This window comes from Solanum dulcamara, chromosome 2 (genome assembly GCF_947179165.1).
Source record: "Solanum dulcamara chromosome 2, daSolDulc1.2, whole genome shotgun sequence".
Classification (NCBI taxonomy): domain Eukaryota; kingdom Viridiplantae; phylum Streptophyta; class Magnoliopsida; order Solanales; family Solanaceae; genus Solanum; species Solanum dulcamara.
The window spans coordinates 6,952,571-7,013,518 of record NC_077238.1 but is presented as its reverse complement, the minus strand read 5'-3'; the positions used below and the strand labels follow the sequence as shown (position 1 = coordinate 7,013,518).

Sequence of the window (60,948 nt, the reverse complement as noted above, 5' to 3'; positions counted from 1 at the left end):
TTATTCTGGTATTTTCTTATTGATTGTTTGATTGTCTATATTAAAATTTAAATAATATGTATTGCATAATTCTAAGAAGTCGTTTGTTTACGAAAATATTCTCCACCTTATTTGGTAGAAAAAAAGAATTTCAAGGGTGTTTTTATCATTTTTATTATTTTATTTCAGGATAACTAACCCCGATACTATTAATCCACTCTCAGGCAAGGATAGTTTATCCCCGATATATACTAATTACTAATTTTTAATATAAATTATTTCAAGATTAATAATCAAATAAGAGATGATACTAAATTGTTATTTCAAGACTATCTATATTTATCCACATATCAGACGACCACTAACATTCTACTAAATTCCAGCATCTTTCATTCGGGCGGATTAAAATGAATTAAATTGATAAAGGTTGAGGCATAATTGTGCTCCGTGTTTGCTTATTGTGAATTTTTGATAAGTTGAATAGATCAATTTGGGCTAAATAGTGAATCATACTCCAATAGGTGCAAGTCAAAACTATTATTTTATTTATTTATATGCTTGTTCTTTTATAACTTGTTTAATTACCCAATCAAATTGATAAAAGTTTTTTTTTGTTTACCCTAAATGAGCAATTCATAATAATAATTGTATTTGTATTCAGGATCAAGTGTGTGTTTGCATATGCTACGTTTTACCAATTCTTATAATCAGGTAGTTAGTGAAAGGGGTAAATAATATGGAAAAACAAATTCAGGAGGATTACAAAAATCCCCCGTGATTTAGGTGTATAACTGGCAATTTTACTATAGTTTAGGCGTATTATAGTGCCTTATCCCAATTTCAAACTCAAAATTGTTTTGATATGAGATACATTTGTAGTATGAAGGTCAAAATACCATAATTACATTCATGACATGATTTTGCAGGCAGGACCAAGGATATGTCTAGGGAAAGACACAGAAAATCAGTAGAACATTGTTCGATGGGATAGAAGATTGATCGCAACCTGTCTACAAAATAGGACTAGTTTTCTGTCTTGATTAATTCCAAAGAAATGTGAACAAGTAAGAATTAGTTTCAAGTGAACAGACCAGCCCAAAGTAAAACAATTCCACAATGGGCCAATTATTAGCTACAAGGCTAAACAATTAGAACAAAGCCTCTTAAGCATTGACCCAAGAACACCAATTCTATTGAAAAAAAAGAGGATAAAAGAAATGCCAAGTCACCAAAAGCTAAGGTCCATTTTGGATTTAGGAAAATCAATTATTATCCATCCAAATGCACTCCAAAACTCTCAAACCATCAAACATTCTTTAACTTTGTTACACAAACATGACCACTTTCACAAATCCTACAACTTTGTTCCATCCAAAAATCACCATAACCAAAACTCATCACACACAATGCAAGACATTACCAAAAATCCAAGCAAACTTATCAACTGATGAAGAGAATTTTTCGTGTAGACGAAAACTTATCGCGATATTTCTAGCTACTCCATTGGCACTAGGCCTACAATCTACCCCGTTAGCATTGGCTGAAAATTGGGGCGTTCGTTCATTCTTAAGGGAACATTTCTTTGAGCCTGGATTGTCCCCTGAAGATGCAGTAGCACGAATTCGCCAAACAGCAGACGGTTTACATAGTATTAAGGAAATGTTGGAGACCAATTCATGGAGGTATGTCTTGTTTTATATTCGTCTTAAATCGGCTTATCTTAAACAGGACATGAAGAATGCCTTGTCCAGGGTGCCTGAAGGTCGAAAAGAGTCTTATATTAAAACTGCCAATGAGCTTACTGATAACATGGCTGAGGTAATTGTTCCTATTTCCATAATTAGAAATTTTTGAAGATTGTATGATCAGTGTTATGAGTATTTCTATGTATTTTTTCGTTTGCAGTTTGATTACTACATTCGAACACCAAAGGTATATGAATCTCGTGTATTCTACGAGAAGACATTGAAATCAATTGATGAATTGGTCGCATTACTTGCATAATGTCAAGAGTTTTCACATCATCAGAGTCAGAGGTGAGTGAATGGTGTACCGAAAATCGCCTTTGGTTTAACAAATGTGAAGAACCTGTTCCTAAACTGATCAAGAAATCTTGAAACTATATACACTAGTAATTGAAATAGTCTCTATTTTATGTTCATTAGTTTGTTCAAAAAAGTGACGTTCTTTAATAAACAAATTAGAGCTTATGAGTACATAATTTTGATAGCCATTTGGAAATATCAGTTTCTGCGAGTTGATTTCTCAGACGATCACTCAACTAAAATTGGAATCAAGAAGAAATGTGACTTTTTGAGATAATAACTATTAGTCGAGTCAGTTATTTAAATAGGGATTTTTAACTTGATTTTTGAAGATGAAAACATTGTAGAAAGGATGAAAATCTTTTCGTTTTGTGATACAACTGATGAGAATCTTGATACAATGAAATGCAAATCATGAAATGAACATTTACAAACACAATACACACACACAAATAAACACAAAGGCTTTCTTTTGTCCGACACTTTAGCTCCTGGATAACGCGATAGATGACAAAATAATAAGTAGAACCATCAAGGCCATTGCACCAATCGAACCAATAAGCGATCCAGCAGAACGTTGACAGAAATCTGTATACTGTTGGCATATCGAAAACCAGTTAGTTGAAGTGTTCCCATTGTGTGCCAAATACACAATAGCGGCTGCTGCAGATGCTCCAGATGTGAGAAAAACCAGCATTATCTTCAAAAGTTTCATAAAGTATAAAAGATATCAGCACAACTTCATAACTATGCAACAAATGTTAGATAGAAAGGTCTTTTCCTGTTCGTGAAAGAATATGACTATGCAACAAGTATTCATATGAAAACTTTAGTAGAAATTTAATGTGTTACCGCGTCTAGAACGATGAGCAGAACTCTGCTCTTTCCTGCTCTACTTCTGATAATGTGAAAAATGGAAATAGGGATTGAAAGTGCAAGATATACACAAGCTATAGAATTCGAAACAACGAAGAACCTTCAATCACAATAAACAAAACAAAAAACGTGTTTGTTAGTTAGTTAGTTAACCTTTACAGTTCTGTTTCATGTACTAATATGCTGACAATTTTGCTTACTTAAACGCGTCGATATCATCATATTGAGCTTCAAAATTTACAATTTGTGTACTAAAAGAGAGTGCTTGATCTGCAGTACCCATTGCAACAGCACTTGCTAAGGTTCCAACAAGTGCGGCGATGCGTAAAACGAGATCAAATACAGAGATTCCTCTGTTTACTCCATGAACTCTTTTGGCCTTTGATGCTTCTCCAGCTTCAATTGACACTGCCTTCATTTTTTCCTTTTAGCTAAAACTTCAAAATTCAAAACAAATTTGTATGTTAAGTGTGATCGACCGCGAATTTATACTAACTAGTGAACCAAATCATGTAACAAAGTTTATAATTAAGAACTTCTTAGAGTGGATATTAGGTTTAATCAATGAATTAGTTGCTCCTTTTGCTTATTTAATCAATGAATTGTACAATTTTCTGGTTAATACATGATATTCCTTAAAGTAGTTAAGTCTTGCATTAACTTGCTAGACTTTTTACCTGCTCTACTTTCTTCATAACATGTACTTCGAAGCTTATTTTTTCAAGAAAATGTATCATATACAAGAAACTGCAACATTACAACAACACATGACCCGTTGTAGTCCTACCAGTGGGTCTAGGAGGATGGGATGTATGTAGGTCTTACTACTGTCTTTGTGGGGTAGATAGGTTGTGTCCGATAGAAACTACAAAGAATGTTGTCCTAATTCTTTTTTTCTTTTTTAATGTTTTGCAAACCTAATTTATGATCATTGATTTGTTATACTAGGTCAAATGATAATATACTAATAATAATGACTATGGTCCTAAGTGGTTTTTTGGATTAGGCACAAAGTTGTACTTGAAACATGAGAATCAAGGATGGGGAATAGGATTTTAGAATACAAGAAAGTTCAATGATTAATAATCATAGGCTGACTATTTAATTAACAATGAAAAAGAAAGCAAAGAAAGAGTTTATGGAGTAGGTCAAAATCTAATTAATTTCTAGTTGTGAACCTTTTCATTCCAGATATCTCCCTTCGAGATCACCAACATCTGTGTTGATAACTTAAGTTTTTGAAGAAAAAAAAAGGGTGGTTGAAGCAAGACTATAAAAAGTATCTTTAGCATTTTAAGTACACGGTTCAGAACTAGGGCATCTTTGGCATATATATTCATCATAGCGCCTTTGGCATGATAGGCAAGCAACATATCTTGATCCATCAGTAGCAGAGCAACCAAGGGAATAGAGTGAATGACCTTAATGGTCGTTTTAGAAGTAGCGCACTCATAAATAAGAAATGAAGACAAATTACTTAATACGCTATACTACCAAGTACCAACTATAAGTTATAACCTTCTTAGTTCTTACACTTTAAATAGGTAAGTTATATGTAATTTTATGTAATTATAATATTATGTATAAATTTCTCTTTTTGTAATTATATAAAAGATTTAAATGGCTTTTGAACAATAGAGGTGTAAATGTGTAATGTAGAATTTCTATAATATAAGAGGTGCAGATGTTTGATTTTAAAATTCTATAATGTTTTTATGAAAATAGAGATCACATCATAAGGGGTGTTAATAATTACTGAATGGAATTTCTTTATCTTAATTAATCAGAGGTCTCATTTTTAAATAATAGGAATGTAAAATCTTTCGATAAGATGCGTCATTATTCATTTAGTAAATTTACATTGTACGAATTTAAATTAGTTAGGCCAATAATAGTCAGCTATGAAATGGTTAGAAGAAACGACATTGATTATTTATACACCATTTTTGACATTAAAAGGATACGTTTGCCCATTACTACAATTGTAATTGAGCATACTTAATTATTACTCCATATGTTCCAGTTAGTATATTTCAAAAAGAATGACACACGAAAAATGAAATTAACTTTACAAATTCTCATTTATCCTTAATGCGAAGTTTTTCTAATCACACATATATTATGACATGTTCAAGCAGTTTCAAAAAAAAATAGCAACACATATTATGTCTTGTTTAGATTATAACTTTTAAAAATCTAACCATTTTTCTTGAATTTTATGTTGATTCAAACAATATCACATGAATTAGAACACAAAGGACACAGTCTCTGCGTTCCTTTTTAGTTGTCATAATTTTTTTTGATTAATATTTTAAGATGTATTTTTTAATCATATTGATATGAAAAAAATTGCGATTTACAGTATTTTTCGTATAACTTTTTAATATTGAGATTTTTATTTTAAAATATCGAATTAATGTAACTTAATTTAACTTTAAAAATTAGTCAAATTGAGCTTTTGAAAAGCACAACATGATAATTAAAGAAGAACGAAGGGAGTAGTAATATTTTGAAAACTATAGGTAAGCTATGAAAAGTCTATAAAATTTCTTAAATGTATCAAGAATGATGTAATGAGCAAGAAAAAGAAAGATAGCAGCCAGACAATACTAAATATGTTTTGAAAGTTAGCACTAGTTAGTGGATGTGGAGCTTTTCAAATTGCCACCTTTTGTGGCTATAAAGATAGCCAACTCTTGAACGGAAATGAGACACACAAAAAAAGAAAACACTTACACACTGCTTTCTCAATTCTCTCAATTTTCTCTCCATCTTCTGTTATTCATCTTATTCTCATTTTACTTTGCGAAGTTAATTTACTTTATAACACGTTATCAGTACGAAGCTCTATTTTTTCAGAAAATTAACTTCTATATCAGGTATATCTTTTAAAGAAATTTAATTTTTAAGTTGTCTTTGTTACTTTCAAATTAATTTTCATCATGTCAAACTTGTCAAAATTGGAATTTGTGGCACTTGATATTTCTGGCAAGGATTATTTGTCATGGGTACTTGATGCTGAAATCCACTTTACCGCTAAGGGTCTTGGTGATGCTATAATTGAAGGAAATACAGCATCAAGTCAGGATAAAGCAAATGTTATGATTTTTCTTCGTCATCATCTAGATGAAAGCCTAAAAATGAAATACTTGATAGTGAAAGATCCACTTGAATTGTGGAAAGACTTAAAGGGAGGTATGACCACCTCAGGACAACGGTATTTCCAAGGGCTCGTTATGAGTGGATGCACTTACGGTTTCAAGATTTTAAAACAGTAATTGAGTATAATTCTGCTGTATTTAGAATAACTTTCCAATTAAAATTATGTGGGAAAACTATAAATGATGAGGACATGTTAGAAAAGAAACTAACTATTTTTCATGCCTCTAATGTAATATTACAGCAGCAATACCGTGAAAAGAGTTTTAAAAAATACTCTGAATTGATCTCATGTCTTCTGGTGGCTGAGCAACATAATGCCCTTTTAATGAAAAATCATGAAGCCCGTCCCACTGGAACTGCTCCGTTATCGAAGACAAATATGGTAAAAGCACATGGCCAGTCTGAAAGAAAGACAAAATAAAAATCATAGCCACAATAATATGTGTGGACGTGGCAATGACAGAAGACGATTTAATAATCGTCGTGGTGGTGGTCAACATAAAATGGAGAATAATATCAGTTCTCAAAATGGTCCTTCAAGAAGTAACTGTCATCGTTGTGGCATGAAAGACCACTGAAAAAATGAATGTCGGACATCTGAGCATTTTGTAAGACTTTATCAAAATTCTTTCAAAAGAAAGGCAAATAGAGGTGGTGCCTCTTCTTCTAATGCTCGGATAGAGTCACACTTGGCATTCGAAAATAATGTTGACGCAAGGCCCTTGAATAATGATAATATTGAAGCAAATCTGGCTTTGAGGGATGATGATTTTAATGACCTCAATGATATTACTCATTCGGAGGTTGAAGATTTTTTTAAGGATCTTAATTGATGTTTAATTTCATGTTTTTCAATATGTTGTCATTTTTATGTACTTTGAATTATTGTGTTTTACGTTTATGTATTTGAAAAAAAAAATCAGGGACACATTTTTATGATATTTGTATATTGTTTATTACATTATGTTATTTTACAATGTTGTAATTAATTACTATTAGTGTGCTATTATTTAAACTTAATATCATATTGTTACTAAGAATAATATTCACCTTATTTAATGTCATTATACTAATTGTTTATTCTTGTTAATGTTTTAGACATTAATATTATATAATGATTGTATTATTTTTTTCAATAAACAAATTATCTATACATGATGAATAATATTATATTAATATTTTATAATTTTATTTATTTTATATTTATTTTAATACTTATGTATAATATTTATTTAAGGTTAATAAGTATATTCTATCATAAACTTTTTGAATTCTAAGTTTATTAAACTAATTCACTAGTAAATTATTAATTTATATAAAATTATATTTATTATTAACGTGTTACACCTCAGTTTGTTAATTTTTATAATTTGGTACGTTAGGTTCATATTATCAATCATTTTTTCTGTGTTACAAATTCATTACAATATAATTCCATACACTAAATTATTGTAACATTCATCATAATTGAATCCTATAATTTTTTTAAATTCTAAATTACCATAATTTAACTTTTAAAAAAAGAGACTTATGTTTTTCTATCAAAATTGTTACTTATTTTATTTCTTACAATGCATTTTTATTTTATGAAGATAAATAAATTTCTTAGTCTTCAATTGGATTCAAGATGAATAATGGAGATATGTGTCTTTTGGATAGTGCCATAACTCATACGATATTAAAAGAAAAGAAATATTTTTGTCATTTGATTATAAAAAAGGCCTATGTCAATACAATATCTAGTAGTACAAAATTAATTGAAGGCTCTGGAAAAGTGGCCTTATTACTACCTGGAGGAACGATATTGGTAATTGATAATGCATTGTATTGTAGTAAGTCTCAAAGAAACTTGTTAAGTTTCAAGGTTATTCGTCAAAATGGTTATTATATTGAGATTGCAAATGAAGGAAATGTTGAATACCTTTACATTACTACAATAAATATGGACAAGAAAATTGTGCACGAAAAATTATCTGCACTTTCTTCTTGATTGTACCATACAAATATTGATACTGTTGAATCACATGCCATAATAAACAAAAGGTTTACTGATTCTAATGATTTTATCATTTGGCATGATCGGTTGGGCCATCCCAGTTATAATATGATGTGCAGAATTATTGAGAATTCACATGGACACACTTTGAAGAATCAGAAAATTCTTCAATCTAAGGAATTTTCTTGTGTTGCTTGTTTCCAAGGAAAACTGATTATCAAACCATCAGCAACTAAGGTTGGGATTGAATTCCCTGCATTTTTGGAACGTATACAGGGTGATATATGTGGGGCAATTCACCCTTCATATGGACCATTTAAATATTATATGGTCTTGATAGATGCATCTACAAGATGGTCACATGTGTGCTTATTATCAACTCGTAACATGGCTTTTGCGAGATTGTTAGCTCAAATTATAAGGTTAAGAGCACAATTTCCAGATTATATAATAAAGACAATTCGTCTTGATAATGCTGGTGAATTTACATCTCAATCATTTAATGATTATTGTATGTCAGTTGGAATAAAAGTTGAGCATCCGGTCGCTCATGTCTATACTCAAAATGGTCTAGCAGAATCATTGATTAAACGCCTTCAATTGATAGCTAGACCATTGCTAATGAGGACAAAACTTCCTATTTCAGTATGGGGGCATGCTATTTTGCATGCAGCAGCACTTGGGCGCATAAGGCAAATAAATTATCATGATTTTTCCCTATTACAGTTAGTGTTTGGAAGAGAGTCAAATATATCTCATCTTAGAATATTTGGGTGTGCGGTATATGTCTCAATTGCTCCACCGCACCGCACAAAGATGGGTCCCCAAAGAAGATTGTGAATATATGTATGGTATGAATCTCCTTCTATTATAAAATATCTGGAACCTATGACTGGAGATTTATTTACAGCAAGATTCGATGATTGTCATTTTGATGAATCAGTATACCCAACATTAGGGGGAGAACATAAGCAGTTGAAAAATGAGATAAATTGGAATTCATTGTCACTATCTCATTAGATCCTCGAACAAATAAATGTGAGCAAGAAGTTCAAAAAATAATTTATTTGTAGAATATTGCAAATCAACTGCCAGATACATTTACTAACCTTGCACGAGTTACTAAATCGCATATCTCAGCTACTAATGCTCAAGTTCGAGTTTATGTGTCGATAAAATAACTTGTTCAGGTAAATGAGTCTAGGCCACGCTTAAAATGTGAAAGACCAATTGGTTCCAAAGATAAAAATTCTCGAAAAAGAAAAAGAATAAATGATCAAGATGATTATAATTTGGAGGAAAGTGCTCAAGAAGATCCTAGAGATACAACAAATGGTGTTACCACCAAGGAGGTCCAAGTACCTGAAAATAATGAGAATGAAGAAATCTCAATAAGTTATATCTCGACAGGAAAATGGTGGAACCGAAATGATATTGTGGTCGATAATATTTTTGCTTATAATGTTGCCATTGAAATAATGCAACAAGATAAGGATCTTGAACCAAAATCTGTCGATGAATGCAGACAAATAAATGATTGGCCAAGATGGAAGAATGGAATTCAAGTAGAGTTAACTTCACTTGAAAAAAGTAAAGTTTTCGGATCAATAATCCAAACACCTGAAGGTGTCAAGCCAGTAGGGTACAAATGAGTTTTTGTGCGTAAACGAAATGAAAAGGGTGAAGTCATAAGATATAAAGCATGACTTGTAGCTAGGGATTTTCAAAACCGTTCGCTACCGATAATCCATCCGCAAAATTGGCTTATTGGCTATTGGTATTGGGTTATCAGATTAGCGGGTGGGGAATGGATTTAAATTTTATAATTAACGGCTTATTGGTGTGGGGGACGGATTACTAAATTTTGTTATTGGGTAAACCGTTAATCCGTTAAGAATTTATTATATTTTAATATATTTTATATGAAATTTTCATAATCTCTTTATTTATATAATTAAAAAAAATCAATGATTTTGAGACAACAAAAACATAGATACAAATTAAAGGAAAATCAAATGAGACGGCAAATTAGAAATTGTTGGTGAGTACAAGTTCCATCATTCTGTGTGGCTTAAAATTTAGCTAATAATACGAATGGGCACGAAAGTTTCTTTCAGCTTCAAATAGAGTATTTTGCACTGATTTTTTTATCTCTGCTGCTCCACTTTATCACAAAAATATTGACCATAAATTTGTCGAGACAACTTGGCAAATATTAATAAGGGAATGAAGAAAGATAGAAAGGGACAAGCCATGAACATTTTGTGGCTACTGTATTTGACTGAACATGATTTTTAAAAAAAATAAAAGATCGAAATTTGTTAATCCGAATAATTTAAATTTAAACTAGATAGGTTTTCAAAATAGGATAAGATGCTTCTTACTATCACTCAAAGTAATTAGGAATTTAAATTGTATATGAAAATAAAATTAATCGATACACCGTCCGATAACCGCCCGATAATTGCTAATTCGATACCGAACCAATCAATATCTTATAGGTTGGCTAGCGGTTTAGTACTTTTAAAGCCGATAACCGTTAAATCAAACCGTTAAACATAATAATCCATCCGATCCGCCCTATAAGCACCCCTATTTGTAACCCAAGTTTTTTCGCAAAAACCTGACATTGACTATATGAAAACATATTCCCTGTGGTAGATGCAATTGCCTTCAAGTATCTAATGAATTTAGCAGTTCATGAAAAGCTTGAAATGCACTTAATGAACGTGGTCATTGCCTATTTATATGGCTCATTGGACCACGACATTTTTATAAAAATTTCTGAAGGGTTAAAAGTGACTGAAGCATACAAGGATTCTCGAGACAATTGCATAATAAAGCTTCAGAAATCCTTGTACGAGTTGAAACATTCAGGGCGAATGTAGTACAACCGTCTTAGCAAATATTTGCTAAAAGAAGGATATAAAAATAATTCAATTTGCCCTTGTGTCTTTATGAGAAGGTCTGGATATGAATTTGTCATAATAGCAGTATATGTTGATGATTTAAATATTATTGGAACTCCGGAAGAACTTTCAAAGGCAGTAAAATATCTGAAAAAGGAGTTTGAAATGAAAGACCTTGAAAAGACAAATTTTTGTCTTGATCTACAAATTGAACATTTTACAAATGAGATATTTGTCCATCAGTCAACATATACTGAAAATATTTTAAAGAGGTTTTATACGGATAAAGCACATCCATTGAGTACCCCAATGGTTATGAGATTTCTTGATATTAATAAAGATCCATTTCGACCTCATGAAAATAATGAAGAGCTTGTTGGGGCTGAAATATCATACATTAGTGCAATTGGTGCATTAATGTATCTTGCCAACAATTCTAGACCAGATATAGCTTTCTTAGTAAACTTGTTATCAAGATTTAGTTCTTCCCCAACACGAAGACACTGGAATGAAATTAAACAAATATTCAGATACTTTCGAGGTACCATTGATATGGGATTGTTTTACTTAAATAATTCCACGTCACAATTGATCGGTTACGCAGATATGGGATATTTATCTGATCCTCATAAAGGTCGATCGCAGACAGGCTATTTATTTACATATGGTGTTACAGCTATATCATGGCGTTCAACAAAGCAAATTATAGTTGCCACTTCCTCAAATCATGCAGAGATAATAGCCATTCATGAAGCAAGTCGAGAATGTGTTTGGTTAAGATCAATAACTCAACACATTCAAAAAACATGTGGCCTTTCTTTGACAAAAGACGCTCCAACAATATTGTATGAAGACAATGTTGCATGTATAGCTCAACTGAAGGGAGGACATATCAAAGGAGACAAAACAAAATATATTTCACCAAAATTCTTTTTCACTCATGATCTTCAAAAGAAAGGTGAAATAGATGTCCAATAAATTCGTTCAAGTGACAATTTGGCAGATATGTTCACCAAAGCATTGCCAACCTCAACCTTTGAGAAAATGAGATATAAAATTGGAATGCGTCGTCTTCGAGATATTAAGTGATGTTTTCATCAGGGGGAGCAAAATACGCGATGTACTCTTTTTTCCTTAGCTAAGGTTTTGTCCCACTGGGTTTTCCTGATAAGATTTTTAATGAGGCAGCACTCAAGACGTATTACCAGATATGTGTACTCTTTTTTCTTCACTAGGTTTTTTTCCACTGGGTTTTTCCTAGTAAGGTTTTAACGAGGCACAACATCTATAAGGGTTCAAAATAACTACTATGTATATTGTTTCTTGTAAAAATTTTAATAAAGCACATTACACATGAACATCCAAGGGGAAGTGTTTTGAAAGTTAGCACTAGTTAGTGGATGATCCACTAGGCTGCTTTTCAAATTGCCACCTTTTGTGGCTATAAAGATAGTCAACTCTTGAACGGAAATGAGACACACAAAAGAAGAAAACACTTACACACTGCTTTCTCAATTCTCTCAATTTTCTCTCCATCTTCTGTTATTCCTCTTATTTTCATTTTACTTTGCAAAGTTGATTTACTTTATAACAAAATAATTAAAGAAATTATTAGGAGATCTTATTACATATTATATGAAGCCCCACATGATTATAGCAGCATGTTATGAGAGAGGTATTTGTTTGTGAGCTAGTAATGGTCATTATTTCAAATCAATTGGTTCATGTTGCTCTTATAAAAACAAACCACTTGTGTCAAAGGCATTAAGTGGATTTAAGTACTAGGCATGAACAATAATTTGGTAAAAATTATTACTAGGTAGACATTTTTAGGATACCAAGTTGAAATATAAATGGTATATTTTGCAAAATAGTTGAAAAATAGTCAATTCTCTATTATAATAAGTGTGAAAAGACATTTCTACGCTTTGCTCCTATTTCATGATATCATCATGACATTTTAATCGTATAAATTTGAATTTTAGGACAATAATAGAATTGTAAAGAGATATTTTTATCAAAACTATTGGATAAAAATATCTCTCTATAGATCATGAAATTCTACCCGTATAAATTAGTTTTGAAACAATAGTAAATGTTCAATCTGCAATCGTAAAAGTGGTTATTATGTGTGGAAATCCAAAGTTCAATAATAGTGCTCGATCATTTCCACTTGAATCTAAAAAAATTTAGGGTGTGTCCTATTTTGGACACGGCTATTTAATATGTGCATATAAGGTCAAAAGTATCCTTTAACTATTTGAAATAGAGCACATATATTCTTAAATTATATTTTGGCTCAAAAATACCCTTCAAGTCATACTATTGACTCACTTCTACCTCTCTGTTTGACGGAATGAAACGTGACATCTCATGTGTATTAATTTACTCCACATAAGCACCCCACTCTATCCCACCACACCCAATCAATTAAAAGATCCAAACCCACTCATTAAAATACTCAAACTCATCCTTGACTCTCGTAGTTATTCTGAACTCTAACCCAAACTCATACGAGAGTCAAGGATGAGTTTGGATTTTTTAATGGGTAGATTTGGGTCTTTTAATTGATGGGGTGGGGTGGAGTGGGCGTTTATGTGGAGATCTTATACGACGTAAATTAATACACATGGGATGCCACATTTCATTCCGTCAAACGAAGGGGTGGATTTGAACCAATAGTATGATGTGAAAGGTATTTTTGAGTCAATAGTATGGAGGAAAGGATATTTTTGAGTCAGAATATAATTTAAGTATATATGTGCTCTATTTCAAATAGTTAAAGGGTAATTTTGGCCCTTTTTCCTTTTTTAAGTTATTTCACATGTATGTGATTTTGGAAAATAAGATTTTTTTTAGATCTGTCAAATAGTTAATGAAGTGAGTATTGAATTGTCACAATAAATAAATATTTTAACTTGAGTTCAACTGACATTTATGCCCTCCAACTTTGAGTGTCAAATAAACACTTAAAACTTGTATAAAATTGAACAGGTAGACACGTGTCATATATTGAATAATACACGATGGACGCCATGTATGACACAAAATTGTCATGTAAGAAAAATGTGTCTATTTGTTCAAGTTTTGGATAGTTAAAGTGTTTATTTATGCACTAATAAAGTTAGAAATCATAATTGTCAGCTGAAACCAAGTTAAGAGTCATATTTATGTATTATGCCTATTGAATTTTGTTATTGTTGAAAATGCTTAAAAACATTAACAAATTAATATTGTTGGAAAATGACAATGTTAACATTTGTTATTTTGACAAAATTGTTGATTGAAGATTGTGCTTTACGGTATTTGCAACATATATTTTAAATTTGAACTTACTCAAAGTAGATTTGCGTGTTAAATCATGAATTGTGTTATTGAATTTTGAATAATAAGTTCATGCAAAAAAAAAAGATTGAACTTCAACCATTTACGGCGAATGTGTCCTACCAACTTCAGACCAAATTGATAACTTTAGGTATGAATTCTTGCAACTTCATCACGTATGTCTGAAATTATTTCGAAGTGGATAGACTTATAAAATTATAAATTTTAAATTCCATAGTGATTCTTTTCAACTATCCCTAATCTTTTAAAAATTATCCGAAATTCCTTCTTTTTGGTGGAATCCGGATACATCACATACATCCTAATATATTACGTAAAGTGATATATCTGACTGATTCATCACGTAAAATGATGTATCCGACGTCCTGATATATCACGTAAATAATGTATCCGACCGATACATCGCGTAAAGTGATGTATCTGATATCCGAATACATCACGTAATTTCATGTATGATGTATCATAGAATTGAAAAAAATAGAGATTTTTGTAATTTTTTCAAATGGTAAATTTTTTTAAAGAATATGTTAAAATAAATTGTGTATTTAGGTGATTTTTTCTATAAAAAAATTAGAGAGAGAGCGCGACTTAAACAATGGGGCCCAAAAATGGCAAAATAAGCTATCTAAAGCCCAATAACGCCTCAGGCCCATATTCTCCTGTGGAATGAAAACGCAACCTTTTTTTTTCTTTATTTTTTAAAATCATTTTCCAGTTTATTTTGCTTCGTCTTTCTTTCTGTTCCATATTTCTGGTAACTCATCGGTTTCATCCATCTTCACACTTCAGATTACAGGTAACCCTTCTTCTTCTTCTTCTGTATTGTTTTCCCATATCGGAAAACTGATTTTCTTGGCTCCTTTCGTTATATTTTTCTTTTATTTTTCAAAGGTGGCGATTTTCAATAGTTATTGGAAACTCTATCAAGTTTGATTCTTTCTTGTTATTTTTTCCTCATTATTAGGTTTATCATTTGTTAATCTACTATTTGCGTTCTGGGTATCAATGGGTTTTTAGTATTGATCCAAATTCTGCACTGTTGTGATGATTGATTTGGTGCTTAAATTGATTGGAATTACTGAATCTGTGTGTTTATTTCATATTCCGTGAACTGGGTGTTTATACTTATGTTTTTATCATTCTTTTGTTTCTTCTGCATGTTTAAGCTGAGCCAGAATTGATATCTTGAAAAGAAAATGATTGACAAGTTATCATTTCCCCTCGAATTCCAGGGATCGGGTATGGGGAGAGGGAATTCGAGGTCTATCAGAAATAGCCTCTCTATCTCTAAGAGTTAGGGGTAAGGTGGGTGTATATTCTACCCTCTTCCTACTTGTGGGATTACAATAGGTATCCTCTTCTTGTTGTTGGTGGTCAAGGGGTTAGTGAAAATTGATTGGAATTACTGAATCTGTGTGTTTATTTCATATTCCATGAACTGGGTATTTATAGCATACTTTTGTTTCTTCTGCATGTTTATTAGCTTGGCTATCTGATGAGACAGAATTGAAATCTTGAGAAAAGAAATTGAAAAGTTTTTATTTCCCCTCAAACTTTGGGGATCAATTTAATTTTCTTTTACATTGGGGATCGGGGTTAGGGAATAATGAGAATTGAAATGTGTAGGGTGATTCTCATGGAAATTCAATATTTCAATAAACTGTGCAAAATTTGTTGTTTTTGTAGGATATGGCCTACTTATCATACTAGAAAGCTGTACATTATAGAGTAATAGGAGTATCTAAATTATTATTATTATTTTTCTATCTAAAACAACCTCTCTATTTCTACGAGGGTAGGGGTAAGGTCTTTGTAAACTTTACCCTCCCCAGACCCCACTTGTGGGATTACACTGGATATGTTGTTGTTGTTGTTGTTGTAGGAGTATCTAATTTTTTTCAGCTTAAGTTGTGTTTTTCTTCTTTTTTACGGATTCTTCGGGGCTTCAGTTTATTTTGTGTGTTGACTAAGTAGATTGAATGTCCTTCAAATATGTTATTAAGTGTATGTAGACTGCAAATAGTTTCTGTTATCTGTGATGTTTAGATTTGTGTGCTCTAGATCCTTTATGCATTTATATGGAGCGTTCTGTTACCCAGGGCAATGGATTTTCATTCGTTTCCTAAGATTACATATGCCATGATTCATGATTCATGATTCTTTCATTTTATATTCATTTTCCTGTTAATGCCTTAGTCTGTTTATGGTCATTTTCTGAGTAATACCAAATCAGTTTTTTTTTTCCTCAGAAAAACAAGCACACAAAATGTCAAACCCCTCAGATGAAAGTGGCCAGGAACCAAACCTTGGTAATGATCTTCCTAAAGGTGAAGTAAATGATGACCTTCCTGCAGAAGATCCAAAGGGTTCAGAAGAAGAACGCCAAGATCCATCTCAAGAGGTACATATTTTCATATGTAACTAATTGATTCCATTTGCTCAAAGCTTTTGCAATGCTAGTGAATGATGAAGCATATGTTAAAGCCATACGGATTAGGGAATATTTACACCGAAGGTTTTTCTAAAAAATCCCTATGTATTTTGTTCTTCTGTTTGCAGCTCAAATCTTCTGTAATACTAATCAAAATCATTAGGGATTAGCGAATACATTTTTGCACCAAAAGATTTTCTAGAAATGATACCTGTGTACTTTCATTTGCAGCTCAAATCTTTAAAAATGCCCGTCACCATGTACTTTATTTCTTCTTCTGTGCCATATAACCACCATGTGAATGAGATTTCATTCACAGGACTAGTATCCGTCTATAAGTGTATAAAGATATTTGAGGTAGAGACTGTAGGTTGATGAAAGTGTTATGGAAAATTACCTAAATTTGATTAATTGCAACTATACGAAACGTTACTGTACTTCTGCCATTTTTTCCTTGAGATTCGGGGCATAATTATTTTCCTTCATTACATATATCCAGGAACAGGAGGAACTAATGAAGAAAAAGTATGGTGGATTAGTGAAAAAGAAACCTCCATTGATAACTAAGGTGATTATTTTAGGTTTTACTTCAACTCTTTGGTATCTCAAATTATTTCCCTCTATGTATTTTGAGTTTTACTCCAATTCTTGTCCTGATTGAATTTTCTATTAACCTCTTTTACATTTGCCAGGACCATGAACGTGCTTTTTTCGATTCTGCGGACTGGGCACTAGGAAAGGTACTCAGCTCTAGTGTAACTTTTGGCTGTTTGAATCTTTAGCTAAAGTTTAATGTTGAAGTTTTGAGCATCTTTTACCACGTTTTCATTTTCTATTATCTTGCAGCAAGGGGGACAGAAGGCCAAAACACCTGCTGAGGCACTTCGCCCAAAATTGGAGGTGCATTACCTACCCTGTTACTCTGAGAAACACATTTCCAGTTTCTATTGTTGGTCGTAATGACTTGTTTTTCTTTTTTCCTGTCTTTGCTAGTTTTTAAAGGTTAGATTCACTAGATTACAACTTAGGCTGGACTTAAAAATAAAAAAAACAGTATTCAATCTCATTCCAAAGTTTTTGATCAGGCCTTAAGAAACAATGTATTTTGAAGAGCTTCTGATCTCCTGGCTATCTGTTTTCAGCAGGAGAAGTTGCATCTTCCTTTATTTATTCAAATTAAATCCTGAAGCATACGTAGATAAGGAAGTTAAATTCCAACTACAACATGGCTACGGAAATTTGTCCTTTAAATAGCAACAAATAAAATGACAATACAATGCACAGCCTGCTCCAAGTTGCTACATGTTCAATTTGTATTCGATTATCACAACAAGATTGCATTGCTTATGTTTTCTTTGATAACAGCCGACACCACACCAGCAACTTCGTACTCGTCTCTCAGCTTCTAAACTGACAGATGCTGGTGAAGGTATGTATGCAAAAGCTATTCCTGTTGTGTGATCTTACTGGAACTCAACCCCTTAATCTCTTTCCTTCTCCGTTTGAAATCTGGCAGCAGATGGTAGCCACAACGGCCTTGACCAGCTAGATGACCAGAGTGGAACACCAGCAGCAGATGGTGAGAATAATTCTTAGATCAGAGGCCAGGACCAAGACATTCTTGAGCTGCTGAATTAACTGAAGGTGTTGTTGTAAATGGGGCTAGCTACTTATAGAGGTAAAAAGAAGAAAAGAAAGAATAATTGCTGCGTGTGGCGAATTTTTGTTCTGAGATTAGATTTGTGGTCCTATACTGAGCTGATTTGCTTGCATAAAAATCAGAAAACTGCCTGCAAGTTTATTTCCCATCTGGCTGTGCTATAATACCATCATGATGTATTGTACTTTTTGGTGGTAAAAGTTCTAGATTGACCCATGTTAATGAAATGTTAAAGACATACAGTTTTTTCCAATATTAACTCTTTCCCTTTTGGTATATTGTACTGTACTTCATATTTATGATCTCATACTAGACTCTTTCTTCTTTTGCCAACAAACTAGGATTTTGGTTTTGAACACAAGAATTTATGTTCCTGAGACTCAGACTTTGTTGTTAGTAGTTGGAAAAGGTCCTATTGGCTTGTAGTTAAACAGGACGACATAATCAAACTCGTGGATTTGCTTGCTTCAAGCAAATGGAAGACACTAATTGTGGTTGTAAGGGCATTGCCAACCCTAAATTTTACACCAAAAAAGAATTCTTTTCTTTCTATCTTCATTATTATATTATTATTTTTTATTTTATTTATATTTTCTTATTTCATAAAACAAATTTTTTTATAAAAAACATTCACTATATATAATTTTCATATTGTTTCAAATTATAGTCATTTAATATAAAACTATTTTAAATCATAATTTTTTTAATAATAAAAATTGCTAGCAAATATTACATATTATACATAATAATGAATAACACAAATAAAAGTCAAATCATTAACGAAATATAATTAAATAAACATTATACAATTGAAAATTTTATTTTAAGTTCTACGTGAATATTCAACTTTCAAGATCACTACGGTGCTCTCATAAATGCTTTATTAATCCAATACGTAGTTCAAAATGAGCTTCTTTGTCCTTAATTTTTCTATGTCGAGATTTATATTTTTGCATATTTAATTTTTGTCAAGATTAATTGTACTTATATCCAATTCAAATTTATAGTAGAATTACCACAAATTTAATTTCAAAAAAATTCAAGTAAAGAAAAATAATATATAAAAAATTAAAATTTTAATCTAAAATTAATATTATAAAAATATTACGTAAAACTAATAAAATATTTTAATTAAAACATATCAATTTATATAATATTTAATTAAAAATATTGTATAATAAAATAATAATAATAAAGGACAATTGGTGCACCAAATACACTATTCACACACCAAATTTGATACAAAATTTGGCATGGGCTATAGCAACTTTGCACCAAATATAGCATTTAGTGTAAAATTTGACATAGGTTGAAGATGGCCTACGTTCCCAGAAAATAGAAATTTCAACAATTCAATTCGACACTTTTTAAGATTATATTTTCAAAGCTGAGGTGTTTAGTTATTCCTTTAAGGTCAAGTTAAGATATGTACCTTTGATTCAACTCAGGGCAGATTAGTGGAATCGAATATAAATGACGATCACTTTGTAGCCACTTTTGTGTATGCGTCAAAAAGGTCCCACATTTATGGAGAAAAAGAAGATCTACTTCTGACTTTTAAATAGTGTACATTTTTTTATCTTAACCATCAATGATCAAAAGTTCTTTTTTTCTTTTTTTAGTGGAGATAAATCACATAAATACAAATCATTGACAGATTATTAATTGCTTATGGTAACGAAAATAATATTCCAAACCTTTTTTATGTGTGTTATATTAATACTATAAAGCTTTTAAATTGCATGTTATATGTGAAACTTGGGATTTCAAGTGTGTAATCACTAGTACCACAATGTAGAACAATCAAATGCTTCATATGCAAGCTGACTCGAGACCAAATTTGAGATTATGCTTAAACATCACATCTTTTTGGCCAGAATACCAGATAGAATCTTGACACAACGGCACAGACCTAAGTGTAGTCTTGTCAATGCTGCATTAATTCCAAACACAATATAAGAAACTGGACCAGCTATGAAAGTACAGTGCAGAACTCTAAATAAACAGAGTGAAGCAAAGAGAATCCATGCTCAAATAATGAATAAAAGTTGATGAAAGAAACAGTAGTAGACACAGAACCCCCAGTAATTCATTAGTCTAAGCTTCATGAAGCCCTTCAAAGGGCAAAAAGCGGCTGTCAATACATGTGTGATACGGCTCCATAATCATTACTAGAAGCATCAAAATGCTCTTGATGACTCTTAACTGATCCCACCCGCTTTCTTTCCTCCTGAAATGCTTGCAGTTGTATGAGTTCATACCAAAATCATATTATCTGTCTAGCGGTGAAAAAATTAACATTTGGAAAAAGGGAAGTTACTTACCTTAGTAGGAATTTATCATAAGAACTAAATTTTCTATCAATCCTGCAGAATCGATCACATAAAATGATCAGACATCAAGCAGTGACCAACACCATCATTTCCTTAAGGCCAAAGGAACACCATCATTTCATTTAAGGCCAAAGCAGCATGAGTATTTACAAGATAAAGACACAGGTTTACCACATATAGCAAAGCGCTGAAAGCATATTCATGCCTCAACGATCTGAAAAGTAATTCTCAATCTCAAGTATCTCTTACCCTAGAGAAGCAAGAGAAGAAAATTAACACTGCTCCAGTAGAAATCTGCCTTCTTAGTGTATACCATAGCATACAAACGTGAACGTGAATTTTTTATCATAATTAGCTATTGCTTGATCTCTTAAAAGCTCTGTGTGAGCAACTAACAGATGGGCTTCATTCACGAGGATAGAACCCAATAGCGGGAATCATGTCATATACAAGACCACTACAAGCAAAAGTGGACAAGGGATCGATAAATATGAGATGATTACATTTTTACCTCCTGAAATGCAGAAACCTGACTTTCTTGAACTTTTGTTCAACAACTGGAAAGCTGTCAAGAAAACATGAAAAAATCGATGCAAGAGAAAGCTGATAGAATATTCAATCCTGTAGCATAACTGGTCAACAGAAAAAGTGATACCACTATGTCACAAAAGTTCTAAAGAACACAAACGAACAAACAAAATGTAAAGAAGAACCACCACATCAAACTGTCATGGCTTAGTCTGCTACACAAACACTAAAGCAGAGGTATTGTTGGGTACAAAAGGCCTTCAGTGACCAAGAGGCGTTGTTTCATTACATTATATATGCTGGTAACACCTAAGAAACAGAAATACTAGGGAAAGTATGGCCACAAGTTTCTCTATCTTGTTCGTCTGGTCCTCTGTACTTAGGCTGGAGACATCGTCAAAAGGGGCGGGCAATAGGCTGGAATCAGGCATCGGAGATGATAGCTGTTTAGATGGCAAGTGTGAAAAGGCAAAGTAAAAGAAAGAGCATTAGAGATGCAACACAGGCTTCAGGCTAGTCAAAGTTAACAATAGGAAGATGTGCTTGAGGCTATACTGAAGTACAGAATAGAGATGCCCATTGATTATGTATAACACCAAAAAAAAAGGCAAAATTCTGTACCTCCAGCTGCTAACAACCCTCTACACCCTAGTATCCACCATAAGATTTCCCATAGGTAGAAGGGTTATGGCTGGAAACCCTGGAAAGATTAGAACAAGTAAATAACAAAACCAATTTACAGTAAATGAAAGAGACGGCAACTGTAGGCGGGAAACATAGCCTTAATGTCAAAGCATGTAGTCAGATAATGACTTTACCCTGCACTACTAGGTCGCCCAGAGGAATAAACGCCATATGGTGCATAACTACCTCCACCACCAACCTGAAAAAATGAATTCAGATCTACTTTCTGACATATTTTGTTTGCTATACAAGGATAGCAGCAAATAGATGGAAATACAGCAAAACATCAATTAGAATAGGAACAACAGGACAAGGTAATTTGATTTTTCCCTGTAAAAATGAGATAACGTCAAATCAACATCTAAAAAATGAACAATGAGTATTTACCTGTGAGCCACCATAACTATCATTTGGAGACAAATCATTGTAATCATGTCCACCTGAATAAGAAGAATAACCATGCCGACGTGATCTATTATCACGATTGCCATATCTTGAGCCATCAGGGACGCTTGCAGACATGGGGACATAAGAAAGGCCAGGAGAAAATGCAGGAAAAGCTCCCTCCATCTCAAATGTATTGGCCCTCAACCGCATAAGTACTTGCAATAACGCATTGCCAGCAACATTAGCATCTCCAGTAATCTGAAGGAGAAAAACACAATACCATGACGTAAGAATTTCTGAATAGGGAGTACACCTAAACCAAACATCACACCCCCAACCTACAAATAACTCAGCTTAAACAAACCAAGTGAGACAATATTACACGAGGACAAAAATACAAAAACCAGTTTACCTGCACCATCTCGTCATCTGCGGATGCCACTTTGGGAAGATTTTCCTTTGAAAGAATGCGGATGCTTGCCCTTGTGGTATTCCGCATCTCATTGATAATGGAACCACCTTTACCAATAAGGCATCCAACTCGTGAACTAGGTACAAGCAGGCGAGTCGTAAGAATGGCATCACCCGATTCTTTTTCAGTTTTCTCACTACTTCTTGGTTGCAAACGCATTGTTGCATCAATGGTAGGAGATTGATCTTCAGATGCCTGTGATCACAATTGGATAAGCAACAAGCGCTACAGAGAGGTATTCTCAGTCCTAGCAACCAAATAATAAATTCGATAACCAAGAATTGTTCCACACCTCCTTTGCTGATACAAATATAATGCAATCATCCCCCTCAGCCGCAGCACTATCGACTTTAATAGATGCACCTGATTCCTGTCTTATCTGTTTGATAATGCCTCCACCTTTGCCAATTACAGCTCCTACATTTTCAGTTGGACAAACCAAACGAACAGCAAACTCTTTTACAGAAGAAGATCGGCTTCTACCATCATTTTTGTAACTTACATAAGGACCCATCAATGATGTCACACCCATGACTTGGGTACCAGCATGAGGATTAACAAGTCCAGCACCAGACCTATATATGCTGGGTGACGACAGCAATTGATGTTGGGACCGCGATGGATTATCATGGAGGCGTGCTGCTACTTGATAAAGTGCTTTCTTAACAACTGCACCTTCACCGGTTATCTGAAAATAAAAGAAGAATCTCTTTAACACATCATTTACATTTTCGTATAACCAGAAATAAGCATCATTAAGAGTGACGGCACAGTGTGGGATTTGCAAATAAAACTTGAATACAGCAGTTGCTCACTCCACAATTAATTGTCCATTTCTTTCATTATTCCTAGTCAGTGTTTTTAGTACCATCAAGTTTCACAAATGGATGCCCTACAAAATGGATATAGCTAACAGATAACAGAACTGCTTTAAAGAACCAAACCAATTTTGTTAGAAGCCCTTCAGGATTAGATGGGGTACTCTTTTTATGTCTTCCGATTTTTTAGAACATTTGACAGATGTAACCCACTTCCTTTGTGCTACTTTATTTATAAAATCAGTTTTGCCTTCTTCAAAAAAAAAAAGGCAAACCAATCATGTTTAAGTTTCTGCTCACCCCATTATACCCCATACAAATCAACTACCCCTCAATCTCGAACTAGTCAGTCAGTGCATGAATCCTTTATAACAATTCTCCTTGGACTCATTTTACTCTCATATACTGACAGTCTAAGGTAAATTAGGAGTTCTCTAAAACTAAGGGTTTTGCAAAACTCACACCTATACACAGACATACAATCCGTGCAACAACTACACCTCTACCTCGAACAAGTTGGGGTTGGCTATATAAATCCTCAGGACCATATTCCCCATTTTAATTCATCTTAGGCCAACAGGAAATCTAGAATCTTAAAATTCGTGAATAACATATTTATAAATTGGTTGACAAGACCGACCAGGCAATCAGCTAGCATAGAAACAAGTCTCTTCATTGCGAGAGAGCAAGGCTGGAAAACCAAAAACCTATTTTTTTAAATCAGGCTCAAAAACCTCATTTCTAGCTACCTGCTATATATTGTGAAGCAATTTCCTTTTTTTATATGACGGTGGTGTCTGCGCTAGCTTATACAGGTCTCAACTATTCTACCGGGTACCAAAATCAACTACGATCAAGGGAAGTGCTCGCATTTAAAATTCTGATGAAATTACTTCAAGTAAATAATACATGCCTAAATATTTCAGTACTCTAGAGTACATGAATAATGCAAATGCTTTTAATTATCTAAAAAATTTAAGAGATGACATAGAATTATGGTAAACATAAAATATACTGAAAAGTGTTGTGAGAAGGACCCTGCTACTACCTGGAGAAGCTCATCGGAGTTTAGAGCACAAGGTGGCAAGTGCTCACTGCTTAAGACCCGAATCTGCGCACCTGTTTCACTTCGTAAATTCTGGATCACTTGTCCACCTTTCCCTATCACACAACCTATTTGATCTGATGGGACAAGCATCCGTACAGTAATCTGCTGATGATCCTCCAGATCTTCATCCATACGCAGCTCTTCAGCAAGGACTCTGTCATGCACCCTGAATAGAGCATCTTGAGCAGGTGAAATCAGGTCACCAGTATCTTCAGAGACATTAGTTTCTTCACTTCCACTATAAATAGTTACCACACGCTCCTCGCAGCCAGGTATGGTCTCACTAATCCTAATCTTTGAATTAGTTTCAGTCCTCAATTGTTTTGCAATGTCCCCACCAACTCCAATGATACTTCCAATTTTTCCTGTGGGGCATAAATAACGGAAAACAGTATCCTCTGGTCCAATGGAATTTGATTCTTTTTCATCAGTTGGAGTCCTTCTCTTACTTCCATCACTCCTAGAATAGTCGGATTCCGATTGCATTCTCTTCCCGAAGTTATTCTTCTGGCCTGCCATGTCAAGATGAGCTGAATGTGTCACCCTACAAACCAAATATTCTGTATCAACTTGGATCAGAAACACACTAACAACTCATGAAGTTTTATTACATAGAACGTCATGAGGTGGAACATACAGACAACACAACGTAGAAATGAAACACAATTCAAAGTGGTGCAAATTACATTATATGCAATGTCAATTTCCCAATAAAGTAATATTGCGTCACTCAATAACCTTAAGACCAAGTAAAAGCTTTACCAACCAACCAAGAAAGTTGCAGCACAAAATCACAGAAAAATTTCATGATGAAAATGAAGTCCCTATTTCCTCTTGCAGTCCAGATTTTCCTTTAAAGTAATCAACCTGACAACCTCAAACCGAAGAAACAATTTTCATTCACCCAAGACTACTATTTTCCTTTAAAAGTACCAATGACAAAATCCCTAGTAACTCTCAAGGGCATAGCCAGGTCGGAAAAATACACTGTTTAAACATGGTTAAAATTATCTTTATGTCGAATCCCCTTAGCTTCCTAATTCTTGAAGCTCTTGCAATCGCCTACGCAACAAATTGCAAGTTAACACACATACAAAACTAAATGCTTGAGGTTAAAGACCCTCTCTTACAGTAACAAAATCTATGACACTATATATTTTTCTTCTAAGCAGTCAACTTTACAAAAAAAAAAAAAAAGACACAGAAGCAAAATTTTCACACACACCATATTCTTTTCTTTTTTATACTTCTCCTTGAAACCCACAATAAATATACATAGGGAAAACCAAATTCATGATTGAAATTGAATACCCTTTTTAAGAAAAAAATTTCTACCACTCCATAATTCCCTTCAAAGTAGCCAACTTTACCAAGAAAACCCAAGCCCAGATACAATTTTTAGTCCCACCCCCATCCCAGAAAAATACTTCATTTCTTAACTACACTTATCTAGAATCAAAAGAATAAGAAATAACTTATTTTAAAAAAATAAAACATAAAGATATCACCTTTTGTTTGTCTAGCAAAACTCTATCACTGCCAAGATTAAAGAGAAGGGTAAATGATTAATCTTGTCAATTTTGCATAGAAAGCGCAAAGAGTCTATAAACACCAAAAATAGAGAGAGAAAAACAAAGAAAATTACAGTGCTCTGGGGAAGAATCAATCCGTGGGTCTGTTGTTTATAGTACCAAATACTGCAGAAAATATTTGCCAATGAAGTTTTTTAGGGTTTGGATGTAAAGAACTTGTTAAATAGTGAAATATCCAACCAACCATAGATGGCCTTATGAGTAAAAAGTTTTGTAACCTAACCTAACGAGGCCTAACAAAGGTATATGAAAATATTAGACAAAATACCAAAAAAAGATTTTGTAACAAAGTACTTTTCTTTTTACTTTCTCTGTTCAAGCATTTAAGAATGGTGAGAGGCGAATTTTAAAAAATTATTTTTGTGTTAATGAGAAATAATAGATATTTTATCGAGTTATTAAGGTATGAAAAAGTAAGAACTGGATTCAAGATTTGAAGACGGCAAGACTTCATTATCTTAACGTAAATATGTCAACAGATTTTCAATGACGACGAAGGGATGATATTATTTCGTACTTATTTATGAAAGCGTGAACAGTGATGAAAACATAACTATGCAATTTCAAGATTTGAAGACGACAGGACATCATTATCTTAACATAAATATGTCAACAGATTCTCAATGACGACGGACGGATGATACTGCATTGGACTTTTCCGTGATAGCATGAACAGTGATAAAAAACAACTATACGGTGTTAATAATTAAACTTTAACACAAATAAAATTATAGAAAGAGAGAGAGAGAGAGAGAGAGAGAGCGCTCAATGATTAAGGTTGTGCAGAATGTATGAATTGACTGACGCAAGTTCGATTCTCGACTCACTCATTTGCGTTTTACTGTTATTTTAAACGTAAGTCACAAATAGATTTTTGATTAAAGAATCTGAATTTCAAGCATGAAAACAATTTATTGCGATTGACATGCCCACTTTTGTTCTCTCTCACTTTCTCTCTCTATATATATATGATGCACAAATTAATGTAAACTCTTTTTTATCAAAATACAGAAATGTATAATTTTTTTCTAAGTTAACAGATGCACATGCACAAACTATTCTATATGGATTCATCTTTGGTGAAAGCTAATTTGAACTTTATGTTCATAAAAAGTAATTAAGAAGTCTTGAATAATAGTATCGAATATGTACTGTTAATATGAATCTTTGGCTGTGGTATTGTGGATACGAGTGATCAGTGGCGGAACCAAAAATTTTATGAAGGGGGTTCAGTATTTTATTACCTAAAATCAGGAAAAAAAAAGTGCTTATTCGGAATCGAACCCGCGAGCTGAGACAAGCTAAGGCAAAATATTAAACCCCTTTGCCACTGAGCTAGTCCTTTGGCTTATGCTCAGGGGGGTCAATATTAAATATATACACATAAATTAAAAAAAATATCTTATATATACAGTGTAATTTTTTAACGAAGGGGGTTCGGATGAACCCCTGGTATCCATGTGGGTCCGCCCCTGCGAGTGATGTAAGATCGTTTGTGTGTCAAATGGACGGATTTGATCTTAGATTTAATGGATCAACCTGGCTAGAGGATTCTTTCATATGAATTTGGTCTTCTAATTAAATAATTTAATCATGTTAAATAATTAACGAATCATAGATTTTATTCAAGTCAAATGAAATTCATATGGGTCAAACATCTTAAATAGAAAATCACAATCTAACACATCAAATTCAAGATGATACAACATGAATTATTTTTTCTAACTCATTTAGTCTTACAACTTGCGTCAAGATAGACTACGTACATTACAATTATATGTTTACAAAATGATGATTATATATTGATCATAATATTTATATTCGATACTTATAAAGAATTAATTTTTATCGTACGTTTTTTATGTCTTTTATAACAATAATAAAAATAAACACAATATAATTTCAGAAGTGAATTTTATGAAAGGTGGAAATATACACAAATCATACTTTTTTATCTCTGTGAGGTTGTGATTACATTGCCACGATTTTCAATCTTGATTGTGCCTTTAAATTTCTTAATTTCAGGTCTTGTTAATTTCTCTTTTGGATTGAAACTTTAGATTGAGCTCTTCGAATAATTAAAAAATGATGAAATATATTAGGAGAAGATAATTTTTTGATTCGATTTAAAATATACTTAATTTGACTTTCATGTAGACAAGAAACAATATATTTTGAATAATTCAATTTACTTCTCACACGTTGAAAATCAGGACGATGTATCTTTCCCTTTCGAAACAACTAAAGAGGGTATTGAAAACAAGACTAATATAATTTTTATGCATTTTTTTAAAAAATCACTAAACGTTTTGTAATTTTTTTTCTTGTGGCGAAGTTGCGTGAAACTTTTTAAAAGTTGAATGATTAATAATTGACATGATACATAAATGAACACTTATATTTAATTTCAATTGTCAGTCTGATCTTAAATTTATTCAATATTTTGATAAATTAATACGTATAGATTTTTTTTGTCTGATCTATCTTTGATTCTTTACAAGATAAGAAAAATCTTGCATACACATTATTTTCGCCGAATCTCATTTGTGTGATTACATCGAATATATTATTATTGTCGAAAAGGGGCATAATTGCAAATCATAAAATCAGGGACACACAAATGAATAAAGCAGTAAATGAAGGACTCCAGAGGAAAAAAGATACACAAAAATAAAATAATACAGTATCAGCGAGAAGTTAGGGTTTTTATTCACATTTGCAAAGCAGACATTTTTATTCCTTCAAAATCCATTTTCAGTCTCTTCACTCCAATAATTCAAACATTCGTAAGCTTCCCTCAACTCCCTTTTAGCTTTACTGTATTTCTATACCCAATTCTTCACTTCAATGCACACATATCTATAATCTTGATTTTGGGGTTTTGGTAATTTTCTTTTCCGGTAAAAATTGTGTCTTTTTTTTTTCTTTTCTTTCCCTTGGGTTTTGATGATCAAGATCAGTTTTTGAAGTGTTTTTGGAGTTGGGTTTTGGTTTTTACTATGTTGGGTTTCTAATAATAATGTTTTTATAAGGTTATGATTCTTGTTTTGAGTGGATTGATAGTTCCCTTAAGTTAACTCTTTGTTTCCATGGCTTTGTATGTAGTCATTGTTGTCATGGTTGACTTGTAATCATTGTGTTTCCTTAGATGAAAATTGTTTACTGTTTAATGTTTGTATGCACTGTTTGTGAAACTAAAATGAAAAAAAAGGAAAATTTATATCCATTATGATAATTTTTATCCAACTACAGAGAGTTAAGGACCAGATAGACTAGCATTTGCCTTCTTGATTTTTTCCCCTTCCATTTAGTGGTTGAATGAAGCGATGGATGAAATGGCGTGTATAGAGCGAAATGTAGTAAGGATTTATTTCGCTGGCCTCTACCAATTTGGGATTTTGGTGTAGTTATTGATTAATTGAGTGCAGCCACAGAGTACAGCCGAGAATTGTAAGAGAGATAAAAAGTTACGAGTAATCATGCTAAATATAATATACTTTAATTTTGGGGATTTTAGTTACGAAGTTACCCACATTTTTGGAAGAATATAACAAATATGATTACCTTCCTTCCGGTGTGAATTGGACCCATTTAGCTCCTCAACATTGACCATAGGGCCAAAGCTTTAGCAGATTCGTGCTTCACCTTGAAGAACAGTTCTTTATTCCATTTCTTGCTTTCATGTTATGTACCTTAGTGTTACTTATACTTATTTTGCTATGTCTGTTGCACTTAATGTTTTTCCTTTTTTTGTCCAGCATTTTAACTCTGACAGCTGTTTGTAATCATCTATATTGTTTCCTGACCTTTTCCGTTTTATGAATGTTTATTGGTGATTATCAAGCTAGTGAAGGATAATACTGTTATCAACACTACCTGCATGTCATTTTCTTGCATCCATGTAGTTCAGTTTTGTCTGAATTCCTTGGAGACCTAATCATGTCATGCTTTTATGCTTTTTCAGCTTAAGTGTTGTATATATTTGGTAAGCACATACCAGGTGCCGTTCATAAGGACATTTGAAGTAGTCCTAAGAATTGAGGGAAAAACTCGCTCTCTTGGTACTAGACACGTGAAGAAATGGAGTAGTTACTAGAGTTGCCCCTTTTACACTGAAAATTGACAACTGACAAGCATTGTCAAATCGTGTTCCCTTTGTTGTGTGGCTGAAACTGAATGGAGTAGTTGCTAGAGTTATCCTTTATTCTGAAAATTGAGTATTCATAGAAGCAAGCACCAACATAATACTTGTGAGTGTTGTGAAGCATAGCTAAGACGGGGTCCCTTTGTTGTGTGGCTGCAAGGCCACATGGGTCCAATGCAGCTAGTGGAGAATGGTCCATGGGGCCACATGAGCCTTACTGGCGGACTAATTCAAGCTTCTCCCCGGCACCATCCAGATGGGATTTCCGCTTCCAACCTGAAACATTATCCTTTGGCTCTAATGACGGAGTTCAATTATATGGATCTTCTGCTTCATCAAACAGTAGAGATAGTAGAAGTTGGGTGAGGGGGAACCAATTGGCCAATCACCAATATCTCATATCAGATGGTGTTGGTGCATACTGTAGTAGTCCATCAGACATCTCTCCGGCACAACAGTGGACTCCGCCAGCTATCCAAGAAATCAACATTGATGATTATGGTACTTCAAGAAGGGGTAAGCATATTGATTCTGCAACTTTTTTTGTATACGACTTGAACTTCCAAGAATGCTTAGTTGTTTTTTAGTCTCTTGCTCTCATGTACTATTTGTTTTCACCATTACTAGCTTCATTTATGTTGACTGAATAGTCTCTCTCTCTCTCTCTCTATATATATATATATATTATATACTTAGTTGTGGGTATTTTGTGGTTTATTTGGAGCTTGGTACAAGGTTCTCATTTGTCTGCTTGTGCTATTCTGCATTGCTCGTGCATGGGGGGTTTTCTATCAGATACTGTGATGCGAGGTAACTTTGGACTGACTTGGCGTTGGTCTAAAATGCAAAAATATTCAGAATTAGGTAGATTTTAAGCCCATAGGCAACTTCCTGCATGCTTTTTTTAAGCGATGGCTCAATTTTCATACTGCAACTATGGATCTCAAGGCCTTGTTAGGAGAGCATACGGGCCTTACAGTTACAAAAAAATGCATGGTGATCTACCAATGTGAAAGGAGGGGGAAATGTAGGATTCATATGTGAAAGGAGGGGGAAATGTAAGGGAGTTGAAAGTATTTTCTGAGATGCAAATAGAACTGACAATAATTTGTCCGACCTCCCGACTTTGGAAAGATGAGCAATAGGTTCATATATGAAACTAAAGCATCAGGTGTTGGAAGTGCTAATATCAATGAGAGATCCCTATTCAAGTGGTTAATCTTAAGAAGGCGAAAGGAAAAGCAAAGGAACACTTTTCCTCCTTTGTAGTACCATTGGGCAGATGACGTGTTTTTGAACAACACTAGTCTCATCGATGTGTTAGTATCCACCTTTAGAGTCGTTAATTATCTTGGACTAGACCTGTGTAAGCAAATTGTCTATTGTAAAACTCATAAGATGAGGCTTAGCCACCGGTTCACAACCATGGTAGAAGGTGCAGTGCCCGTGCAAAACTTATTTTGGTATCCTGCAGTCTTTTTGTAGAGTTAGAATGTTGCAGTTGGACTAAAAAAGTGTTTGGCAGGTTGGTAATTTGTTGAAATGATGTCTATGCTGAAATAAGGTAGCAGTTTTGGATGCGGTTAGAAGGAAAAGTTGCTCTAAAATATTAAGAGAGAATTCCATCTTTTGGTTAGGTGAATTGGCACAAGAAGGCGGACCGGCAATCGATGCCTTAACTTGTCCGAGCAGACCAGCTTTACATGATTATACGTGCAAGGCATACGTGAACAATATAATACAATGCCTCAGAACTCAACATGTATGAGAAAGTACTTTTATACATATGAATCCTTAAACAAAATAACTAAGTCTATGAATTACCCAAAATACACAGGCAAATACTAGAGATTTACCCAAAATACATGATCATGACCTGAACATACTAGTCTATGAAGCCTCTACTACATGACATGGACCGAAAAGTGTCGGGACAAGGCCCCGACATACCAAAACTATCTATGTACATACTATGAAACATAATAAGGCCTTGAATAGTAATGGGCTCATGGACTACAACGGGAAGCCTGACACCTGCAATGTGAATATAATGCCCTCAACAGAAGAGACGCAATTACTTGTATGATAAGACATAAACAATCCAATACCAAAATAGGAAGGCATATGAAAGAGACCGAAGAACCACAACTTTATAATGCATCGTGAGAAAACATAAGAATATCCCTGACTTTAAAGTAATACTTTAAATATCATGAGCAAATGTAATTGTAAATGCTTTCTGTAATATTTGAAATCTCTAACATTGAACATACATATAGCTTTTATGTGACCTTTATACTTTGAGTTTAAATCATTAATATAATTTTTCTGGAAACATCATACTTTAGTCTTTGAACATTGATATACTTTCCTGGAAATATCATGCTTTTGTCTTTGAACATAGACATATCTCGATGTCCGACGCTTTATGTATATAACTTAAACGTAATCTATATCCTAGCCGAAGGAATCCTATCCTAGCCGAAGGAATCCCCGCCAAGGGAAGCTGTCTAGTCGCCATTACAACTCTTTACATTGGCATGTGTAAACTTAGGTGTTGGATTCTTTTGTGAACACCTTCTCAATTTCTAAGAGTGCTCCCAAAGCATATATTGTATAACTTGGCACTTGTGGTCCTTTCGTAGAATCAATTTGTGGCTCATTGATCCTTTTGTCAAATCATAATCTATGGGTTAGTAGACTATGATATTAAGAGCCCGTTTGGATGGGCTTTAAGTTGGTCAAAACTAACTTAAAGCCCCTTTTTAGCTTTTGGACGTGTTTGCCTAATGCTAATTTTAAGCCATAAAGTTCTTAAAGTCAGTCAAAAATGAAAAGTTAGGATTTCTAATTTTTTTTTCCAAGTGCTGAAAGTCATTTTCTTTGACCATGGAAATTACTTTTATATCTCTTATATTTTAACTAAATTCCCAAACTATCCCTTTTATTCTTTTAACCCTAAAATTCACATCATTTTCCTCATTTAAGCACTTTTATCCAAACACTCAATTGCTTATTTATAAAAATAACTTTCAGCACTTCAAAGTTCTAAAAACACTTCATACATAAAAGTTACTTTTTTTAAGCCCATCCAAACGGGCTCTAAATCATAATATGTGGGTCAGTAGCCTATGATATCAGATCATTATCTGTGGCTCAATAGTCTATAATATCTGTAGCTCAATAGGCTAAAATATCAAATCTAGTGGCTCAATATCCTATCATATTCATGGCTCAACAGCCTAAAACATCAAACCAAATCTCTGGCTCATTAGCCATTCATGTATCTTTAAGATCATTTTGTGCATCTTAACATAAGGAAAACTTTAGAGATATCATGTAAACCTTTAGGAAAACATGAACCTAATCAATGTATAGGCATATAGAACATCATATGAAACTCCATTGAACTTCATCAAACTCAAAACATCGAGTATATAGTTATGACATGGAGGGCATATGCCTTTGTGAGTAGCTATAGACTCGAGGCATTTAGTTCATATATTTTTGAGGATTACTAGTGTTTCATGTTTGAAATTCATATAAGCTCATAGAGACTTAGAGAGTACATATCGAGATAAAAGAAACATATTGTACAAGAGACTTGTGTAGGAATTCTGGATGAGCCTACCTACCTCAATTCCAATCTTTAATGTACTACGACAATCAAGATACTCCTGTACAACTTCAATCTATAACAATAGTGATAATAAGAACTCATGTTAGCAACCAAACACTGCTCTAGCCATTTAAGCAATTCACTGAACAGTTAGTGAGCTTAAGGCTCCAAGGTCCTTTCACAATAGTGTTTCACCACACCCATCCTTTCTCCTAGCTTACAACGGCACACGCTCCTTATGAGGCCAAACAATACCTCTCTTACATCACGACACAAAACAACCCCTTACTCATCGCATATGATTAACAAAACTTGGACTCACGACTTTTGATCACCGTCCCATGAGTCCTTACAACAGGAAAACATAATAAAATACTTACAAGAATGTATATACAATGGCTAGAAGAACATTCCTTACCATTGTTGTTGTAAACCTAGGCTTTTATCACATGAATCCTTTGGTTGAAATCCTCCGATTTGCTATAATCCGATGAAAAATCAATGTTAGAATCACGTAACTGTTGATGGGCTATCCATAATTAACCTTGGGATACACTTACCTATGATAAAGGAGATGAGAGTGAGATTTGGAGTTTGTGGAGATCTGGTTCAAAATGAGAGAAATGAGAAAATGTGATCAAAAATCTAATTTGGGGTACTTAATAATACTTTGCTTAGGTGGACCTCACTTTCACTTTTCATATTGTCTCTTTGATCTTAGCCAAAATGTCAAGAAAGGTGTACTTTGCGTTACACAATTTGTACTTTATCAAGGCGGGGATCACTCGAGATTTTAAAGTCAAAAAGTAATTAAATGGACTAGGACAAATGTGGAAGTAAATTGGGCCAAAGGATGAAGGCCTAAAATGATTCTTGACTTTAAAGTGTGACAACGATGATTAGAAGTAATGTTTTTGAATGCCAAAAAAAGCTATGAACTATTATCATATTGCATTGATGTGATAACAAATGTAAGAGGTGTACTGGACTGATGCAAGGGTTAAGGATAATCCTATCACAAAGTCGAGTTGGAAGCTACATCACATACTAAAATTTCACGTGAGTTTGCACATGGTCCAACTTCAAACAAGAATATCTCCCAAAGTTTTATCTGGTGAATTACCTATCAAATTAAAGGTCTTCAAATTAAAGCTCTAGTTTTCAATGCATCAAACTATCGGCAATTCAAAATTTGTACATGGAGTTTTGAATATTTTACTAAAAGATGTTTTCTAAAGTACAAGTTGCATAGCGCTAAGTACAACTCGTAAAATAATTGAGTGTATATTAATATAAATTTCACAATGGATTAGAAATCTTGTGATGTAAACATGGGCAACAACGAATAAATAATAACGCCTTTTCTGTCTTTTTTGGCTAAGATCAAGGAGACAATATGAAAAGTGAAAGTGGGCTCCGCCTAGGCAAAGTATTTTAAATACCCTAAATTAGATTTTTGATCACATTTTCTCACTTCAAATCTGACCTCTACAGCTCTAAATCCCACACTCATCTCCTCCATCTTCAAGGTAAGTGAATCTCAAGGTTTTTAGTTATGGTTACCCATTGATAATTACGTCATTTTAACATTGAGTTCTCGTCGGTTATAGCAAATCAAAGGATTCCAGTGAGGAATTCCTAGGGTCACAACAACAAAGTTAAGGAATCTTCTTCTAGCCATGATATGGATTCATGTAAGTATGTTTTCTGGTAAGGACTCACGGGACGGTGATCGGATGTTGTGAGTCCAAGTTTTGCTATTCGTATGAGATGATTAGGGGGTTATTTTATGTGTTGTGATGTACGAGAGGAATTACACAGTAAAGAGCCTAGGAACTAGTCCTCATCGTGATATATGGACATTTGGAGCAAAACAAAGGACAAAATATGTGTAAAATCAGAGAGTTAACTAAAAGAGAATCCCCTATGAGGTTGTAAATCTAAAATAAATAGGTCCCTTGTGTTCAATGTACGTCTGGTCTCTTTAAGTTCTATATAGCAAACAGGTTTACTTGCATACTCAATTGTTTTATTTGCCTTCGCAAATTAATTTATCCTTATCTTGGTTTTGTATAACCAAACTATCTTTTCTCGTTAAATCTCTCAAGTGAATCTCACAATTCCATCCCACTTTCTATCATTATTGTATGGTCAACACGCGAACGGGAGGAAGGGAGGTTAATTTTTCTTAACTCCCATTAGACGATTGCATCTTATACTTGGAGAGGAAAAGGAGATGTAAGGGTACAACATCTCCTTTTCCTCTCCAAGTATAAGATGCAATCGTCTAATTGGAAACCTTGGGAGATGTTGGACCCTTACATCAAATAAAGTGGCAACTCTAAGTAACATATTTACTTATGAAAAAATCCTCTTTAAGTGACATATTTAATCTATTTCACAAGTCTTAATATGCTTAAAATAACAAAATGTTGATTTGAAAAACAATTTCCAATGCTCCCTGGGCTTTGGTTCAAGGGCAATGCATAATATTATGCATTGCAACACGAGACATGTGCTAAGAGATGTCATGAGTTTGAATTCTAGTTTAGTATTTAAGGTAGAGATGAAGAATCATTATCCACATTCTCCGGATCTTGATTATAAAAAAAGAGAGAGAGTGACCGACATCAAACAACTTAGAAAAGCCAATCTATCTCAACATGATATTGAATTATGTTTCTGTTACAGTTATTATATGGACTGAAATTCTATGGGTGAGCATGCTCTCCCCTTTGGCGATGTCTAAAGTTATGGTCGCCTCATGTTGAGCACAGTCAAAGTTAGCAAGTTTATGTGCTTAAATAATCAATTCTGTTACTGCTCCTAGCACATTTGGCGTATTGGTTTCAGCCAATGCTGTGTCATGAATGTGCCACCATTCTGGATATTCTGTTTTACTAATAATTTTGCTTTATTTTTTGCTTGGTAGATGCAATCACGAGGCCATTTTCATTTTCACCCACAATGGAGGTATGGATCTGTCTTTGTTTTTCTCCATTAACTCCATTCTTTTGAAGTTCGTTAGTATAAAGCCAGGTTTCTTATGACAATGAATTTCTTGATAGGGAACATCAATTGCTAGGGATGGCAGAGGCTCAACTTCATCCCGATCAGACAGTAGTGACTGTGATTCAATCACCAAGTCCCATTCATCTTATCGTAGCTTCCCAAGTCGCCGTTTCTTTATGTCAAAACCCATACATCCTCTGTCATTTTTAACTGAAACAACACCTAGAAGAGAAGCTATTGACAGCCTCTCAGCTGGTTTTTTAGAATTTGATGCCTCAACACCACAAAGAGATAAATACCGCTTGAGCAGTGCTAGTGGCAGTCTTGACTTGACAGAGGCTTCTGAATCTTTTCAATCTGACTTTCTAAGTAAACCTTGTAACCCTTCAGATGGTTTCAGATGTGGGTTATGTGAGAGATTTCTTTCGCAAAGATCACCTTGGAGTTCTCGACGAATTGTGAGAAGTGGAGATATGCCAGTTGCTGGGGTTCTTTCATGCCGCCATGTATTTCATGCTGAATGTTTGGAGCAAGCTACACCAAAATCATGTAAAAGCGATCCTCCATGCCCAATCTGTGCCAAGCTTGAAGAGGGTAGTTCTCCAGAGCAGCGAGTTTTTTCCAAGTTCTTTCCTAGGCTTAAAACATTCAGTGAAGAAGGACCATCCAAGCCTTGGGGCTGTGCTCATTCTGGAGATTGTGTCGAAGGGGCTTTGCACGGACCATCTCGTGGCACTATGCTCTCACTAAACCAGAACCGAATTAGGAAAAATCTTTCTTTGAAGGGAAACTCAGGCAAGGAATTTCCGGGGAAATTAAGAAAAACTAATACATTTTCTTCACAGCTATATATTGGATCAGTTGATCATGCAATGGTAGGATCTTCAAAAGCATCATCAGCATGTTCCGGGCTGAAGTAATAACTGAATTTTGTATATAATTGCAGGCTGACGACCGTGGCCTTTGGTGGTTGGTGTCCTAATCGTCTTTAACTGTTCCTGTTGTTATTGAATTAGAATCTTTAGTGGCTTAATCATGTTGTAAAATGTAATGTAGTGGAAATTGTGTTTGCACTTCAGAAGGATCCACACAAATTTTATCTTTTGTGTAAGTTTAAAACTGATCTTTGATCATTGAACCAGTATATGTATTCATAGTATGGCGGAAAATTGTGATTTGCAAGCTGTAGGCATTGAACAAAGTGTCGTTTGATGGTTTGGTGTCTTTTGATGGTTACTTGAAAAGTAGTAAAGTCGAAAACTTTCTATATTTGTGTTTTTGCCTGTTTCTATGCGTTTTGAAGGAGGAATTTTTCTGCAAATCTATATGTACTTTGCCTTGTTTTTGTATGCAATTATTTCAGTATTTCGTATTAGTATTGTGTGTTTGGTACGAAGGAGGATACTTTTAAATTTTTTTCTGTTTGGTTAGTGTAAATGTTTTTCAAATATACTTGGGGTCTGTTTGGCCATGTGAGATGAAATCATGATTTGAAATTATATGAGATAAAGTTGATGTTTTGTTTGGACATGTTCTATGGACTTTAAAGTAGTATTTTTTGCTCATAAACATAAAAATCTCATAAGTTATGAAAACTATTAAAATTGCCTTGATTCTTTATACAATCTTATCAAATTAGCAAAAGTTTATGACAAAAGTATGATGCACTATATCAAAATTATTCTAAAAAAAATACGACATTAATTGATCAAATTTTAATTCAATAAAAAAGTAAAATTGAACATGAATTGTAGTGTACTACTCTTTAATAAAATTGAACATGATCAATATCATTAGTAACTATATTATCATGTTCATATTCCTAGAATATTCCATCAGTCCTTTGATATTCTCAAAAAAAATTATGTGGATATAAAACAATGGTTTATTTTATAAGATATAAACTTGCGGGTCAATATTTGTATTTGAAAAATGTGAAATTATGATATAAATTTTTCAAATTGATCTTTTTAGAGAATTTGAGATTTCATCTAATTATTTGAAATCATGAGATGAAATCGCATGTCCAAGCGCCTACTCATTTTCTTTAAATTTAAGAAAAATGACTTATCTTTCACCACAAAAGGATGAGGTATAGTAGATGGAGTTGCTCCTCCCTTAGCTAGAGGTTTCAGGTTCAAGCCTTGGGTATTGAAAAATCCCTGATAGGTAGCGCTTTCCTTCGAATGGGGCTTATGCAATGCGAATCTGAATTATTCGGGCTCTAATGTGGATATCAAACACCAAATGAAAAAAAATGACTTACCCATTGTAAAGTAAGGAAAACATTATTCAAATATCTCTTTCAACATCTCTATCTGACCCTAACTCGGGAACCATCTCCAATCTCGACCTCGATTTTGATTCTAACTCCGATTTGAGTCTTAACTTCCGACCACAACCTTGATCCGACTGCTGAGTCCCAACAAGGACTCAAGTTAGGATCGATTTATACGTTGTTGAGTTAGGATTGAGAGTAGGGAAGCAGGTTGGAGTCGGTAATAAGGATCCCAATCGGAGTTGTGATCATGACTAAGGTGTTAGAGTCTAGTATTGGGATTGGGGTCCATTGCCAAAGTATTTTGCAAATTATATCTAAATGTTCTTGCGATAATATTTTTTTCTTACTAATCAAACACCAGAAAATAAATAAGAAAACTATTTATTTTTCAAGAAAGTATTTTCTAACCTTCATACCAAAAACACCCTATGTGAACTCATATAACCTATCGTGATTGTATCCATCAATATTTTATTTGTTGATACTTGATACAACCATTATGGCAAATGAATATAAGTGATATAAAAATAATAACAATTAACACAATAAAATAAATAAATACAACTGATACAAAAGTTAATGAATACAATTTTCTGTATTTTTTGTTGTTTGTACCCTTGTATACACAATTATATTTTTTCTAATGTGATATTAGGTCAATTTGTTGCATCTTTCAAAAAATTGTTACGCACATTTTAAACTTCTTAATGAGGATAGTTCTTGTTGATAGAGCCTAATAAATACACGTATGAATATAATGAATACAATCACTTGACACTTCAATTTTTTTTGATATTTTTCTTATATTTTTTCGCTTGACATCTCAAACATATGCTACGAATAGTTAAAATCTGAATTATAGTTATATATTATTAATACATCCTAAACTATAGCTATTTATGAAAATTCTGTTTAAAGAAAATGTTGGGATATTGAAATTGAATTTTCCAATTAAAGGTAAATAGTACACTATCTGAAACTGACATTCCATTTAAGTTGTTGATTGAAACTAAATATATTTAGAATCAGTGAAGATAAATTGACATTAAGAATACAAAGACTAATTTTACTACAAAGTATTGAAGAGGGAACAGTTTTTTTAACATTCTGAATTATATTTTCATGCATAAAATTCATAATTAGTTACTTTTAGCTTCTGTAATTTAGAATAGATATTATTTGCATTTAGATTCATGAAAATAATGAGATTTTGTCTTGATGATAGATGAATTGACACAGAAAATCTAAGGTGAGGCGCTATGATATATATTATTGCGGATGACATAATTTCGATTAACGAGACTCGTGAATAAGGTAACACTAATGTGATTGTTTGATGTACATTTCATCCAAAAATAATAATCAAAATACTTAGATTACAAATTTAATGACATAACACCTGAGACTGGAGTAGAAGGCTTGATATACATGTTCAAAGAATAAAAAAATTCAAGTATCTTGTATTTATTATCCAAAGAAAATGAGGAGAGTATTGGTGTAAGATGAATGAAATAGGTGTCTGTACCTAGAGTATTGTGTTATAGAAGTGCCACCAAAACATAAAAACAACTTCTACAGAGTTTGTACCCAAAAAAAAATAAAAATACTTGATTCAATGTTTTAAAAATAAAGTACCGTTGTATTATCTTTTATTTGATACATTGTTAGTTTATTTTTTATAGCTTATATTTAGATTCACTTTTTTATGCACTCATTTGACATTATAATTAAATTATTTTCTTTTAAGAACGCAATTTTTGTTACTGTTCACTTCCTTAAAATGATGATCCCTTTTATTCATAATTTTGGATCCACCATTGTCCATAGGGGTGAGCATGATATAGTACGGTAATTAAAATTTTGATACGATAATTTTGCATTTGATTTTTAAATAGTTATACTATTATCATACAAATTTCATTCGATATGATTCGATATTTTGAAGTTTTAATTTAGATATTTTGCGGTATGATAAATTGATAATCATGGTTTGTTCAATTTCGACTAATATATACTTGTATAATAGAGTATTATGACTTCAAATTCAAAAAAATTCTCAATTGTATCATACTAACACATTACACATAAAAAAATATATACTCAAAAGAAAGTACCAACAACTCATTTTGTTAATCAATTACATTTAAAATATATTTCAATCAAAATAGATGTCACGACCTGAACACGGGTGTGATGACACTTGTACATTTTCATCGGAACAAGTTAGTTTAAGCCCCAAACAACTATAGAAAGTAATATAGAGCAATTGTGTCAATCAACTACAATACCCCAAAGACTTGTTGTCACATGTACAAGTCTCTAATACAACAAAAATGAAAATAAGTACAAGTCTCAATGTCTTTGTTACTAGAATAGAACAAAGCATGATAAAAAGGGACAAGGAAGATTGTCGACAATGAACAACTACCTCTCCAGTCCCCTCACGAAGCCTCGGATGAAGGAATGAAAACTAAGTCATTGTCCGTGCGCGTAGCCTACACAAGTGTAGATAGAAAGGAGGGAGTACTAAACAACACGATACTTACCAAGATAACTAACAAAATTGAGTAAATCTAATGGACACTAAAACTCTTTTCATCCAAACCTAACCTCTTCAACTGTAACCTGTACAGAAATCAGCTCAATCTATACTACATAGTTTATATAACACAAGATCATCAACAACTCATCAGCATCACAGAATAAGTCACATCAGTATCAAATATATCAATAACAGAGATACAAGAGGCATATACACAATTTTACGATGACAGAAAAGATCTAATGTAATGCAATGTGATGTCACGTAAAGTGATGCATGTCTGTTCTAATGATATACATCCGCTGTATAACAGACTGGAACCCATGGGGGCGTACAAAGAGCATGTATCCATCAGAACCATTTTCAATCGTCGTCGTCATCAATTGTTGGAACCATTTTCAATCAGTATCGTCGAAACCATTTTCCATCAGCTTAAGTATCAATTGTCAGAACCATGTCCCATCAACATAAGTATCAATCGGTCTCATCATAGTGCTCCAGAGCCAATGCAAATAAGCATGTTCACACAAATAATGAGAAAATAATAGTGTCCACAGTCACAACACAATTCATATCAATGCAATTCACGTCACACTATCCATAAAATATCAACATCAATAATTACATCATTCATATCATTATAAGTCATCAAATCTCCATTTCATTACCCTTTTTATCACAATTAGGATCAATCGGTGAGCAAGTATTTCCAAGTTAATTCACATTATCAATAATGAGCAAATGACAATCTCATCAAGTTCATAATCACAATAAGGCTATCATGACATTTCATCAAGTTCATATCAAGTTCAACTCAAGAGGTTCACGTTTTCGATCACATTCATAGCACACATAGTCTTTTTATTAATCCCGATATTTACAATTCACATGATTATCATCCCACATCTTATTCACATTACTCCCAGTATACATATGAAAGCAACTTCAAGCAATCCATAAATCTTTTAGAAGTTCACTTGCCTTAGTCAACAACCGATCAATCAAGTATCTAAGCCTTTTCCCTTTTGAATAGCCTCCAACTCACCATAATTTAATCAAATAATAATTCACAATAAAAAATTGAGTCTAACAACACTCAAAACACTAAATTCAAGAAAATGGGTCAAAATGGCTCAAAAATTTAATTTCAAAAACGGATTTAAATTTGAAAATATTTGGATGAAAATGGTCCTCAAAGCATTTAGAATCTGTTAGTGAAAGCCATTACAAAAGCTGAGTTAAAACCAACCCAAAATCACATTTTTATCAAAATCCAAATTCTTGAACAAAATCTCAGTTTCTTCAATTCAAAACACTGATCTGAGGTTAAAATCAAGATATAATCATTGGGAAATAAAGATTCTAGCTTAAAATAACTTATCCAAAGGTTTTCATACAAAAAATCTCTTGAATTCGCCCTTCTCTGAGCTCCCAAAGTCTAAAAATGGTAAAAAATGGGCTAATTCTCAATTTTTGAAAAGAACACTGTTCAGGAAAGAATTACCCTTCACGATCGCAATAAACAACACCTCATGATTGCAAAGAGTCAATAGGTCAACTCATTAAACTAACCCTCGCGATTGCAGTATGGACCCACGCGATTGCGATTCACAGACTAACTTCCATTCCCGTTTGCGATTGAAACCTAAGCGATCGTGAAGTACAAGGCCACTCATTCACGCGATCGCGAAGGGTGCATCGCATTTGCGATGCCTAGTGCATCAGGTAGTTACAAAATCACGAAATTGACCTTGGAGATTCGTTCGGAATTCCATGCACACAAGTCTTATATTTTACTATTCTAAATTCGACATTCCGGACTCAATAAAATCGTCAAAATTTGAATTCAAAGTCTCTTTGAATCAGAACCTGACAATTCACCAAGAAACTAACTTTAGGCTCAAAAGGACCAAAACTCCCTCTGAGCTTTCGAAAAATACACAGGATCTCTCCGTAGGCCTAAAATCATCTCCCGAATCCAACAGAATCATCGAATTCCATTCCGAACATTCGAACTCCAAATGTTGATGAAAGTCAACTCTAAACTTACAAACTCAAATATTTTCAACTTAGGACCTCACATCCTTGATATTACTCCTAATCTGATTCCGTCAACTCTCCTAGACCAAATTTCATAGTTCATAGTTGATGGAATCGATGAAATTCTATTTCGAGACTCGAAACTTTCAATGACACTGAATACCACTATTTGACAACTTAAGCTTTAAAACTCAAATCTTTCCAAAAACCTTAACTTTTTAAGGGATTTCACAAAACCAACTTCGGATACTGATCATACATGACTCGAGGCAACTACTGAGAGGGGTAAATGGTTATTTTGTGAAAATTATCAAAAATAACCTTCAGGATCATTACAATAGAATAGTCAAAATTTCTACTTCTAAACATTTAGTTAATAATAGGTTGCATATTGGTTAGTAGTTTAGTAGTATATATATGTTATTTATGTAATTATATACTTCGATATGATATTCACTATTTTGGTATGTTATTTCAAATTATCAAATGTTGAACCAAATACCAAAAATATTTAAAATATATACCATATACCATATCAATTACCATAATACCAAAATCGCGGTATCAAAATTTTTGATATGGCATGGTATATACCGTATATATCATACTATGTCCAACCGTACTGTCCATAACACTTTTTATTTTCATTGTTTTTATACTTTTTATCTTTCTCCTTTGAAATGTATAAACTTAAATTGCAAATATTTGTTGAGGCGAGAAAGACTAAGGCTAGTTAATGTTGAGATCAATAATGAAATTGGTGATGATTTCATTTTAACGACTTTCTTGGCTATTATCATTTTTGTTGTTACATTTCTCAAATAATTATAATAATTTTTTTATATTATTAGTGATTTATTTGAATATATTTGCAGAATTATTGAACATTTACTCTTACTTATTTTATTAGTAAGAAAATTATAAATTTGAAGATACATGAAATTTATGCTGCATAGATCCACGGTACATATGACCCGATCCGTATTTCAAAATTTACACTTTGCACCGTGCTGCGTAAAATGTCTCGCCTCACTCCCGCTCCTCTTTAAACATTATATATAACTTGGTATCAAATCTACCCAAATTTAATTTTATCCCAAAATAGTTTAGGTATGACATTTACGAATTTTCTAAGTCAACTTATACAAAAATTTACAAAGTCTAAATGCCCCCTATAAATAGAAGCCAGTCCTAGCAAAGAAACATACACAACAACAAAGCCTTTTAATCACCTCCATATCTAAACAAATACATTTTTCCTTCTTATTTTTAGCCATGACAAAAAAAATGAGCCCTAAAAGAAAAGTCTTATACCAAAAAACCCTAAAAGAGTTCTCAAAGATGGCTCAGGAACTCAACTCCTTTCATGGTGTTGAGATTGCTGGTGTCTTTTACAGTGATTACCACAAAAAGCCTATCGTCTATCCAAATCATGTTGCTGCTACAAAAATCTTTGAAAGGTTTAGAAAGTTGTCCGTACAGGAGAAATCTGAGAACATGGTGACACAAGAGGAGTCAACTGAGCAAAGAATTAAGAAGTTGAAGGAAGAACTTCAGAAGATAAGGAAGGAGAACAGGTTCATGGAGTTGACAAATAAGATGTATGCGTTGAAAGAAGAAGGTGTTTCTGTTGACATGAACTTAGACGAACTCAACGATCTGTTGTACGTGATTAAAGAAAATCTCAAACAGATACATGAATTGATGAAAGCAAAGGCTAGTGGAGAGGGTTCCACAACCAATATCCCTTAACCCTTTGTTGAATAGATGATTTCTAGTGGGATCAATCTGGATTAGATTTTATTGGTTTGAATTTAATTAAGTAGTATCTATAAAATATTATTGTTTGCATTAATTTATAAAATATTTTAATAGTTTTTTCTCATAGATATGAGTATCGTCAATTGAGATGCCCGATCTGTAATTTCTAATTTCAGCAATGTTTGATTTCAAAGCCTTAAAAAATATACTTGAGGATGTATTTACCCTAGATTTCATTTATTGTAGCCCCCACTCAATATCAATCTCCATAATAAAATTTTACAGGTCAATCATGTATCGAGATAACATCTCCAAAAAAAATTCAAAATTCTCATATACCATTTGAAAAGTTTGTTAATTACGCAATCTATACGCTTTTATTTTATAAGTCATAAACTTATACAATCATTTTATAACAATCCAAGCATTCTTTATATTGATGTGTATGTTGACAATAACAAATGGTATAAAAAAAAACTATTGTCTTGTTAAAATTGAAATGATCCTCCTAACAATCATCCTTGAGATAGTTGTATTTCTTAATTATTTTATCTGTCTTTCACATACCACCTAAAATCTCTCTAAAATAATCGACAGTAACAATTCTTCTTATGTCCCTGGCAAATAACACTAGTTCAAAATATATGTGAATGAAATTTTCTTACCATCTAGATTGTATAATCACACTGAGACTTTTATTTTCTACTTGTTCTGAAATAACATACCTAATTATATGTAAAAGAAAAATATATAAATCTCACTAAGGTTACTCACAATGAGAGCAACTTAAATTAAAGACTAAAAAAATAAATTGACCATATAAATATGATATATTATTATATTTTTTTGACACCAAACTAACTTGATTAGATAAATTAAATAAATTGACCATATAAATATGATATATTATTAGATTTTTTTGACACCAAACCAACTTGATTAGATAAGTTTTGAAACTTCATATAAAGTTTTGTCCTAAATATTACGGACCTTACCTAATGGAGCAAAAAAATTGGTACAACGGCTTTCTTGTATTCTCCCTTCTCTCCTTTAATTCTTCTTTTCTCCTCTAGATCTCTTCTCAACTAAATTCCTTTTCTGTTCTCATGGATTTTCAAATATATTGTGTTATCCTATTTAGAAAGAAAATGTTACGCGAGAGGGCATCTTAGGTGTGGTCGGCACTCGGAGACCATTGCTGGCCCCAAGCGAACTACTTGATTGGATCACTCATTCAATCACTTAGCGGAAAATTCAATTTAAGGGTAAAAGGATCCAAGTGGGGAACTCAAGCATCATTATTAACAAATTAATATTAGGGTTAAAATACTCAAGGTATAATGTAACTCAGTATCATAACTCAATGACAAGATTATGTTTAAAAACAGACTATGAAAAGACGATCTAGCTCAACTCCAACTCTGTCTACGAAGCCTCTATCAACTATTTAGAATGTTTTGAGACAAACCCACGGCTACCTCAAAACAACGAATGAAATAATAATAATTCATCTGAAAGCAAGGAGGTCTCACCACAATCAGGAAGGAAATAGATCTTTAACAGAGTGTCTGTTGATGATCTCTAGCACCTGTATTTGCATCATAGAGCGATGCATGCCAAATGACATTAGTATATGGAATGTACCAAGTATGTAAAATAGTCGGAAAGAAAAACAATCAACAATACTCAACCTCATGCAACTCAACTCAAAGGACTCACTCTGAAATGACTCAACTCAATAAGAATGCATGTTTAAAAGTAATAAGTAATGCTTTGAAAATAGACTCAATGACATGCAACTCAATCATGTCAAACCATTCATTTTAGGGAGTTTCTCTAACCGACAACCATCACTTATGAGCTAGTGATGATATAACTCTTTGAACTACCATTGCCGCAACCGCTCAATACCTTGCCAGGGTAAGAGACGATCAACCTCATTGGATCCACAATCAATCAAAGTCCATTGTCTTGAGACACGAGAGGCATAAACTCTATCCTACGCTGGCTATGTAGTTATTATACCCCACCCTTTTGTACATGGGAACATTTGTTTGGTTCCCTAAAAGTTGTCATGTGATCTATGTTATCCATGAAGTTACCAAATTATCCGAAGGAGGGGAAGATGTAATGCCCCATATTTTTCATAGACTAGTTCTAAGTGAGTAGTGATGGTTGGAAATAGGTTTGGAGGGATTTGAAAGGAGTTAGAGGCCAAATAATGAGTCATGGTAATCGACCTACTTGCTTAAGCTACCGATTTGGATATTTTACATAATTAAGCTACTTGAATACATATCGAGCTTAAGTAGCAAGGATCACATAGGTTCTTAAGGTAAGACTAGATTACGAAGCTACAAAAAAGAGTAAGTAGGTGATGCACCTACTTGGAATGAAAATGTGATACACCTACTAAAGTGGACCCCACCAAGACACGTGGCAGTAGCTGGTTGGTGCATGGATGAGGTGGACACATGTAGGAGCTGGACACGTGCCACCTTTGGGGGATGGACACATGTAGGGGCTGAAAACATGTCACCCTTAGGGGCTGAACATATGTCAACCCCACATGGACAACATATATAGGCCTAGTAATGACTAAGAGCTTGTCCTTAGTTCATTCTTTTTCTTAACTTAGAGAAAAATAAAGAAAGAGAGGGTGAAAGCTTCTACCATTGCTGCAGCAAATAGGTTTCTAAATTATGATCCCTAAATTAATTCTCTAAGGTAATTTTGACCCATTGGAAGGCGATTAGCAACGTGGGATTCATCGTTAGGGCAGCAAGAAGGTTCAATGACCTACAACTTTCAGCAAGTTTAAGAAGCCCATTTGTTAAGGTAAGGTTTGATCCCTTTTTCACACATTTTAGTGAGGATTTAAATATGTTGTAGATGTGTAAATATAGATTGGAAATATAAAATTATACATATTATTGTTGAAGGGTGCTGAAAACTGTGTAGGGGCTGTTTTGAAGTAAAAAGGATGAATCAATTTTAATTAACGTTGTGATTGTTGTTGTTATATGAGGATGAAGAAATTAAATGAAATTGAAATGAGAAAACCCCATGATTAAGTATTGGTGTTGAAACAGGCAGGGTCAGAGTTTGCATAAATTAAATTTGATTTGATTGTTGTCTTGCTATTATGGTTATAGATTATATGTTAAAAGTAAAGGGAATTGTATATGTTAATGTTGAATTTCCATTTGGGGAGTGTTGAGGGACTGTTTTGGTACGTTGTTATTCTTGTTGAGCTCGGAGGATTAATAGTAGCTAAAGTTACATATTGTGTTGCATGTTGGCCGAGCTGTTGTGTTAAAGGGTTATAATCAAATGTTATGTGTGGGCTGATTTGGAATAGCATGCGGGCTGTCCGGCGTGTTTTCAAGTCTTGGCTCAAATAGCCTCAATATGATATAGTACTTGAATGTGTGGGTATTGATGTTGGCTTAGTTGGTACGAAGTTGATTTGAATATAAGAAAAACGTCGCCTAATTTTCTAGAAAGGAGTTACTAACGTTAGAATATGTTTTGGACCTTCACGTAACTTAAGCATAGTTCTTGACATCTTAATATAGGTTGAGACGCTTCGGGAAACATATACGTGTCGTGTGGCGAATAAGCGCTAAAGGTATGTAAAACTATCCCTTCTTTTCTTTTGGCATGTTTTAGACATAAGTGATATATGATATGAGCTTTAGGGGTAATTCCATTCATAAGCTCCGAGTATGATTCATGACTCTTATTTACTTCTTGACCATAAAACTCTTAAAGTAGTTGAGCTATTGCCCTCGAGCCCTCTATATGTTGAATAGTAATTGGATGTATAAGCTCCTATTCCTAAGGACTCTATGATGACAAATGTCTTTGATTCCATAAGCTGTTTAGCATTATCTTGATACATGTCTGATTCTTGAGGCTCCATTTGATATGGTCCCTAATGACATTTAGAGGATACTTGAGACGATTACTATTTTGATCTTCAAATGATAGTACATTATGATTGTTCTATTGAGTCTCAGATGATGATTTAATTTGCATATGGTTACTCACTACTTTGCTCGTGCATGTTGTTATTACTTTTTTCACTGAGTCTTGGGCTGGGTATGTTATCGTGCACAGCTTTACTACAACTTCACCGAGTCCCTTACTAGAGGACCGAATACGGTATAATATATGTATATGATGATATGATGCTGCAATAATATGGTTATGGCACCGAGTCCCATAATAGGCCGAGTACGGTATAAGTGTACACTACTTTATTCACCGAATCCCTTGCTAGAGGGTCGGGTACAATATATATATACATATGATGATATAATAATATAATTATAACAACGAGTCCCAAAATGGGTCGGGTACGGTATATGATGATGATATGCATGACTTCATTTCATAAGATGCAGGTACAATGATTTATTAATTATTATTCTTGTCTCCTGACCCTTTATTTCAGATGTAATCTCCTTTGTGGTATTTTATGCTTTATATACTCAGTACGTATTTTTTGCTGACCTCCTCTCTCCGGGGGGACTACATTTCATGCCTGCAGGTATAGACACCGTTTCGGAGATACGACAGCTTAGGATTTTCCACTCAGCTATTTTGGAGTGCTCCATTGTATCGGAGCCTAGATTTTTGCTATTGATCTTTTTGATGTATATATTCATTTATTCAAGGGTTTGGCGGGGGTACAGTCCCGCCATATGATACCGTTGACACTCTTAGAGGTCTGTAGATATATGTGTAAGTTTTGTTCAGCCGCGTTTAGGCGATATGTTATGAATATTAAGATAAAATGACAGCCTTGTCGGCTTGCATGTCCTTTTATGATATGATTAGTGGTGACTCCTCAAGAGACAAATAATAGGGATATATTTATATGAAGACGTTATGACCCATTAGTGTTCTTATGTAAGTTATCATATTATTCGTAGGTACGCATACGGGTGTCCGGGTCATACCCAAGTCACGGCCTACGGGGTTGGGTCGTGACAGTAGTTTATGGGGTTCTTGTTGTTATTTACTTTTGTCCAAATCGGTGCTCAATACTACTCCCAAAAGACTCAATATGCTCATATGCTCAATAAAATCAATTCATTCAAATCATCTCATCTAGTCACATTTGACTCTCATAAAACTCAATCTCATTTCAATCATCAGTTCTTTCATTTAAAACATGCTTTCAGACTCATTCATAACTCCTCAAAACTCTATCTCAAAATAATCATTTAACTCAATACTCAAACTCATTTAAACTCAATGCTCATGCTCTTTCAAAACACAATCAAATATGCATAGACTCAGTTTAAAATCATATTTTATTTAATGCATAGAAAACCCTTCTTATCAATTCAAAATAAATGTAGATTAACATAAATTCATGGAAATAAAATCATGAACAACAATTCAAGGACTCAAATCATAAAAGTTATCATAATATACTCATGTATAAGGAACCCAGTAAGGAATTACATAGATAACTCAAGAACTCAATTAAACGAGATCAAAACTTAAACTCAAACTCAATCTTGAATGAATAAAGATGCAGGACACGAGGACGAACTCAATACAATATTGTGATTAGCCTTAATACCTAGAAGGAAGATTATCTCGCCAAAAATCAAAGACCTCGCTTGAAAACCTTGAGCCCTAACTCTTTCTCTCCTCTCTAATATCTTCTCTCAAAAGTTCTAGTGCTAATGAAAGAGAAAACCCTTTTGGGTAAGTTAAGAGACTAATTTTTGGTCCCTAAACGTGGAGGGTTCAATTAAAAAAAGATGAAAAAAGATCAGAATAATCCTAATTAAAACTGAGTCGGGCACCTTCACGGAAGGCCACCACAACCTGTGAAGATCACCACAGCCCGTGGTGATGGCCATGGTCATGAGGCTTAGACCTAGTTGGGAGAGGTGGCTTCCAAGGAGGCCATCACGGTTCGTGGTCGCCCCCTCGTGGTCCTTTCCTGCCTTGAGGGTCTTGGGGGTCAAGCTCACGGATGGCTTCACGGTCTGTGGTACACACCACGGGCCGTAGAGACCTCCGTAGACCCTTCCCCGTACTTCCCCTGATCCTAGACACCACTGTGGACCCTTTCAATGAGCTGTGAAGTAGAGTAAGGCCCGTGAAGGGTCTCATGGTCAGCACCTGGTTCAAGTTCCCTGATTTCTTGGAGTTAGTTAAGGCTAGGAACTCTAGGGATATTACAAGAAAGGTCTCAAATTTTCAACTAAGTGATCATTAGCTAGCATTTGATCATAGATTTTGGATCAAATTTTAAAAATTTATTTACAAGTTTTTATTTAACCATAAAATTTGATTAGATTTTGAAAATTTGATCTTCTGATGTTTTTAAGTTCCCAAAAATTGACTTAGAACGGTTTTTGAGAGAAACATTACTCCACTCATAAAACTTCAAATTTTTTTACAAACAAAATGCATGTCCAAACACAATTTTTAATAAATCAAATTTTCAATTTTCAATTTTCAGTTCTTAAATTAATGATCAAGTGGAAGTTTAATATCACATTCAAAAGTGAAAATGTAGCTTTTTATAATTTTTGATGCTAAGTCCTCTTCCAATGTTCGTTTCTCCACTTCTTCCAAGTTGGGCTTGAGCTTTATCAAGAATAACTAAACAACAATTATTATTTGGGCCAAAGAAAGCTTGTCTTGCATTAAAGTTCATCTCTCCAATAAAAGTCTATGTTGCCCACTTTTGATGGCCTTTCAATTTCATAAAATGGAAATAGTTGCATGAGAGGATGGGGATTTAGAGGAGGGTTGGGGGTTGGGGACCATTCAACTGTATAGCCCACCCTCATGTGTTATGTCTGTGTGACTTAAGACAATGGCATCACACTATTAAATGGTATGATTGAATGTTCGAAATTTTTTCGTCCTTAATTTCAAGTGTCGAGTGAATGTAGAATTTTCTTATGGGGATCGGTTTATCACTTTAGAGGGCTTAATGGTGACAAATTCAAATTAACTGGATCAATAAGTTTCAGGGTCCAAAATGTTTAAAACGGAAGGGAAAAAAAGATAGCTTACTTGTATTTTGAAACAGAACAACTATTATCGTAAGCATTACTCCGCTCTTAATCGACGAAGATCTAAATTTCAGTCATCCTATTTATATAGAACTTCTCAGTTGGGACTCTAGGAGTGCTTTATGGACCTATCGAGCGCAAATTCAAATATGTAAGACCAATAAATTTTAGACACAGAATATCTAAAGAAAATAAACGTGACACAAATGAATCATTTGGTCTATTTTTACTTCAATCTCAATTACACATTAATGATTAGCCAAATTGTTCTCTTTTTAAAAGATTTTGACAAAATTTGCACTTCTCTTTAGCATGTTCTCACAATCTTGTCATATTCCATCAATTTGCTCCATTGAGGTAAGCCCTTTATCTAGATGATAAATTAATGAAAATGCCACCATAACTACTTTTTTTTTCTTTCTCAATATTTAGCAAAGTGGATATTGCTTATTCCTTTCTAGTGGACAGGCTACTATTTGGAGTGTGAAAGCTAAGGCATTTATGGATTTTCTAAGGAAAATGGTCCTCAACACATTTTGGACCAAATATGTATAAATATGATTAGCTACGGGACATAACAATATCTCTTTTATATTATTATGTGAAAGACCCCTTTGAAGTCTTCTTCAATATAACATAGGATTCCTCCATTCATTCCTAATGTAAATTTTATGGCAATGGGATAAAAGCTTAATAATCAAGCAATGGATAATATGTTGAAAGACTGAAACTTCTCAAGAAAAAATAAATTGGTTCTTCAACTCTTTGGGGCCTAATTGCTTTGTTATATTTTTCTTTTTAAAAAAAGGGTCTAACGATTGAGATCGACTTTATGAATTCTAACTGATTATGTTTCTTCATTTAAATTCATCTTACTCTATATTATTGGCATAAAAATTTCTAATAGAGCTAAAAGAGTCTTAGAAAAAAAATTAAATCTAAATAATCATACTAACATGAGTAAAACATGTTAAATCATCTTTACTGTGTATTTATATTATCGTTGTATATAAGATAAATCCATAAAATAAAAAGAAGAGAAAATACTACTATATGATAAGTAATTTTTGTACAAGTTTTAAATAGTAAGTGGATGTCCATTTAAGGATCCACTTGGAAATTTGTAGACAACTTGTAGGCAAGTTGTACTCATTTTTTGGCTATAAAAGTCATTTTCTGCAATACAAAATTGATACGGAACAATATTCAATCTCTCCTCTCTCTATTTCTCATACTCTCTTTCTTAATTTGCTAGGTTAGTTTATTTATAACACGTTATTAACACGAAGCTCTAATTTTTTTTAAAAAAATTAAAATCTATATCAGGTATATCTACTGAAAAAATTTAATTTTAAGTTGTCTTTGTTATTTTAAAATTAATTTTCATCATGTCAAACTTGTCAAAATTGGAGTTTGTGGCACTTGATATTTCTGAAAAAAATTATTTTACATTGGTACTTGATGCTAAAATTCACCTTACCATTAAGGATCTTGGTGATGCTATAATCCAAGAAAATAAAGCATCAAGTCAGGATAAAGCAAAGGATATGATTTTCCTTCGTCATCATCTGAATGAAAGCCTGAAGGTTGAATACTTGACAGTGAAAGATCCACTTGAATTGTGGATAGATTTAAAAGAGAGGTATGACCACCTCAGGTCAACGGTATGCCTTCTGGTGGCTGAGCAACATAATGCTTTTTAATGAAAAATCATGAAGTCTGTCCCACTGGAACTTCTCCGTTACCGGAAGCATATGTGGTAGAAGCACATGGCCAGTCTGAAAGAAGACAAAATAAAAATTAAGGCCACAATAATGTGTGTGGACGTGACAATGACAGAAGACGTAACAATAATCGTCGTGATGGTGGTCAACATAAAAGGGAGAACAATATGAGTTCTCAAAGTGGCCCTTCAAGAAGTAACTGTCATCGTTGTGGCATGAAAGACCATTGGAAAAATGAATGTCGGATGCCTGAGCATTTTGTAAGGCTTTATCAAAATTCTTTCAAAAGAAAGACAAACAAAGGTGGTGCCTCTTCTTCTAATGCTTGGATAGATTCATACTTGACATTTGAAAATAATGTTGAGGCAAGTCCTTCGTATAATGATAATATTGAAGCAAATCTGGCTTTAAAGGATAACGATTGTAATGACCTCAATGATATTACTCATTTGGAGGTTGAACACTTCTTTAAGAATTATAATTGATGTTTAATTTGATTATATGATTTACAATATGTTGTCGTTTTTATTTACGTTTGATTATCATATTTTTACGTTTATCTATTTAAAAGAAAAGAAGAAAAAAGGGCTTATGTTTTTCTAGCAATATTGTTACTTATTTTATCTCTTATAATGTATTTTTATTTTATGAAGATAAATAAATTTTTTAATCTTCAATTGGATCCAAGATGAGTAATGGAGATATGTGCCTTTTGGATAGTGCCACAACTCATACGATATTAAAAAAAAGAAATATTTCTATCATTTGATTATGAAAAAGGCCTATGTCAATACAATATCCGAGAGTACAAAATTGATTAAAGACTCTGGAAAAGCAACCTTATTACTACCTGAAGAAAAGATATTGGTAATTGATAATGCATGGTATTGTAGTAAGTTTCAAAAAAAGTTGTTAAGTTTCAACGTTATTCGCCAAAATGGCTATCATATTGAGACTGTGAATAAAGAAAAGGTTGAAAACCTTTATATTACTACAATAAATACGAAGAAGAAAATTATGCACGAAAAATTACCTGCATTTTCTTTTGGATTGTACCTGTAACACCCCTTAAAACGTTGTATGTCGGTATTTTAATTCTCGACAAAAATGATAATATCTCTGTATTTTAGGCATAACTTTTCATAGAATAGTCCAAATTAGGTGATTCAAATTTCTGGATAACCACAATATCATTACCTACAACTTTCATGAATAACATATCTTAAGATTCAGAGTTTAAATAGATCAAATAAATTAATCTTTACAAGACATAGTGTTGTGACGGAATGGAGTGTTTGTAGAATAAAATTCATATCTCGATGTAGAATGCTTCAAATCGGATGATTCTTGAACTAAATGAAACTAGACTTCTAGATATAAAATTCTTATGAAGACACCAAATCCTAATAAGAAATTTATCTTGTTCAAACGCAACTTCGAAAATGAATTTTCTGTTAAAAGAGATCTCATCTCACCTACCATAGAAAGATGTAGAACCATTTGACATCATCCATGACATCAAAATTCTCCATTGAATTTTCAAGATCATCCTTTATGATTATGTTTATTTAAGTTTAGGTCCCTTCTCTACACTTATAAATATCCACCTTATTTCCTCATTTTATTTATCAAGCTTTCTTAAGCAACTCTTCTCTCTATATACTTCTTTTTAAATATAGTTTTAGTTTTAGTAGTATAAAAATACTACTCCGGTAATTCTTATACTCCGGGTAGTACACAAAACACTCCGGTGAGAAGAAAAGATTAGGGGTCCAAGAGTGTTCCAAATCAGAGTAAAGCTTCGGATTTAAGGTATGTAAGACTTTCATAGCATCGGATTGAGTTCGTCCATGCGCCCAATATTTAAATTCATTATAGTTGAGTTATAGTTGAGTTTTTTCCAAATCTTGAATTCTAAATGAATTAATTCTTCTTCTATAGAGTTAGATATATTTATGCATTAATATTATTATTATTATTATTATTATTATTGTTATTTCTCATATTATTAGAATTATTGTTAATGACTACTTTCCCATGAATCCTAATTGATTTGATGTTCATGAATGTTTTAAACATGCTTTGAGTAAAGATAATGGCTTTTAATATTTTTATTGATAAAAGAGTGATATGAATTAAAACTATATATGTATTTTATTGAGTTTTGAAAGAGCAAAAGAGTTGAGCTTAAATGAATTTGAGTAAATGATGTCTTGAGCAAGATATTTTGATGAGATGTAAATAATGTTTTTAAAGTATAATGATTGATGAAGAGGTAATGAGATGAGTTTGATGCTTTAAATTAAAGTCCAATGAGACTAGATGATGAGATTAATATGAGCACATATTTTGGGAGTAGTATTGAGCACCGAGTTGGATAAGAGTTTAATTGACTCAAATCCTAGAACTACATAGCCAGCATAGGATGGAGGCTATGCCTCTTAAGTCCCAAAAAGAGGACTTTGATGAGTGGATTCAAGATGGTGATGTCCTTTACCCTGGCAAGGTATTGGATAGATGTGGCAACGACATCGCTTCATTGTATCATCGCTAGCTTATAAGTGATGGTTGTCGGTTAGAAACTCCCAACTGAGTAAGCATTGCTTGTTACTGTTATTTTTATTATTATATTTTAAACTTGCATTACATATTGATGTTGAGATGATGTTAAGTTCTGAGCTGAGTTTTCTTGAGAGGAGTTTCTTGATATTTGTCCTTACCTTCCTACCATTTTACATACTCGTACATTCCATGTACTGACGTCATTCGACCTGCATCGTTTTATGATGCAGATACAGGTGTTAGAGATCCTCAACAGGCGCTTCGTTGAAGATCATTATTTTTCAGCTATTTGGTGAGTCCTTCTTGTATTCGGAGGAACTCTTTATCCTTTAATTATTGTTGAGTATTATGTTTCTTTTAAGGTAGCCATGGACATGTCATTGGCACCATCTAAGAGTATTAAAGGTTTCATAGACAGAGTTTAATGATGTAATTGGAGTAGTTCTCCTTTGAAACTACTTCTTCTAAAAAAAATTCTTCTTTCGTTAGATGTTGTTAATGGAGAGCCCACATTAGAATTCTTAAGTCTTCCGCTGATGAACAAATGAGTAATGACACCAAGTGGTTCTCTCAGAAGCCAGAGATGGTTTCTGAGTGCCGGTCATGCCTAGGGTACCCTCTCGGGGCGTGACAAACATGGTATCAGAGCACAGAGTTCAAGAGTCCTAGGGTGTCTATGAAGCCGTGTCTAGTAAAGTATTACTTATAGGTGTGTCATGCACCACACTTATAATCAGGAGGCTATAGGACATTAGGAATTATTTTACTTCTTTCATAATCTGAGTTCGTGCGATAAAGTTTAACTCTATAAAAGCTTCCTTTCTAATTCGTACATTTACACGTTTCAGACATGCCTCCTAAACGTTCAGCTAGTTAGAGGAACGCTGCCAGCACTGAGGTTCCACAGTCTGTGATGCCTCCACGGAGAACTAGGGGCCGACCAGCAAGGTCTACTGAGGTACCCCAAGTACCTACTGTTCAGACCACTCCTACTTCTAAGAAAGATTTTCAATGAGCGATTGCTATGCTCACCCAGTTGGTGGCTGCTCGAAATAGTAGCCAGAGTTCACCAACTCCTAGCACTAGTTATCAAGAGCCGTCTGCTGCCACGAGGATTAGAGATTTTATGAGAATGAATTCGCCGGTCTTCACGGATTCCAAGATTAATGAAGACCCTCAAAATTTCATTGATTAAATATGGAAGATACAAAAAGCGATGCATGCTACAGAGATCGAGGGGGTTGATTTGGTGTATTATCAGCTCAAGGATGTGGCAAATGTCTGGTATAATCAGTGGGAAGAAAGTAGAGATGAGGTTGCGGAGCCTGCTCTTTCGGATGAGTTTGAAAGAGCATTCTTTGATAACTTATTTCCCCAAGAGCTACGTGAAGCAAAGATTGAGGAATTTGTGAACCTCAAGCAAGAGAGTATGACTGTGAAAGAGTATAGTTTGAAGTTTATTCAATTGTCCAAATATGCCTCAGAAATGATTCCTCATATGAGGTCTAAGATGAGGAAGTTTGTCTCTGGCCTAGGCAAACATGTAAAGAAAGAATATAAGGCAATGTTAATGATTTCTGACATGGATTTTTCTAGATTGATGGTGTATGCTCAGCAGGTTGAGGATGATAAGAAAAAAGACCGAGAGGAACACCTAAGCAAGAAGGCTAAGTCTGCTGGGCATGAGAACGAGCAGAAGCAAGGGAAGGATAACAAGTCCTTCTTTCAGAAGAGGTCTTCTAATTATGTACCTTCCCCAACAAATGATTTTACACCTAATACCAGGTATGATCAGAGGTCGCTGAGTCACCAAAACGTCCGAGCTCAGGGTTCTCAGTCCCAATTAAATGTGGCTCAAGGTTCTAAAGGGAAACCACCATGTGCTAGATGTGGGAGGCTCCATTTGGGAGAGTGTCGTGTGGGAACCAATGCTTGCTACGGATGTGGAAAGACAGGTCACTTTCAAAATGAGTGTCCTTCAAAGAGACAGGGAGATGGAAGTAGTAGAGCTCAATTTTCTTCTGCAGCTCCACAAAATAGAGGTAATCATAGAGGTGAAGCTTCAAGTGCAGGCGGGGGAACCAACCGTCTGTATGCTATGGATAGTCGCCAAGACCAAGAGATGCACCCGATGTTGTTATTGGTATGCTCCGAGTCCTTTTTTTGATGTGTATACATTACTTGATTCAGGTGCTACGTTATCTTTTGTGACTCCTTACTTGGCTAGTAAATTTGAGATCCTTCTTGAGTGTCTTCTTGAGCCTTTTAGCGTGTCTACTCCTGTTGGTGAGTCTATCTTAACTGAGACGGTCTATAAAAATTGTACTGTGTCAATCTATCACAGGGATACCATGGCTGACTTAGTTGAGTTGGACATGATTGATTTTGATGTGATTCTTGGCATGGACTGACTTTATTCTTGTTATACTTCAGTTGATTGTAGGACCCGAATTGTCAAGGTTGGGATTGAATCCCCTGAGTTTCTGGAACGTATATAGGGTGATATATGTGATCCAATTTACCCTTCATGTGGACCATTTAAATATTATATGGTCTTGATAGATGTATGTACAAGATAGTCACATGTGTGCTTATTATCAACTCGCAACATGGCTTTTGCGAGATAGTTAGCTCAAATTATAAGGTTAAGAGCACAATTTCCAGATTATGTAATAAAGACAATTCGTCTTGACAATGCTGGTGAATTTACATCTCAATCCTTTAATGATTATTGTATGTCGGTTGGAATATAAGTTGAGCGTTCGATCACTCATGTTCATACTCAAAATGGTCTAGCAGAATCATTGATTAAACACCTCTAATTAATAGCTAGAGCATTGGTAATGATGACAAAACTCCCTCTTTCGGTATGGGGGCATGTTATTTTACATGCAGCAGCACTTGTGCATATAAAACCAATAAATTTTCATGAATTTTCCTTATTATAGTTGGCTTTTGAAGGGAGACAAATATATCCATCTTAGAATATTTGAGTGTGCGATATTGTTCCACCTCACCGCACAAAGATGGGTCACCAAAGAAGGTTGGGAATATATGTTGGATATGAATCTCCTTCTATTATAAAATATTTGGAACCTATGACTGGAGATTTATTTACAACAAGATTCGCTGATTGTCATTTTAATGAATTAGTATACCCAACATTAGGGGGTGAACATAAGCAATTGAAAAATGAGATAGATTGGAATTCATTATCACTATCTCATTTAGATATTCAGACAAATCAATGTTAGCAAGAAATTCAAAAGCTGATTTATTTACAGAATATTGCAAATCAATTGCCGAATGCATTTATTATCTTTCACGGGTTACTAAATTGCATATCCAACTGCTAATTCTCAAGTTCGAGTTGTTGATATTCTAGTAGGACAACTTTTTTAAGCAAATGAGTCTAGGCCACGCTTAAAATGTGGAAGACCAATTGGTTTCAAAGATAAAAATTCTCGAAAAAGGAAAGGAATAAATAATCAAGATAATCATAATTTAGAGATAATTGCTCAAGAAGAGCCCAAAGACACAATAAATGGTGATACCACCGAGGAGGTCCAAGTACCTAAAAATAATGAGAATTAAGAAATTTTAATAAGTTATGTATCGAAAAAAAAGACGGTGGAACCGAAATGATATTGTAGTCGATAATATTTTTACTTATAATGTTGCTATTGAAATAATGCAAAAAGATAAGAATCTTGAACCCAAATCTATCGATGAATGTAGACAGAGAAATGGTTGGCCAAAATGAAAGGATGCAATTCAAGGAGAGTTAACTTCACTTGAAAAACGTGAAGTTTTTGGATCAATAATTCGAACATCTGAAAGTGTCAAGCCAGTAGGATACAAATGGGTTTTGTGCGTAAACAAA

General features: G+C 33.6%; 5 protein-coding genes across 21 annotated transcripts; 3 read left to right on the top strand and 2 right to left on the bottom strand.

The window, feature by feature from the left end:
- Positions 1-1,219: 1,219 nt before the first annotated feature.
- LOC129880162 (photosynthetic NDH subunit of lumenal location 2, chloroplastic) lies at positions 1,220-3,310 on the top strand. Of its 3 annotated transcripts, XM_055954089.1 has the most exons (4): positions 1,220-1,661; positions 1,731-1,797; positions 1,885-2,015; positions 3,177-3,310. In XM_055954089.1, exons 1-3 carry the CDS (start codon positions 1,315-1,317, stop codon positions 1,981-1,983), a joined length of 513 nt encoding a protein of 170 aa, XP_055810064.1. In that variant the 5' UTR covers positions 1,220-1,314; the 3' UTR covers positions 1,984-2,015; positions 3,177-3,310. The 3 variants fall into 3 exon arrangements, with proteins under 3 accessions (XP_055810064.1, XP_055810062.1, XP_055810061.1); XM_055954087.1 differs by having other exon boundaries at positions 1,222-1,797; XM_055954086.1 differs by lacking the exon at positions 3,177-3,310 and having other exon boundaries at positions 1,222-1,797; positions 1,885-2,138.
- On the bottom strand, positions 2,218-3,318 carry LOC129880163 (casparian strip membrane protein 2). The gene is made up of 3 exons (XM_055954090.1): positions 3,101-3,318; positions 2,877-3,000; positions 2,218-2,724 (listed from the first exon to the last, which is right to left on the bottom strand). The coding sequence occupies exons 1-3, from the start codon at positions 3,316-3,318 to the stop codon at positions 2,509-2,511; spliced, it is 558 nt and encodes a 185-aa protein (XP_055810065.1). The 3' UTR covers positions 2,218-2,508.
- An 11,701-nt stretch (positions 3,319-15,019) lies between these two features.
- LOC129874923 (uncharacterized) lies at positions 15,020-18,656 on the top strand. Its single transcript, XM_055950317.1, has 7 exons — positions 15,020-15,108; positions 16,546-16,713; positions 17,243-17,311; positions 17,436-17,483; positions 17,590-17,643; positions 18,109-18,172; positions 18,260-18,656. Exons 2-7 carry the CDS (start codon positions 16,579-16,581, stop codon positions 18,337-18,339), a joined length of 450 nt encoding a protein of 149 aa, XP_055806292.1. The 5' UTR covers positions 15,020-15,108; positions 16,546-16,578; the 3' UTR covers positions 18,340-18,656.
- A 1,666-nt stretch (positions 18,657-20,322) lies between these two features.
- On the bottom strand, positions 20,323-26,559 carry LOC129880161 (RNA-binding KH domain-containing protein RCF3). Of its 15 annotated transcripts, none has more exons than XR_008765339.1 (11): positions 26,379-26,559; positions 26,242-26,269; positions 24,674-25,277; positions 23,100-23,495; positions 22,748-23,002; positions 22,336-22,593; positions 22,083-22,147; positions 21,886-21,964; positions 20,908-21,301; positions 20,728-20,769; positions 20,323-20,633 (listed from the first exon to the last, which is right to left on the bottom strand). XR_008765339.1 is itself a non-coding variant. In XM_055954080.1 (9 exons), the coding sequence occupies exons 3-8, from the start codon at positions 25,250-25,252 to the stop codon at positions 21,913-21,915; spliced, it is 1,605 nt and encodes a 534-aa protein (XP_055810055.1). In that variant the 5' UTR covers positions 25,253-25,277; positions 26,242-26,269; positions 26,379-26,559; the 3' UTR covers positions 20,323-21,301; positions 21,886-21,912. The 15 variants fall into 15 exon arrangements, 8 of the variants coding, with proteins under 8 accessions (XP_055810055.1, XP_055810058.1, XP_055810054.1 ...); XR_008765340.1 differs by having other exon boundaries at positions 21,248-21,301; XR_008765336.1 differs by having other exon boundaries at positions 20,728-21,301.
- Positions 26,560-29,004: 2,445 nt separating this feature from the next.
- Positions 29,005-38,374, top strand: LOC129880160 (uncharacterized). Its single transcript, XM_055954076.1, has 4 exons — positions 29,005-29,111; positions 30,290-30,985; positions 37,021-37,061; positions 37,157-38,374. The coding sequence occupies exons 2-4, from the start codon at positions 30,667-30,669 to the stop codon at positions 38,018-38,020; spliced, it is 1,224 nt and encodes a 407-aa protein (XP_055810051.1). The 5' UTR covers positions 29,005-29,111; positions 30,290-30,666; the 3' UTR covers positions 38,021-38,374.
- The last annotated feature ends 22,574 nt before the right edge of the window (positions 38,375-60,948 follow it).

Bases quoted from the DNA above. Each gene is read 5' to 3' on its own strand.
- LOC129880162 (XM_055954087.1), top strand. From the start codon at position 1,315: ATGACCACTTTCACAAATCCTACAACTTTGTTCCATCCAAAAATCACC. The intron at 1,798-1,884 runs GTAATTGTTCCT...TTTCGTTTGCAG, and splicing joins TTACTGATAACATGGCTGAG to TTTGATTACTACATTCGAAC.
- LOC129880163 (XM_055954090.1), bottom strand. From the start codon at position 3,318: ATGAAGGCAGTGTCAATTGAAGCTGGAGAAGCATCAAAGGCCAAAAGA. The intron at 3,001-3,100 runs GTAAGCAAAATT...TTGTGATTGAAG, and splicing joins GATGATATCGACGCGTTTAA to GTTCTTCGTTGTTTCGAATT. The intron at 2,725-2,876 runs GTAACACATTAA...AAACTTTTGAAG, and splicing joins TGCTCATCGTTCTAGACGCG to ATAATGCTGGTTTTTCTCAC.
- LOC129874923 (XM_055950317.1), top strand. From the start codon at position 16,579: ATGTCAAACCCCTCAGATGAAAGTGGCCAGGAACCAAACCTTGGTAAT. The intron at 17,312-17,435 runs GTGATTATTTTA...TACATTTGCCAG, and splicing joins AACCTCCATTGATAACTAAG to GACCATGAACGTGCTTTTTT. The intron at 17,644-18,108 runs GTGCATTACCTA...CTTTGATAACAG, and splicing joins CACTTCGCCCAAAATTGGAG to CCGACACCACACCAGCAACT.
- LOC129880161 (XM_055954080.1), bottom strand. From the start codon at position 25,252: ATGGCAGGCCAGAAGAATAACTTCGGGAAGAGAATGCAATCGGAATCC. The intron at 22,594-22,747 runs GTAAACTGGTTT...TTTCTCCTTCAG, and splicing joins CAGATGACGAGATGGTGCAG to ATTACTGGAGATGCTAATGT. The intron at 21,965-22,082 runs GTAAAGTCATTA...TAATCTTTCCAG, and splicing joins GGGCGACCTAGTAGTGCAGG to GGTTTCCAGCCATAACCCTT.
- LOC129880160 (XM_055954076.1), top strand. From the start codon at position 30,667: ATGGGGCCACATGAGCCTTACTGGCGGACTAATTCAAGCTTCTCCCCG. The intron at 30,986-37,020 runs GTAAGCATATTG...TTTGCTTGGTAG, and splicing joins TTATGGTACTTCAAGAAGGG to ATGCAATCACGAGGCCATTT. The intron at 37,062-37,156 runs GTATGGATCTGT...ATTTCTTGATAG, and splicing joins CATTTTCACCCACAATGGAG to GGAACATCAATTGCTAGGGA.